The sequence below is a fragment of the Muscardinus avellanarius genome, assembly GCF_963383645.1.
Source record: "Muscardinus avellanarius genome assembly, chromosome: X".
NCBI classification, from domain to species: domain Eukaryota; kingdom Metazoa; phylum Chordata; class Mammalia; order Rodentia; family Gliridae; genus Muscardinus; species Muscardinus avellanarius.
The window spans coordinates 50,478,561-50,542,274 of record NC_137792.1 but is presented as its reverse complement, the minus strand read 5'-3'; the positions used below and the strand labels follow the sequence as shown (position 1 = coordinate 50,542,274).

General features: G+C 53.7%; 2 protein-coding genes across 6 annotated transcripts; one reads left to right on the top strand and one right to left on the bottom strand.

Moving 5' to 3' along the window:
• Positions 1 to 7,036: 7,036 nt before the first annotated feature.
• On the bottom strand, positions 7,037 to 30,277 carry FLNA (filamin A; the record flags this gene model as incomplete). Of its 2 annotated transcripts, XM_080719263.1 has the most annotated exons (47): positions 7,037 to 7,224; positions 7,563 to 7,769; positions 7,853 to 8,071; positions 8,221 to 8,397; positions 9,111 to 9,243; positions 9,782 to 9,897; positions 10,135 to 10,272; positions 10,430 to 10,696; positions 10,795 to 10,913; positions 11,030 to 11,186; positions 11,263 to 11,466; positions 11,982 to 12,143; positions 12,242 to 12,415; positions 12,597 to 12,725; positions 12,822 to 12,962; positions 13,052 to 13,154; positions 13,305 to 13,400; positions 13,517 to 13,764; positions 15,961 to 15,984; positions 16,141 to 16,330; positions 17,130 to 17,286; positions 17,369 to 17,492; positions 17,843 to 18,013; positions 18,104 to 18,264; positions 18,345 to 18,507; positions 18,576 to 18,749; positions 18,835 to 19,432; positions 19,677 to 19,939; positions 20,061 to 20,178; positions 20,357 to 20,526; positions 20,615 to 20,705; positions 20,786 to 20,946; positions 21,037 to 21,160; positions 22,090 to 22,233; positions 22,326 to 22,439; positions 22,623 to 22,816; positions 22,925 to 23,061; positions 23,237 to 23,360; positions 23,447 to 23,584; positions 24,130 to 24,330; positions 24,415 to 24,577; positions 24,670 to 24,747; positions 24,838 to 24,956; positions 26,060 to 26,207; positions 26,300 to 26,397; positions 26,505 to 26,753; positions 29,905 to 30,277. In XM_080719263.1, 47 exons carry the CDS (start codon positions 30,275 to 30,277, stop codon positions 7,037 to 7,039), a joined length of 7,947 nt encoding a protein of 2,648 aa, XP_080575389.1. The 2 variants fall into 2 exon arrangements, with proteins under 2 accessions (XP_080575389.1, XP_080575390.1); XM_080719264.1 differs by lacking the exon at positions 15,961 to 15,984.
• Positions 30,278 to 40,180: 9,903 nt separating this feature from the next.
• On the top strand, positions 40,181 to 42,382 carry EMD (emerin; the record flags this gene model as incomplete). 4 transcript variants are annotated; one of them, XM_080719130.1, is made up of 6 exons in its annotated part: positions 40,181 to 40,262; positions 40,385 to 40,492; positions 40,666 to 40,731; positions 40,921 to 41,054; positions 41,919 to 41,968; positions 42,052 to 42,382. In XM_080719130.1, the coding sequence occupies 6 exons, from the start codon at positions 40,181 to 40,183 to the stop codon at positions 42,380 to 42,382; spliced, it is 771 nt and encodes a 256-aa protein (XP_080575256.1). The 4 variants fall into 4 exon arrangements, with proteins under 4 accessions (XP_080575256.1, XP_080575255.1, XP_080575258.1 ...); XM_080719129.1 differs by having other exon boundaries at positions 40,654 to 40,731; XM_080719132.1 differs by lacking the exon at positions 40,385 to 40,492 and having other exon boundaries at positions 40,654 to 40,731.
• Between the last annotated feature and the right edge of the window lie 21,332 nt (positions 42,383 to 63,714).

Below are 63,714 nucleotides of genomic sequence, written 5' to 3'. Positions count from 1 at the left end.
GGGCTCAGCCTCCAGAATGTTGGGATTATGTGTGCCCCCAGGCCCGGCTTCGATTTTTTAATTTCTACTTTGAAACAGGGTCTCACTAAGTTGCAGACGACCTCACTAAGTTGCTGAGGCTGTTCTGAACTCAAAATCCTCCTGTGTCTGCCTCCCAAGTACTGGGATTCAAGGTATGTATGTGCCACTGTGTGCAGCTTCCTGGACTGTTTCTCACTGTTGCATCAAAGGTGACACCAAGCAGACCATTCCTGGACACCAACACTTATTATCCCCACTTTTCTGTGGAAAGGTCTTCTGGAGGGCCTGAGGGGACCCAGGGATTCTGGCACACAGTCACTCCCCAGTGCGATCCTGGTTTCATGTGGGCTGCAGCCAGATGTCTGTCTGAACGAGGAAGCTCAGCTTCCAGGATGGCTCACTTAGTCCTCTGTAGGAAGCCTCAATTCCTCCCTTTGGGGCTTCCCCAAAGACAGTGGGGGGGGGAGCTGGAGGGAGAACCACAAGCCAAGCTACCGTCATGTTAGATCCTCATCTCCTACCTAACATGCCCTCACTGCTGTATTTTGGGGGGCTACTAGGGATGAAACCCAGGGGTATTCTACCTCTGAGCTGCACCCTCAACTCTAGTTTTTATTCTTTATTTTGAAACAGGGTCTCACTGAGTTGCAAAGGGCCTCACTAAGTAGCTGAGGCTGGCTGCGAACCCGGATCTTCCTGTCTCAGCCTCCCAAATGCTGGGATCACAAGCAAGTGCCACCACCCCCGGCTTAGCACTGCTGTATTATTGTAGGTCTCACAGGTCAAACGTGGACCATTAAGAGAGAAGAAGGCACAAGAGATGGAAAAGGTTGTCCGCATTTGCCCCTGATGCAGAGAAGGCGACTTGGTCCCTTCTCCCCGGGGTCCTGCATGTGCCACTGAAGTCCTGGCAGGTCCACCTTAGGAATTTGCCTTTTCTGTAAGTCCATTCTCAGGCCCCGGCTGGCCAGGGCCTGTGTTTGTAACAGCGGAGCATCTTTCCCATTGCTGAGGGAAGGTGAGGCAACACACAGAAAACCCAAACAAGGAAGGAAAATATACCTCAGACAGCCTGCGTGGCGCACGGTCCTGCCGTGCCTGCTCACTGGCCGGTTCACAGAACATGTGTGCCAGTCCCAGTGGGCTTGTCCCGTTCCTGCAGTCCTGGGAACATGTCAGGAGCCCTTTCTTGGCACAGCGGCCAGTTCAGCATCCTGCCAGTCTTCCGCCAAGGCCACTCTCCCCCTCTCTCCAGGGACCCCACCCAGGAGCTCAGGCTGCTCTGCATGAGGTAGGGGTGACCTCTGTGCAGACAGGCCAGGTCTCTCCTCTGCCTCCCCACAGATGAAGCCACAATGAGCAGGGAGGCCCAGAGTGGAGAGGTGTGTGCCTCTTCACCATGGTGCAGGCACTCAAGCCCCTTCACCAAGTGATGGCCTCAGGTACACAGGTCCTAGGCTTTGGCCTCTCAGCTGGGAGCAGTTGGCGGCCTGGGGGTGGCGAGGCTGAGGGACAGGTGGGACACGGGTAAGGAGTTTCCTTCCCTCTGAGGTGAAGGAGGGCTTTGGTGTCTCATTTCCCCTGAGATGCCTTTGGAGATGTCTTTGGTGCCTCATCCCTCCTGGCCGCTACTCAGAGGTGACTTCCTGATGACGCTTTTGGGGGCTGTGAACTTGTCACAGAGGACGTTTAAGGTGAGTGGTCTTCCTGAGGGCCGTCACCACTAGGCAGCACCTGGGCCCTGGTCACAGTTCTTGGCACCTTCCCAAGCGGCCTTGCAGGTCCTGAACTCAAGGAGGGCTGGTTGCTGGGGTTGGGCCTTTCCAGAAGGAATGTGTTCTTGGCACATGGGGACAGCCCAGCAGCCAGGGTATCAAGCCTGGAGTCCCGAGGCTCCTCAGATCATGCTTGGCTCAGTCCACTTGCTGTCCTCTGTGCCCGCTGGCCTGTGACAGAGCCAAGCCACCTTTCCCATCCCTAGACGCTCTGGGAAGAAGCATGGAAGAGCCTGGCTTCCTCTGCCTGGTGCTCTCAAGGGTCTGGTTGGAGCTGCACCTACCAGCCCATACATCGCCAGAGTGCTCCCCAAACTAGTAGTGTTTTTGCAGAACTGGAGATCAAATCCAGGGGCATTCTACCTCTGAGATATACCCCCAGCCCTATTTTTATTCTTTACTTTGAAACAAAGGTGTCACTCCGTTGCGGAGGCCCTCATAAGTTGCCGAAGCTGTCCATGAACCTGCGATCCTCCTGTCTCAGCCTCCCAAGTACTGGGATTACAAGCGTGTGTCACCACGCCTGGCTCCCCAAACTTCTTGCTCAACAGCGGTTGGGCACAGTCATGACAGCAGCCAGACCCTTTCCTGACCCCCACACTTGCCCTGACTTAGCAGCTGCCTCTTCTTGGCCTCACCAAGATTCCCGGAGGAGCTGCCCCAGAGCATCCTGGCCCATGCCCCAGATGTGCAGCTCACCAGCAGCTGTCCCCAGTGTAGAACCAACCACCAGGTAGGACCAGGTAGGACTGATGGGCCTCTAGGGGACTGTGTTGCCACCCTTTGACACTTGCACCCAGGGCCTTTCCCGCTTTCCTCAGTAGGAGGCATGTCTTCCCTCACACCGTCAAGGAGACCTGGTGCCTGCAGGAGACCCTGGTCACAGCTGGAGAACAGGCCCTGGGAATGCCTGTTTTAAGCTAGCATTCTCCCTCTAGAGTACCTCCCTCTGTCCCTGGGCTGCTGTCTGCTGTGCCTGGGGGTCTTCTTTGGTGTTAGGGCAGGGTGGGGGTCTGGACATGTAACTTCCCCTGCTGTAGACACTATGTCAGGAAAGAGCACCATGGCTGACCCTTTGCTGGGAAGCAGGTGGGTTTGGGTAGGGCTCTGGGCTGCCCTCACTGCTCTTTTTTTCCCACGTTTTTTTTCTTTTTTCTTTTTGTGGTGCTTGGGGCTGAACACAAAGGTGGTCTATCTCTGAACTAAAGCCTCAACCCAGTTTTATTTTTTATCTTGAAATGATCTCACTAAGTTGCTGCTGGCTTCAATAAGTTGCTGAGGCTGACCCTGTACTTGCAATCCTCATGTTTACCAAGTATTGGGATTACAGGCATGCACCATTGTACCCAGCTTTTTTGTTTCTTGGTTGTACTGGGGATAGAACCCAGGGTCCTTCTACCTCCTGGATACTACACTTCCAGACCTATTTTATATTTTATTTGGAAACAGGGTCTCTTAAACCAACTGAGGCTGGCCTCAAACCTGCGCAATCCTCCTGTCTCAGCCTCCCAAGCGCAGGGATTACAAGCGCGCATCACCACATCTGGCTGTTCCCAGCTTAAAAAAATTTTTTTGAAGACTTAAAGAAGTTTATTAAAAGATAGAAATACAGAAAATAGAAATACAGCTTCATACCAGACTAGCATGGAGGGGTGACTCGAAAGGAATACACCCTAAAAATTTTTTTTTGGTACTGGGAAATCAGGGTCATTCCACCTCTGAGCTATATCCCAGCCCTCTTATTTTTAAATTTTTTATGTTGAAACAGAGTCTCACTAAGTTGTGGAGGGCCTCGCTTAGTTGGTGAAGCTGTCCTTGAACCTGTGATTCTCCTATCTCAGCTTCCCAAGTACTAGTATTTCTGCCATGTCAAACTCATCTTTTATAGTACCAGAGGTGAGGCAGTGGAAGCTTCTCGTGCTTCCTGGCCACATGGTTGCAGGGACCTGCTGGCCCTTTCCTGTGGAGCAGGCCCCAGTCCCAGGACTGCCACACGATGGGCTCTGGGCCCAGCCTCGCTGGCTCCAGACCCGGCCTCACCCTGCAGCAGGAACAGGGTGCGGCCATGCTGGCTCCAGACCCGGCCTCGCCCCGCGGCAGGCTCCGGGTGCGCCATCACTGACTCTAGACCTGGCCTCGCTATGCGGAAGGCTCTGGGCCTGGCCCAGCGGTTCTCCCAGAAGATCTTGCCTGGGGCTCACTCTCCTCCCAGCTTGGAACCCTGGTCAGGCACCCGCTTCCATCTATCCACCTGGCACTTCCTACTCCGCAGTTGGGCCCTGGCTACCTGTCCATGTGCCTGGGGAATGAGCCCCACTCGATGTCTTCAGTTCCCCTGTACTAACAGGTATGCCTGGGGACCTCTTTGTGCCTTTGTGACCCTTTGGGGTGTGGTGGCAGGGCTCTTCCCACAGTTGCCTACTTCCTGTTCTCCTCAGCCCAAGATGGAGGCAACCCCCCACCCCCGCTGCTCTGCTGCCAGGTTGTCCCCTTGCTCTGAGCCAGCCTGCTGGAACCCCAAAGGACTTCTGGCCGAGTTTCCATTGCTGTGCAAGTTATGGGACTTGGTATAGCTTCAGAAGCTGGGACTTGGCTCTGAGAATCGCTCCCCTTTCTCCCCTGGGTCCCCTCCCAGAGTCCTCAGGGGCAGGCTGTGAGGAGGTAGAGTTGTTTCTGGACTGGGCAGGGCAGGAGCTGGCTGGGGGAGGTAGAGGGTTTCAGCTCAGTCTTCTGCCCAGCCTTGCCTACACTCGGTTCAGCCTGAGCTTGAGGTTCAGAGGCTGCTCCTAACTGCAAGCAACCAGCCAGTCATGCCCTGCATGGTCTAGGTAGATGAGATGCAGCCGGGCTGGGGAGGGCATATGGCCGGGTCCTTCCCTCTGCTGCTGGCACCTGCTGGCCAGCAGGGCTCAGGTGTGGGGGCTGGTGGGGCTGGACCACCACGCTTGGCCTGTGGGCCAAGTGGCTAGCCTGAGGCACCCAACGTATGGGCTCAGCTGAGTCTGGCCTGTGAGCCCTTCCTGCCTCCTCCTAGTCCCCTGGGGGTCCTCCTGGATTTCCTGTGTGGCTGGGTGAAAGGTGTGATGAAGGTCCCACATAGCTGCCCTCCCCTGGGAGGCCTCCTGGTAGGATGGGTTCCTGTTCTGTCTTCTTTCTGCTTCCCTGCCTGGGAGACCTCCAGCTCTCCGCCTGGCTTGGCCTTGTCCGTAGCCTTTTACCAGGGTGTCTCCAGAGGCCTGTCCTCCCCTTGTTGGTCATCTGCCTCACTGCAGCCCCAGGTAAGTCTCTTGCTCTCTGGATGTGATGTAGAGGTGAGGGGACAGGGATTTCTGGTTAGTCCTGCTCAGCCTGGGCAGATGCCCAGATGGGGCAGGAGGCAGTTGCCCCCAGGGTGCAGGTCCTGTGTACGCCAGGGGTGGAGGGAGAAGGCCATTCCTCAGGTTCCACATATCCTCCTAGTGTTGCTAGATCTCTCTGGATCTGGCTCTGATGCCTTTTGTCCCTTCCCTAGCTGGAGAGCTTCCAGTGTGAGGGCTTTTCTTCCTCCTTACTATTGAGCAGACCAGGAGTAGTAGTGGGGCAGAGGCTGGGGTCAGACTTTATTCAGTAGCTTCTTGCCCACTTCCGTTTTTTTTGTTTGTTTTTTTGTTTGTTTTTTGCCTTACTAGGGATGGATCCCAGGGGCAATCTACCTCCTCCAAGGTATACCTTAAGCCTGATTTTTTATTCTTTATTTTGAAACAGGGTCTCACTGAGTTGCAAAGGGCCTAAGTAGTTGAGGCTGTCCATGAATTGCAATCCTCCTGTCTCAGCCTCCAGCCTCCCAAATGCTGGGATGACAAGTGTGTGCCACCTCGCCCGGCTTCCTGACCACTTCTTTAGTGTTCTCCTTGACTGGCCCCCACCCCTGACACAGGTGAGCAGTCTAACCCAAGGTGAAAATTAAGAGTCCCCCAAGAGCTATACTGCTCTGCTGTTCCTGCTGCCCCAGGATATACCAGGGAGAAGGTAGGATGCAAATCCCGAGGCCTGTGTCGGATGTTTGCAGTTTTTGCCCCTTTTTGGTGCTCTTACTCTTCCTAAGTGCCTGTCCATGGGTCAAGGGCTCTTGGGATCCTATCTTAAAAATATGTTGTGCAGAGGACATAGCCAGTGCGGGAGCTGAGAGCTTTCCTTCAGGCTGGTTCTTAGTCCAGAGATCCTTACTTTCTGGCTCTTGCTTTCAGGTGAGTGGTGCTGGCAGGGATTTGGAGGATGGTTTCAGGCCATTTGCAGTTCTTAGCCTTGAGCTACATGTGTTGCTATGAGGACAACCCAATCATGTGCAAGTGTTCCTGGGGGCCAGTTCTTGAAATGTGTTTGGTATTAATTTTCAGGGTAGGACACACTGAGCCTATATTGGTATCGATTAGCAGGGATGCCATGCAGAAGGCTTATTGGACAAGGGAGCAAGACAGCTCTATTACACTGTGGCAGGAGGGAGCCATGGGAAGGCCAACCCAGGGAAGGTAAGGGCAGGACCATCAAGAGAACTGTACTTTGCCGATTGAGCCTTAGATGCATTAGCTGTTACTGTTTGCCAGGAGACACTGAGACCTGCTGGAGCAGGGATATTATAATATATATGATAATCCCTTGTTCAGAGGGTTGGTAGTATGTTCAAGGTACCTGGGAAAGGGATGGCACCCCCTTAAATTTCAAGGACTGTTTATCTGGTCATCACCAGAGAGCCTTCCTAATCCTACCCTTGCCAAGAATGGTCTGTCCTGCTCGGCCTTTTCCTAGACTCCTTTCTGGGAGCACCACATACCCCTCATCCTGCATTGGTTCTAATTCAGCGAGGAAGAGGAGACAAGTGCAGAAGAAGCCTCCTTCTTTGACACTCCTACCCCCATGAAAACTCAAGCAACTCACAGGAGAATGGAAGCAAAACTTTATTGCTCTAGTCTGGGAAAGAACTAACAAGTGGTTGTGCACACGACCCCCACTCCTCACCTCTCCCAGAACTAAAGAAGACAGGTAGCGCCACCAAATGGCTTCCTCTGCCCACGTGGAAGCCAAGAGGCTAGAGGCTGTCCAGGGGAGGCAGGTGAGCACAGCGCAGGGCAGGGGTGGCTGCAGTGATGGGGTGGCCAGGGTAGGCCAGGATTCAGGGGAGGAAGGTGGGACTGCTTGGAGAGTGGGGCAGGCATGGGGACACGTCTTGTCATGGGAGCGGCTATCTGGCACGGGTGCCAGGCTCATGGCACCATGACACGGTAGGGGCTGCCCGGGATATGCTCATCACCCCACTTGACCACCAGGGTGTACTCCCCTTTGTCCTTGAGCAGGTACGAGACGCTGTAGAGCCGACTTCCCACATGCTTCACTAGGATCTCTTCACAGGGTGTCCTCGGGCCATGGACCCCCACCAGCAGCATGTTGTTCCCTGAGGTAGGAAAGGGTCTCAGTGCCAGGCCTAGCTCCCTTCTTTCAGTTGTGACTGCACTGCTCTCCTCCCCACCCCTGTTTCTTTTCCCTCACCTCTTTTGGAGCAATAGTCCTCCCCAAAGCGCTGCCAGCACCCCCCCCCTACCCAGGCCAGCGGAGGCAACTTCAGCTCTTCAAAGGTATTTTCTCGAGGGACAGAAGAAAAGCCAGGGAAGCCCAGATGGGAGATATCTTTACAAATGACAGCCACACCCCCAAATGTGGCTCCTGGTCCTTCCAGGTGCTGGCCATCTTGTTCTTTCTGGCCTTGTCTTTCTGGAAGGCAGGGCTGCATACCTGCTTTGCTGCAGTCCACTGTGAAGCTGCTCTTCTGACCTGCATAGGCCTTGCTCAGCCCCAGGCCCTTGGCCACAACCTTGCTGGCATCAGCAGCAAGACCTGGGCCTGGGGTTCCATGCTGTGGGGCCCCAGCAGCCTTGGTCAGAGAGTCCACAAACACTGATGATGTCTCATGAAGGCTGTGGTTGCTGACGAGACGGTGGCCTGAGGGGCAAAGCAGGTGGAGGTGAGAGGTTGCTGGAATGTCAGGTAGTGGGTGGGCACCAGAAACCTGGCCCTGGGCTCACCTGTGACCTTGGCCTTGAAGGGGCTGCCAGCAATGTGGTAGGGACCACCATACTTGATGGAGATGAGGTAGCTACCGGGTGCCATGGGGGTATAGGTGACGCGGTAGCCCTCAGGGCACTCCTGGCAATCCATCTTCACTTTGGAGGGGCCATCGATGGTCACCGAAAGGGCACCAGCTCCAGCATTGCTCGTGTTCACGATAAATTCAGCTGGGCTCCCTGGGAGCATGGGAGGTCAGGCCAAACCCACCCAGCCCACTTCCCTGTCCTCAGCCACCCAATTCCAGGCTTGTACCTGCTGAAACCAAGAGCTTGGAGATAGGAGCCTACCAGCTGCATCCAAGCGTAAGTTATACCCATGGACCTACCTGTGACACCACCTTCTAAGCCTGCTCCATAGGCGGACACCAATCCTGGGTCCCCTCCATGCCCAGGCTCCCCAACTCGGATCTTGAAGGGGCTTCCAGGGATGTGGGTGCCATTGAACTTGACATCTATCAGGTAGATGCCATTCTCCCGTGGAATGAAGCGCACAGCATACTTATCTGAGGAGCAGAAGGACACGCTGCAGATCTGGGGTTCCTTTCTATAAGCAGCAAATGGCACCTGCAAGGAATAGCCTCTCCCCTGACCCTGATCATTTTCTCTACCCACCAGTGAGGGCCCAGCAGCTCTATGAGGTCCATACTGCTGTTTCCAGGGCTGTGATGGGCACCCACACCCAGCAGCATAGAACTCCTAAAGGCTGACACTTGTTTTAGACTCCCAAGCAGCCTGGCATTAAGGCTCCTTTATAAGCAAAACACCTGCCTTGCTACCTTAGAAAGGTTACTGTGACTGCCATATACCCTGCACATTAATTGGGGGCTCAGAGATGAGCAGGAAATTGCTTCATGTCATGAAACTAGTACATCTAAAACTAGGCTGTGAAACTAGTACATCTAAAACTATTGCAAATGTGACAACCCTGGCCACAGGGCCAGGGAGATTTATGGATAGACTTTACATCTCTCCCTCTGGAAACTGCATGGTAATGCCTGTAGAAGGTCTTGCTAGTGTCCATTGCTGGTGAGCCAGGTGCTTAGGCTATCAGTTAGGGAGGGGTTTCCTGGCTGAGGGTGCCCAGGCATTGAAGCCCATTCTGAGCTGCTTCAAAATCTGTACCTTCCTTTTTTATTCTCAGCCTGTTTCCAGCCAGCTGGGTAGTCCCTGGGAAGGTGGGGCCAGGGCAGATGGCTGGGAAAGGACAGGGCCTCACCTTGGTCAATCTCTGTGACATAGCATTCTTCCAGGGCTCCTGAGGGGCTGTGTACCTTGGCATCAATCGCCCCCTTGGCCCCATTCAAGCTGACTGCAAAAGAGGCTGGCTGGTTGACCTTTAGCCCTGACTCCTGGAAGCATAGCAAATGTGGTTAGATGGGGTAGCTAGGGCAAGGGAGGAAGGCAGGGCCCCAGAAGCAGGAGGCCCACAGGGTTGCACTTACCCATCTGGCGTCCAACTTGGTTTAAAGAGGGAGAGCCATTGATTTTTGAGATCAGCAAGCCACAGGCACACCTACTGGCTCCCTAACCCCCAGGCCCTAGCTCTGCAATCACACACACCTAGGTGGCAGGAAGGGAGGGCACCTCCATCCTGTGGGCACACCCAGCCCTAGCAGGCTGTCCCTCTTTAAACCTCAGCCCTGGTGCTCAAGGGGCACAGGCTTCTGTTCAAAGCCTTTAGACCTGAGACACGAGAAAAACTCCACGCAGTGGGCAAGGCACTTCCTGCCAGCCCCAAGGATGGGCTGCACCCGGCCAGAGCAGAGGCTTGGTGCCCAGAGTTGTTCTGGGTAGGTCACCCGACAGAGCCGAGGCCTGTTCTCTGCAGTTGTTCTGGTCTGGCCGGGCCCAGGAGCCCCAGGTGGGTAGTTTCTCTCAGTGCCTCACCTGAAGACTAGAAACAGTAAGGCGGCGGGCGTCACCAGACGGAGAAGCCACAGGCACCACGAAGGGGCTGTCAGGGATGTGCTCCTCATTGAACTTGACTGAGACTTCATAGTCACCTGTGCAGAGACAGAGCATAAGTTGCTGGGTGGACCATGTACCCCCAAGGCCCAACCCATGGAAAGAACACTGGAAGGTCCCAACTCGGCATTTAGACCATTTGCTTCCCACTTAATTGGCACTGGAACCTCAAGGTGAAGGGTAGGAGCCAAGTGAAGCTGTCTCTACAGCCATCAGGACCAATATCTACACTCAGGTCTACCTCCTCCAACCCCAGCCCGTACTGTCCCCAGTACCTGGCTCCTGTACAACGTAAGCCACGCCACAGGAACCATCCTTGCGGTCCTCAAAAGAGATTTCAGCCTTGCTGGGGCCCTCAACAGCAATGGCCAAGCCCCCAGCGCCAGCTTCCCTGGTCCAAATGCTGAATTCAGCTGTAGGAAAATAGTATATCTTCATGGAGGTCTATTCCCCTGGCCTCAGCCCCCTCCAAGCATGGCCAAGATCAACAGGGCTGGTAGTTACTTCCTCTACCCTCCCTTCCCCAGGCCCACCCAGAAAAGCAAGAGCTAGGCACATAAGCATACTTACCTGGAACTCCGGCTTCAGCCCTCTCCAGGCCAGGACCCCCAGCACGGACCTTGTGGGCACCCCCTTCTCCCAGAGGTCCCACAGTGAACTGGAAGGGGCTCCCAGGTACATGTTGGCCCTTGTATTTGACGCTAACTGTATGCATGCCCATCTCGGCAGGCACAAATCGGATGCAGTAGGTATGGTTCTCTCCTTCCACGATCTCTGCTTCATGGGTCTTGCCTGATGGGCTGGTCACCTGAGCTGTCATATCCTGGATGCTAATTTCTACAAGTGGGGGATGACCTGGTGAGTAGGAGCCCTAGGTCTCATCCTTGTGCTTAGGGTTACCCTAGGATCCTCCCTGGGCTCCCCAAAACCCCTACCAGGGATCTTGAGGCTGAGGTCACAATGGCTGCCAATGTTGGCCACTGAAGGGGCCCGTCGCCTTCGCGTGATGCTCTCTTTCACCCGGCCTTCACCTGTCACCTTTACAGAGAAGGGGCTGCCTGCAGGAAGAAAACACAGCCCCTGTCCCACACAGGTCACGTGCTCAGGTGCAGGCCCAGGAGTGTGACAAGGAGGGCTGCCTAGTGGCAGGGGGCTGTGTGGCTGCTGTACTCACCAGGCACATGCTGGTCGGCAAATTTGATGTTTATGATGTAGTTGCCAGGCTCTGTGGGGCAGTAGGTGACCCTGCATGTACCATCTTCCAGGTCCTCTGTGTTGATGTCCACTTTGCTGGGGCCCTCAATGGACAGGCTGAGCCCGCCATAGCCTGATGGATGGACAAACCTGAGCCAGGGAGCCAAGCACAACTGTACTGCCCCACCTGGCAGGGTGCCACTGCCTACCTGCATCTCTGGTGTCGATGATAAATTCTGCAGGCTCAAAAGTGTGGCCTTCATGGAGGCCCTGGCCTGAGACCCGCACACGGCTGGCATCCCCAATCTCTGACTGGCTAATCACCACTGGAATGGGGCTGCTCGCCACATGCTGGCCGTTCTTCTTCACGTGTACCATATGCTCCCCCGTCTCCTTGGGCACGAATGAAATCCCTAGGCACAGGCAGGGTCATCAACCAGGGAAGGAGTGAGCCCACAGCCTCCCCTCCTTTTGGTTTCCTTTCGTTTTTTTTTTTTTTTTTTTTTTTTTTTGCGGGGGGAACATACTGTGGTTTGAACCAGGACTATCCTACTTCTAAGGCACACTCCCATCCCTTTCTGTGTGTTTGTGGTACTAGGGATTGAACTCAGGGACATTCTACCTCTGAGTTACAACCCCAGCCCTTTTTTATTTTGAAAGAGGGTCTCACTAGGTTGCTGAGTCTCACTGTAGGGGGGATAGGGGGAGTCTTGGGGATTCTATCCCCAGGGGCATACTACCTCCAGGCTATGTGCTACACCCCGTACTTTTTATTTGGAAAGAGTCTCCTACTAAGTTGCTCAGGCTGGTCTTGAGCCTGTGATCCTTCTGTGTCAGTCTCCCAAGTACTGGGATTACAGGTGTGCACCACTGTGCCTTTCTGCCTCTCTTCTTTCTAGAAACACTTGGTCATCTCTCAGCTTCTTACCCACGTGGCCATTACGCAGTCGCTTCAGCAGACAGGGCTCCTCTCGGCCTGAGGGTGGCACCACAGTGGCTGTCAAAAGGCTGAGGTCTGTTTCTGAGATGTTGATGGGGATGTCAGCAGCAGAGCCCACCTTTAGGTGAGACATACGCATGGAGTCGTCACCTGGAGGGGGTGCAGGGCATCCATCACTGTGTGATCCAGCCACAGGACACCAGGCCCATCTTTTCTCTTTCTAACAAGCCAGAGGCAAAACCACTCACCTGTGACCCTGGCAGTGAAGGGGCTTCCTGGGATATGCTGCTCATTGTACTTGACTAGGATGCTATAGTCACCAGGCAGCACAGGTAGGTAGGAAACACTACATGTCCCATCCTGGTTGTCAGTGCAGCTGATTTCTGCTTTGGATGGACCCTCGATGGCTAGTGACAACCCCCCTGGAAATAATCATGGGTGAGTATGGGAACTGTGCCCAGGGATACACTGCTGGGCCTGGATCCCTGACAGTTAAGCAGAGGCCAGGGAGGCAGGGTGGAGAGCCCCACTCAGGAATATCTCCTATGGCCAGCCCTCAACCAGATGGACACAGAGCAGGTCAAGCTTAGAGCTGTTGCTCACCCTCTCCTGCATCCTTGGTGTTGACGGTGAAGGTGGCAGGCTTGTTGACCACTCCATGGGTGAGGCCAGGCCCATAGGCAGTAACGTGGCCACAGTTGACATAGTCCACATAGAACTGCAGGGGGCTTCCTAAGATGAATATGGGGCACAATGAAATATCAGCCTTTCGTGCCCATACCCCCATCTCTGAGATGGTAGCACAAGTGGTGGGTGAGGTGAGCTCACCTGGAATATGCATGTTATCATAGCGGATGTCCATCTCATGCAGGCCAGCCTCACTGGGAGCATAGCGCACCGTCACAGTGCCATCCTTATTATCAGTAATGGAGGGCTGTGCCACCTTGCCTGAGGGCATCCGAACCTCCCCTGCAGAGCAGTGGGGTTTGAGGTCAGGGCAGCCCTATGACATGCCCTGGCCTCCTCAATCTTCAAGCTCCTTCCCAGCCCCTGCTCACCAGTGATCTCGCCCTTCTTGATGGTGAAGGGAATGACAAGGTCAAAGGGTCTCAGACTGGTCACATCCAGCCCATTGACTCCTACCAGGGGCCTCTCTGGGGCCTGCAGAAGAGATAGAGGGCTTAGGTAAGCAGCTATGGGAGGATCTGAGGTCCCTTTGAACATATGGTAGAATACAGCCTCATGGGAACATCTGACTAGCCAGCCCCAAGTGTTCCTAGGCAAGACAAGAAAAGGTGGCCTAGGCCTTACCCAGGTCTGCTGGCCACCTTGGGCATAGGTATACTGCGGAGCCAGCTGCTGTGGTCGTAATGGAGGCTGTGCTGTGGGCTGGTCCCCAGCCAGAGCCTGCAGAGCAAAGTGAGAAATGGAGACTCTGTCATCACAAAGAATTCTAGAGAAAGCCCTTTTGGGCTAGGACCTGCCCAAATTCCTCTGCCCACCCATCCCTGGCCTCTCCTCACTGTCACTTGGAAGGGGCTGTTGGGTACGTGCTCGCCGCCAAAGCGCACACAGATGACGTATTTGCCCGGCTGGGGGGCTGTATAGAAGATGTCGAAGGTGCCATCTTCATTCTCCACCACATCCACGTCCACCTCTGAGCCATCAGGGGTGCACACGGTGCAGGTCACCTTGCCTTTGCCTGCTGCTTTTGTGTCCACAGTGATCACCGTCTCTTCCCCAATCTGGATGGTGGGGCCGATGCCAGCACCTGGTAGGGCAGGGTGGGTCCCCAGAGGGGGGCCGGCGGGTGAGCCTGGCACTTGGGCTGCTCCCATCAGCCTGCTGCCCATCCAGGCCTCTTACTGCCACCACCAAGCACAGCCAGGCCTCCCCCACACACTGTACCCCAAGCTGGAATGGCGAGTCGTTTCTCAGAAGGCAGGAAGGATTCTCCTGACCACCTCAAGCTCAAACCCCCACATGGGAGAGGCCTGACCAGTGGCACCCAGGTGCCTGGGAGGAAAAGGAGGGGCCCATCCCGGCACAAGCATTTATTGCCACCTCCCCTGCCAACTCAGCCTCAACAAGCCCTGTGGCCCATGCTGACTACCACCAGCACTCTGGCTGGGCCCACAACTGCTGATGTCCCTGTGGACTCTGGGCCCCAGTGCACTGTGTGGATGCGGTGAGGCAAAGTCCTACTGCAGCGTGGGAGGATGTGACACTTGTCTGTCTACCCCCCCAGGCCTGAAGGTGAAATCGGAGTTTCCTGACAACTGAGAACGCTCGCTCGCTTAACCAGAGGCTCGTGGTAAGAGGCAGCCCGACACAGCCAGGCACAGGCGGGAGCAGGGAGCAAGGAGGCAGCAGGGTTAGCACCGGAGCAGCTTACACAGCAGAGCAGTGGCAGCACCCGGGGGACAGGAGGTCCAAGCCACAGCCACCACCGATGGGTTGCAAGGGCAGAGCAGCTGAGCAGCCTCTAGGGCCCCATAGTGCCCGAGGAAAAGGGTGGGACAGTGACGTTATAATCTGGGTCTCAGCCGTGGAGGCTTGGGAGACTGTGGGCTGTGAAGCCTGGCAGCAAGAGCACCCCTGCAGCCCGGCCTCCCGCCAGGAAAGCAGCTGGGAGCACCAAACCTGCTTGAGGGCCAAGTTCAAGGGGTCCCCTGGCCAGCCTGCCACCAAAGCCCCCCATCAGCCAAGGGCTCCTGCTACGGTAGGCTCTGCGCTGGCCTTCCACAGGCCACGCAGCTCTCCTCTCTAGACCTGGCTGCTGGCTGCCTTGTGAGGCCTCACTCTATGCTATCTAGCTAATGGCTTGAGCCCCATCCTGACAGCTACCAGTGACTCTCCCATTTCCTCACTCAGTCTCCAGTCAGTCAGCAGGTCTTGGCCACATCATCTTCAAAGTACACCCCCTAACTGCTCCCACCTGAAGCCCCATGACCACTGACCTGGCCCAAGCCAACCTTCTGGCTTACCTGAAAGCAACTTAAACCCCCAGCCGGGCTCCCTATCTCTATTCCACATGTAACAGTCAGGGGATCTGAGGCTACTCTGAATCTTGCCCTTTTCCCCTGGGGCCCTTGGGATCAGGCTCCTCCCAATCCTCAGTCTCACTTGTCCTGCACACATATACACCTTCATCTCAGATCCCATGTCACAGAACTCTCTCCACTCGCTAACACTGTCCCTGTCAGAGGCTTCTGAGTAGCTGTAGCCTCATTATCAGCCTCTCTGGCATGGCCCTGGCTGGGGCAGGCAAACTTCTATGCCTACTTGGGGATTGTCTGAATAACGTCACTGCTGGGAGGAGAGGGAGAGGGAGGGAAGGAGAAAGATGGACCAGAGTGCACTTTGGGGCTCTGAGGCCGGGCCGGGCCAGGCCGGGCCCCGCCATGCTGGCCGCCCAAGCAGTTGACACTGGCGCTACTGCACTACCAGCCAGCCCCGCCCTCTCATGCACCTCCCCCGGCCTGGGACGCAGAGGCCCCTGGGAGGTGGGGATGGAGGTCTGTGGATCTGACTGGGGCTAGAGACTCCCTCTGAATAGGGGAGATCCCTTGTCCCCTCAGCCCAGGCAGGAGCACCTATGAGAAGAAAGTGCCTGCTGCCTATCTCCAGGTGCTTCCCTGGTATGCCAAGATCCCCAGACTCCAAAGTCCCCAGTGGGGTGCCTCTCAGGATATACCTCACCCCAAAGCTCTCAGCTGCAACCCGAGTTCTTAGATGGGGAAATGGAGGCCCAGAGAGGGGAAGGGCTGGAGTGGTCATGCTCAGCTCCAGAAACCTCCCTGGGCCCTAACCCTCCAGCCCACAGCCTTGTCTTGTACAGCCTCCCCCATTCTGTCCCTGCCTAGAGCTGCAGCTGGAACTGTCCTGGGAATTAGCAATGAAGAGGAAAGGAAGCTGCCACTCTGGGCAGGAGGGGCATTGGGAGTGGCCCCAGCAAGCAGCTTACCTAGCCCGTGACCTCCGATTGACACTGAGGTGAGAGGGCAGAGAGCAAGGAGAAAGGTCAGGTGAGTCACTCAAGGGGGCGGCCCCCACTCCCACACGCCGCCCCAAGCAGCGAGCCCTTGCACACAGGCACACCCAAGCCCCGTGCCGAGCCGCCGTGGCCACTGGCAGGCTGGCTCACCTGTGACTGTGCACTTGCTGGCATCCCCAGTGGGCACGGCACGGACGCGGTATGGGGAGAAGGGGATCTCGTCACCACCATACTTGATGAGGATGGTGTAGCGACCTGTCACATCAGGCACATAGGCCACTGTGTACGTGCCGTCATGGTTGTCTTGGATGTGTGTCTTCTTGGGCTTGCCTTCAGGGTCCTGTGTGGCAGGGAACAGGGGAGGAGTTAGGGCGAAGCCCAGCTAGACCCAGCCCTGCCTCATGCCCTCTGAAAAGAGAACCAAGCACTGCTGTTATGAATATAGCCTCGGGGCCCCTTGACTACCATGGCCTCAAATGTCTGCCTGCAACTGACATTGTTCTTTACTTTTCCATAGGCAGAGTCCAGAATGGACGCCCCCAACATTTGGTGTTTCCTGATGTGACAATAGGCAGGGCCAGGGAACTTGGTGCCCACCCTTGGCCCCAGAGCCTGCTCCAGTACTAGGAAGGGCACACATGCACTATGGGCATCATCCTTATACCTGCGGGAGGAGAACATTACAGGCTTAGAAACTGAAGCACTAAAGGCTTTGGGGGTGTGCTCAAAGTCAACAGTGAAGTGGGTACAGCTGTGCATGCCATTAATCCCAGTACTTGGAAGGAGATAGCCAAGTTTGAGGCCAGCCTCGACAACTTAGTGAGAGGCTGCTTTCAAAATAAAATAATAGGGCTGAGGATATAACTCAGTGATAGAGCATCCCCTGGGTGCAATCCCCAGTACCACACACACAAAGTCAACAGTAAGTGATTGTGCTCAGGTAAGCCTATACCTGACACCACCATCCCAAGGTAGTCACAACCTTAGCAAGCCAAAGGAGGTGGCCTGCCCTTCCCTGTCCTCCAAGTCTGGAGACCTTCACCACTCTGCCTGTCCCATCAGCAGCCCCACAGGCCTGACCCCTTTGCTCCTCCCCAGGGCTGGAACTGCAGCGCATCTTAGGAAGCTGGTGAGCTCACCGTGATCTGGACAGCCAGCAGACCCTCCCCAGCATCCTTTGCATCAATGGTGAACTCGACAGGCAGGCTTGCAGGCACGCCAGTGGTATTGAGACCAGGGCCACTGGCCTTCACCTTGCTGGCATCATGCGTAGGCAGCACCTTGACCTTGAAGGGGCTGTGGGACCATGGTGTTATGAATGGTCAGATAGCTCTCAGCACCCAGACTGCCCCCCATAGACAGTAGGCCCTGTTCTTACCTCCGGGGAACCTCTTCTTCCCCATACATCACCGAGATACTGTAGGGCCCCTCTCGGCTGGGCACATAATTGACGGTCTGGGTGCCATCAGCATTGTCGACCACATCCACTGGCTCCACCAGGCCTGCCCAGGGAAAGAGCTTCATCTGGCTCCCTGGGCCACCCTCCCCACCCCACTGGACAACCAGGACTCAGCCCCAGGCCTAGACTTTGCCATGTCCTCACTTGTCCATCCCCGGGAATAGTCTCAAGCCTGCCCTCCTCCTCGCCACATCTGTTAAGTGGCCAAGTCCTATCTGTTCTAACTTCTCCAGGTTTCTTCCCAGCTCTGCCATCACCCGAGGCTTTTCCACCAACTGCCTCACCGTGTTCTGCACAGCACATCTGCCCCAGCCTCTACATGCTGGCCCTACTCTTCAAAGAAGATGCCGCCTCCCTGACCCCTTGCTTCCAGGAGTGTGAACACTTGCTTACCTTTGGGCCCCTGCACTTTAACCTGCAGCGGGGCCACACCAGCCTTGCTTGTATCCACCTGGAAGGACTGAGGGAGGTTGGCACGGACCATGCCTGGGCTCAGGCCAGGCCCAGAGCACTTGACCTTGGATGCATCTGTCACGTCATGCACAGGAACCTTAAAAGGACTGCCTGGGGTCAGAGCAGAGGGATAGCAAATGAGTAAGACAGAGGGGGGATGAGCAGGGATTCCTAGCCTTGCCCTGGCTGTCCCCTCCTCACCTGGCACTTGGTGGCCACCATAGGTGACATTAAGGCTGTAGGTGCCGGCCTCATAGGGGATGTACTCTACTGAGCAGCTGCCATCCTTGTTATCCATGCAGGACATCTTGGCCTCTGAGGGGCCTTCCACAGCCAGGCCCAGGCCACCTGTGCCAGCTCCCCTGGTCCAAATGGACAGCTTGTCATTCCCTGGGGTCCCCAGGCCCATCGACTCCCCCTGCCTCCCTGGTGGCTCATTCACCTGGTCTCCACAGTGAACTTGTTGGGTTTGTTGGTGGTACCGCTTTGGATTCCTGGCCCATGTACACGCACCCGGGAAGGGTCACAGCCCTCAGTCACGGGTACCTGGAAGGGGCTGCTGGGCACAGGGCTGCCATCATACGTCACATCAACAGAGTGGAGTCCTGGAGGACAGTCCAGGTCAGGAGGAGCCCAGGTGGCCCCACCTGCCCATGGGAGTCCTAGCACATACCCTCCTCATATGGTGTATATTCCACTTTGTACGTGCCGTCGCCACAGTCTTGCACATAGGTCTCGGTCAGGTTGCCTGAGGGGTTGGCCACACGAGCCTTGACATGTGGCCCACCGGTTTGTGTCAGAGCCCGAGCATCCACGCTAAACTCTGTGGTAGCCTCTCGGAAGACACCTGGAAAGGGACACAATGAAGCTGGGGTTCTAGGGATCCTGGCTCCTCACCCCTGCATCATGTACCACACAGGAGGCCTCCTCACCTTTGCCCTCAATCCCAGGTCCATAGCATTGGACACCTGAGGTGTCCACGGCAGGCTCCACCTGAAGCTTGCTGGGGAAGTTGGGCACAGGCTGGCCACCATACTTGATGGTGACAGTGTAGGCCCCAGGGCAGAGAGGAATGTAGGTGATGGTATGTGTGCCATCACCGTGGTCCTGGATATATACTTCAGCTGGTAGCCCCGCCTCAGAGCAGATCTCAATGGTCAGCTCCGCACTGCCGGCACTTGAGCAGTCCACTTGGAACTGGCCTACCTCACCAGCGGTGGCCCGCTCCAGCCCAGGTCCTGAGCACTTGACCTTGGATGCATCAAAGCAGGGAACCACGTGGGCCTTGAACGGAGAGCCAGGAATGTGGGTGTCAGCAAAGAGGATGTTGATGTTGTAGTCCCCAGGCTCGGTGGGCACATAGGACACAGAGCACGTGCCATCCCCGTTGTCCAGGCACTCGAGCTGTGCCTCGCAGGGGCCTTCCACTGTCAGGCCCAGGCCACCTGTGCCAGCACCCTTGGTGTCGATGGTGAAGCGGGCAGGGGAGCCTGCACTGCCCCCCTGCAGCCCTGGCCCAAAAGCCTTCACCTGAGAGAAGGGGACATGAGAAGCTGAGGCTACGCTGCCTCCAGCCCAGCCCTCCATCTCCATTTGCCCTGGCCTTCCTCCCCCACCAAACGGCAACATGAGTAGGCATAGCTGCCTCCAGCTGGGCTGTCATCTATAAGTCATAAGGACAAGAATGAAGGCAAATCTGGAGAAGATGAGGTACCCTCTGGGCCTTCAGAAAGTACAGTGGGCTCCACCCTTAGGACCTCCCCAAACCAATTACCTTGCTAGGCTTGGTGGGGGCCGTGGCTTCCAGAGGAAAGGGGCTGCCGGGGACAGGCACACCATCGTAGGTCACCTCCACCTCATAGGGTCCCTCCTCACGGGGCACAAAGCGCACAACACTATTGTCGGCCCCCAGGCCTGGCTCCACCTTGCAGGGCACCACTGCTCCCGAGGGGCCTACAATCTTGGATGCCACTTTGCCTTGGCCACCTGCTCCCTTTGACTTGACTGTGAACTCCTGGTCTTTGCCAACATCCACTTCTGTTGAGAGGAGGAAAGGAGAAAAAAAGCCATGACACTCAGCTTAGGCCACCCCTGGGACAAGAGTCAGGCTGGGCAGGGTTGGAGTATTCTTAGAGACCATAAGTGTCCAACTACTTACTCTCTCCCAGGCCAGACACCTTGATCTTGCTGAGGTCCAGACTTGGGGATACTCCCACTGAGAAGGGGCTCTTGGGGATGGGATCCCCTCCATAAGTGACATTGACGCCCACTGGGCCCTGAGGGGTGCAGAAGGGCAAGGGGTGTTCAGAAACAATAGCTTTGTTTCCCAACCCCTCTCCCACGTCAGAAATGAGACCCAGGAGGACGGCCCCTGGAGCAGCCCACCTAGCCCGTCCCACACGAGTTGACTGTGGTGTAGGAGTGCAGCCATGGGGGGGGGGTCAAGATGGCTACCTGCTGCACAGGAGTGTACTTGACTGTGTAGGTGTTATCATGGTGATCGATTATGTCCACATCTCGTGCTACATCCCCCTTAGCCAGTCCTGAGAACTGGACATCCAGCTTGCCTTTGCCAGCAGCTTTAGCATTAACGGTGAAATGGGTGGGTTTGCCAAGCTCAACACCTAAGGAGACACAGCAATCACATAGGGGAACCTCACCCTGAGTCCCCGATCCTCGATGCCTCCCCATTTCCCACAGAATACTCTTTACCTGTGCGACTAAGACCAGGGCCCTCAGCCTTCACCTTGCTGGCATCATGGGAGGGCTCCACCTTGACCCGGATGGGACTGGTGGGTGTGGCCTAGAAGAGGTAGAAGAAGGACTGAGAAAAGCAGCACCCCAACATCCAGCAGTCTAGGGGCCAGTAGCAGTAGCACCCACCTGGTCAGCAAAAAGGACCATAATGGTGTAACTGCCAGCTCCACGAGGCGTATACTTGACTGTGAAAGTATCGTTGTCATTCCGGATGATGTCAAAGTCAATGTCAGCCTCGGCAGGGCCCACCACTCCAGGGGCACACTTAATGCCAATGCTGACATCACCTGTTGGGGAGTGGGGAGTGACAGAGGCTGGGACTTTGTGGGGATGCCCCGCCCACCCAACCCCTGAGCAAGGGCCAGAGGTAACCTTACCCTGGCCGGCCTCCGTGCAGTCCACAGTGAAGTAGGTGGGCTCATGAGCCTTGAGCCCTGTTTTGGCCACTCCTGGGCCATACACCTTGACCTTATTTGGGTGGCTACCAGCTCCCACATTCACCTGTTGGGCATTGGAGCAAATGCAAGGGCATGACCAGCCTGGGGAGGCAAAAGCTCCCTCAACTACTGGTGGTAGGCAAAATGGGGTGGTTCCTCAAACAGTAACTATGATGTTGCAATTCTACCCAAGAGAAACAAATCCTAGGTTCACACAAATACTTGTACCCAAATGATCCTAGCAGCACTATTCACAATCAGCTCAAAATTAAAACATTCTACAGGCCGGGTAAATGAATGGATAAACACCATGAAAGTGGTCCATCCATATGATGAGATATGGATTTTTGGCATTGTACATCTGAGCTACACTCTCAATCCTTTTTATTTTGAAACAGGGTCTCATTAAGTTGATGAAGCTGGCCTCAAACCTCCAATCATGCTGTCTCAAGCCTCCCAAGTGCTAGGATTACAGGTGTGTGCCACTGTCTGGCTCTTCATTCCTTTTTATAACCAAATGTCATGCCAGGGATGGTGCTTGCCTGTAAGCTCAGTATTTGGGATGCCGAAACAGGAAGATCGCACATTTGAGGCAGCTTCAGCAACTCAGTGAGACCTTGTTTACTTAATGAGACCTTGCTTGGAAATTAAAAAGGGCTGGAGGTGTAGCTTGGCAGGAGAAAGCTCTTGAGTTCAATCCCCAGTGCCAGAAGAAAAAAAATCAGGGATGAAGCACTAACACATGCTACAATATGGCTGAATCTTAACTTGATTCTCCTTGAAAGCCAGAGACAAAGGTCACATTATAGAAGATTCCATGTATAGAAAAGAGGCAAATCTGGTGGCCGGGGGCTGGGGGATCAGCAGGGTGAGAGTTTCTTTAGGAATGATGAGGAATGAAAATATCCTTAACATAGTTTGTGGTGATGGGTCGCACAATTCTGTGAATGTGCTAAAATCACTAAGCTGTGTCTATTAAATGGGCTCACTCACCCGAAAGGGGCTGTTAGGAATGTTAACACCTCCCCAGGACACCATGGCTGTGTGCTTCACTGGCTTCCTGGGCACATAGGAGCAGCTGTAAGTGCCATTGCCATTGTCCTTGACTGTCGCCTCCACAGGGCAACCCTCATTGTCCTGCAAGGTAGGCAAAAACAGGCAACCTGCTGATCAGTGCCCCCAGTACTGGGGCCCACCTGCCCTGTCCCCAACATTGGTTTGTGTCCCACCTGGACTTGAACCCGGAGAGGGGCCTTCCCGCCATGCTTGGCATCTACTGTGAACTCTGCTGGTTTGTTGACAGCGACACCAGTTTTCTCCAATCCAGGCCCACGGGCCTTCACCTGTCAAGAGATGACCTAGATATCAGGGCACAAAGTTAAGTCCACCAAAACCATAGAGCAGGCAGGGGATCCAGAGATACAGAGTGCCAGGAGCACAATGCTGGGCAAAAAGACAGGGGTATATATACCACCCCCAGTTGGTGTCCCAAACTGAGATGCAGGCTAGTGTCACCTGCCCTTTACCCTGTCTGGATGAAAGTCCTGGGGCGCATCACGGATGTCGGCCATGAAGGGGCTGAGGCGGATGTCTTCGCTGTTGCAGAGCACGTGAACAGCATACTCGCCCGCCTCCTGGGGCCAGTAGCGCACGTCACAGGACCCGTCGCCTTTGTCATCACATTCAATCTTGGCCTGTGATGGACCTTCCACGGAGAAACCTGACACAACCACCAGTCCCGTGATTGCTCTTAAGTTTCAAGGTGGGCTGCCTTTGCCACCCTCTGCCCCTAGGTGCCCACAATGAAGCCCCTAGGTGTCCAACTTACCCAGGGTGCCTACATCGTCCCCAATGGCCTCTACCACAAAGTCCGCCGACTTGCCAACGACACCACCCTCCAGTCCAGGGCCCCAGGCCCGCACCTTCTGATTGCCACATTCAGTGCCCACCTTCACCTCAAAGGGACTGTAAATGGGAGAGCCACATAGGGAAGCACTGAGAGGCACTTCCCTGCAGAGAAGCTTCCCTGTGCCCAGCACTGCAGGACAGGCAGGAAGAGTTGCTGGCTCTTTATCAGCCAGGGAAATGGGAGGGCTCAGAAAATGCCAAGCAAAGTGGGGGAAAGGCCAGGGAGCCTCACCTGCGGCCAATGTTCTGGCCACCCCATGTGATGGTGACAATGTAAGTGCCAGGAACTGTGGGGTAATATTCGAAGCCATATACGCCATCCCCCAAGTCCTTCTGCTTCACACGCTCCTCACCCTCTGCTGAGACAATGAAGGCATCAGGCCTGCCCCAAGTGACCCTGATGGCTGCTGCTGGCACCCACCCCAGCCCCAAACCAACTTACTGGGGCCCTTAACAGTGACCTTCAGCTCCCCACTGCCAGCACCCTTCGTGTACACCTTGAAGTCAGCAGTCTCCTTCACCCGAACACCCTTAGGTTGGAGGCCCCGGCCAACAGCCCGGCAGGCAGCTGGGTTACAGGCTGTGGGAAGAGGGGGTGACTTAGGCGCTGGGAACTAGAGCTGGATGCCCTCCTCCCTTGCCTCCCATGGGACCAGGCTATTGGGATTGGAGGATCCCTTAGAGCCTGGCTCAACAGACTGATAAGGTGCATGCAAGAAAAAAACTGGAATGGGCCATAACCCCAGGACCTGTGTCCCAAGACATGACAGACCTCCCACCTGCTCCATCCCAGCCCACAGACCTCCCACCAGACCCTCCCCGCCAAGATGAAGATGGAGCCAAGTACCGTTGACCCTGTGGGCAGAGTAGAGAGCAGCAGGTTTCTAGACAGCTGGAGCGAGCTCTTCCGAAGGTAAAGCATGGAGAGGAGAAATGGAGAGGGGCGAGAAGAGGAAGGAGGGCCCCAACAGGGAGGAAAGACAGCACATGGCCAGACAGTGGAAGCTCAGAGACCAGGGTGCCCAGGCAGGTGCTGGAGCCAGACAGCCCCACTGAGCTCCCCCTCCCCGAGGAGGCCCAGGTAGCAGCCCCAATGTAGGGAGGGGTGGGCAGGGCAGGGCCTACCTTGGCCAACAGTGACAGTGTAGGGGCTTCGAGGGATAGGCACACCGGCAAAGGTGACGTGCACTGTGTGGACGCCCTCCATGGTGGGCTGATAGCTGCAGCGATACGTGCTGTCACCTCGGGCCTCCAGCTGAGGTTCCACTGTGCCTTTCTGTCCTACAGGGTCCTGGATCACGACCTCCACCTCACCTGTGCCAGCTCCTGCCACAAAACACAGGTTCAGCTCCCAGGCTCTAGTATGGCTCTACCTCCAGACCGGCTGGGCCCTTGGCAGCTTCTCCTCACCTGCCGTGAAGATCTCAAAGTAGGTGGTCTTGTTAGCAATGTTACCACTGGGCTCCAGGCCAGGGCCCTGGGCAGTCACTTTGCTGGCATCACCTTGTGACTTGTCCACATACACCTCAAAGGGGCTCTTGGCAATATGCTGGCCAGCAAAGAGCACAGTCACCTGTTCCCAAGAGGAGAGGAGCGTGAGGGCAGAGTTGACACCCTCCAGCTACTGCCCAGGGCCACCAGCCTCCCTGCCAGCTGAGGGCTCACCTTATGAGTCCCCGTCACTTTGGGGACATACCAGACAGAGAAGGTACGGTTCTTGTCGTTATTGGCAGTCACCTTTGCCTGTGATAGGAAGGAACCCATGAGCCTTTGTTAAGAGCAACCCCCAACCCACAGAAGGGGCCCACAGAAGGGGCTAGCACATGATCCTACCTCTTCCTGGTGTCCAGCTGGGTCTTCCACGTACACCAGCACCTCTCCCTGGCCAGCACTTCGGGTCTCCACAGTGAACTCTGCCCGCTTCTTCACCATATTGCCCGTGGGCTCAATGCCTGTTAGAGAAGGGAGAGCAAGCCATGAGCAAGCTGTTGGTGGCCACAATGTCACCCCTCTATCCCCTGGTCCCCTGATGCTAAGGAAGATCCCCTAGCCCTTCAAGAGTACTGGATAAACCGCAGTCTGCAGGCTCAGGGCCCCTCCCTGCCAGCCCCAAGTCAGGCACATTCTCAACTAGGCAAGTTTGTTTAGCACAAACCCAAGTACATTGAGCCTGGCCTCAGGACCCAGCTGTGTTTTTGCTGCTGGGACAAGCCCATGCCTGTTTTCTGAAACGCTCAAGTTTACCACACTGGTGTGGGTGGCTCAACCCTTTGCTCCTGTGTGATCCCCTTTCTGGTTTCAGGGCCCCCTTCCAGGCCCTGGTTCATCTCCACTTATACTAAAGGAGCTCACTGGGTCCTCCTTCCCTGAGGCTTCTCCATGAGCATATATGACTTGGAGAATTTCCTAGCATAGTACTCTTTTCTTTTTCTTTTCTGAGGTACTGGAGATGGAACCCAGGGGCATTCTACCTCCAAGCTACACCCCCAGCCCTATTTTTTATTCTTTATTTTGAAACAGGGTCTCACTGAGTTGTAGAAGGCCTCACTAAGTAGCTGAGGCTGTCCACAAACCACAATCCTCCTGTCTCAGCCTCCCAAATGCTGGGATTACAAGTGTGAGCCACCACGCCTGGCTGGCACAGCACTTTTTTTTTGTGGTACTGGGGGTGGAACCCAGAGGCTTTCTACCTCCAAACTATACTCCTAGACCTATTTTCTACTTTATTTGGAAACAGGGTCTCACTAAGTTGTTGAGAGCCTCACTAAGTAGCTGAGGCTGGCTTCGAACCTGTGCGATCCTCCTGTCTCAGCCTCCCAAGTGTGGGGATTACAAGCGTGCGCCACCACGCCCGGCTTGGCACAGCACTCTTATGTGACCAATTCTGACCAACACTGATCCATTCCTGTCTGACTCTTAAGTGGCATTTTTTCACCTAGCTGCCACCTGACCCAAGAATCCTTGAAACATTCAACTTCAAACAGGACACTACCTCACAGGGTGAATGTCAGCACACTGGATCCCCCCAGGAGCACCCCTGACCAGGCTCCCTCACCTGGCCCATAGGCTCGGGCTTTCTTCGGGTTCAGTTTGGGCCGCAGGGGAGCCCCTGGCTTCAGCTTGGCCTTGGGGAACTGAGACAGATAGGTCATGACAGAGTGCTCATCCACATTGGGGTCCACAATCTCCTCGGGTGTGATCACCTGTGACGGGCAGAAGACAGGAGCCATTAGGCCTCTACTCACTACAGACATGTCCCACTCCAGCCTCCAGCAGGGCCAGGCAGGAGACATACCTGAGGGATGCCTAGCCAGTCGTCAGCCTGCTGCATGGCTTCTCGAGCATTGTTCACAGGCTTGCTGGCATCCCAAGAGTCCCAGTCAGGACACAGGCCTGCAAGACAAAGAAGGCTACATGGTGAGCCTGGGGACTACAGAGCCACCTTCCAGGCTTCCCACAGACAGCCTCATCCCAGTGTCCCCCACACTGATGCCCCTTACCTGGAGCACAGCTATCAACAAGGGCCCCCAGGGCCCGGCCACTCTGCCAGTCCCGACTGAAGTTGGTGATAGGTAACTGTGGCAGCTTGTTCTGGATCCAGCCGAGGAGCCTCTGCTTGGGTGTCTGCTTTTTGGCCTCCTCATCTTCTTCCTCATCCCACATGGGCATGGAGATGGAGTAGTGCAGGATCAGGGTCCAGATGAGGCCCAAGATCAGCTTCAGGTTTCCATCCACGATAGCCTTGCTGTCTAGGGGGTAGAGGAGTGGCAGTACTGGGCAGGCAGGGTGTGGCTCCAGCCTCCTGCTTCCCCGTGGTCGTGGGGTAAAAAGGGCCAATAGACAGGTCACTCTGAGGTGGTGAGGTCAGGGTCTGGCAGTACAGAGAGCTCCAGGGAGGGAGAAGTCTCCTCCTAGCCAAGGGCCTCTTTGGGAACATGGAATTTGGGGAGGTTAAAGAGACTTCTGGGGGGAGGAGAGACACCCATAGACACACAATGATAATACAGTACACTAAAAGGGATACTTCCAGCCAGCGTGGTGGCACACGCTTGTAATCCCAGCATTCGGGAGGCTCGGACAGGAGGATTGCAGTTTTTGGACAGCCTCAGCTACTTAGTGAGGCCCTTTGCAACTTAGTGAGAACCTATTTCAAAATAAAGAATAAAAAATAGGGCTGGGGGTTCCATCCCCAGTATCACAAAAAAGGGGGGATGCTTCCAGAAACCTGAGAGCTCAGGGGAAGGGCAGAAGACTGACCCAGCCTACAGAAAGGGGCCAGGGAAAGGCCTCAAGGCAGACCTGAAGAATGGTGGGAATGAATGTTTTGTGACTGCCCAGGTGGTGGTCCACCTCTATACCCAGGGATCTCTGAGAACCAGAAGTAGCCCAGTCCCAGCTGGTCTAGAAACCAAGGTCCCTGACCTCAAGCTGGGCTTGGGCTGGGGAAGAGGAAGGCTGGGTTGGCAACGGGTAGTTGAGAAACACAACTGCTTCTCCAGGGTGGATGGGTGGGGGTATGCAGCAGGGGAAGTAGAGGGGTTGGGCAAAGATCCCTGGTGAAGGGGTGTGAGCCCCACCCCTCCCCACTTCCGTGAGGTAGCAGGAGGAGGCTCCAAGGCTGGCTGGGGGAGGACCCAAAGCCTAAAGGAACCAATGGTTGGGCTGCATGGTCCTGACTCACTGCAGCCCTTAGGGATCTGATGGAGTGACAGAGCAGGGAACATTGTTGGGGGGGCCTTACCCAGCTGGAAGAGGAGAATGGGTCTGGTGCCTAGGGCCTTGCTTGGGAGTTTGGGAGGCAGAGGCCTTGGGTGGGGTCACTGTGTCCTGCTGCCTCAGCAGAATCCACTCAGCTGACACCCATCACTCACTGTACATGCCACCTAACGGGCCCCTGGGCCTCAGGCAGCTAACCATGCTCACCACAGGGGAAGTGGTTAGGGCAGGCACTCTACCACCCCATCACCATGGCAACCCCTTTGGGCCCCACCCCAGGGCCACCTCTGGGCCTCAGCCTCTTCAAGAGTGGGTGGCTCAGGGTGGGGCAGGCTTTCTGAGAGCTCATCTTTGGAAACCCTTCTGGCCTCCCCTGTAATCAGAGAATACTTGTCTAGTGAGTCAACTGGGGGGGAGGGTGAGAAGAGGATGGACACCATCAGAAAGGCCACCAATGGCAGGTGGCCTCCCAATCCAGTGGGCAGCACCAGAAGCACCAGCTGAGCCACTCAAAGCAGAGTGGCTTCCCCCATTGTCAGATAGGTTGGTCCTGGTCTTTCATGGCTGTCCCCAGATGGAGGGGACTTAGAAAAGACAAAGAGTGAAAGGGCCACTGGGGCTTCCCACAAGGCTCCCATCCCAGAGTCCAGAGTCCAGCACAAGAGCCTCAGGAGGCCCAAGGCCTTCAGTGACCTCGAAGGGGAAGAGCAAGACAAGGCCCACTAGCCCTGGTGGGCAGGGCCAGGCCCTCCCATGGTCCATATCATGTGGGCTTATGCCAGGACTGTCCTCCTCCCAAGAGGGTGGGAAGGACCAGGGCCCAGGGCTGGGAGACTGCCTGCCTAGATGGCCCCGCCCCATCCCACCCCCTTTCCCCAGCCCTGGGGCCAGCCAGCCCCCTCCCTTCCCTAATCACTGCTGCTTTCCAACATTTTTTTGCCTTATATGGCAAAGCTCTGGGAACTAGGCCTGCTCCAGCCAGCTCACAAGAAGGAGGGGATAAGGGAGGAGGGAGGAGACCCCCCCAAAGAGCTGGGGTGTGGCCTGCCTCCCCACATCCGGTTGCCCCCCCACCCAGGACTCAGAAATGACTCAGCTTGGCTACACTAAGGCTGGGACTGGGGGGTGGGCCTCTGCAACTTGAATGGCATTCTGAAGAACTTCAGGCTCTTGGGACCTGCCAGGGGTCCCTCACTTTCTTGGCCTCAGCATGTACCGTTCCAGAGCCCCAAGGATAACTGGAAGGCCCCTTTCAATTATGAAGAAAAGTATGTTCATCCCCCTTCTATTTTTCCGTCTACATTTCCCCCAAGCCAAAAGTTCTAGTGCCTATCCATGAGCAGCCCCTATTTTGAGAAAGGCCTGGGATGATGCAGTAGGTTTAGCCAATGCCAGCCTCTCCAGTCCAGTGACATGGCCACTGGGCTGGCAGTGATCCCAGCGCACACTGGAGCACCTTTCAACCAACTCCCGCATTCTAGATGGTGAAAACCCAGGCCAACGTGGAACCAAGGCTGGCCTATAATGAACAGCAAAGTTGGTGTCTAAGTGGACTACAAGCCAGGTTCAGAGGCTCAACCACATCCAACACACCTTGAGTATACTTTTGTAGCTAGCTATGCTTCTATCTGGCCTTTAAGTTCCCCGCGAGAGATTTCAATTGGGGATTGTAACTATCTCCAATGGAGAGGGGCCCGTCTTTCAGGAACAGACGCCTACAGAGACCTAGACAATGAGACTCACAAGCTCCAACCTCTACTTCAGAACCACAGGGGCACCTGAAGGCCAGAGAACCCTATGTAAACTGTTGTAGGGGGAGAGCCTGGGCCTCCCAATTCTCGCAAATGGGGCACGGAACTTTGGGCCAGGGGCCTGGTCAGTGCCCGCTCTGCCAGGCCCGGTACCACCGCGGGTGCAGCGGCGGGGGCGCGGCCTGTGGAGGATGTGAGCTAAACCTAGGCGCCGGCCAGCGGGGGCGCGTAGCGGATCGCACGCTCAGCCGGCCAGCCCGCGCGCCTTTGTTCTTGAGGCCCTCGCCGAGCCAGCCGGCTCAGGGGCCCCGGGGGCTGAGCCGTGGCTGCCGGGACCAGAAGACTGGGAGGGGTTCGCTGAGGGGGTATGCATGGAGTCCCCCGCCCCGCCCTTGCCCGCGCATTGCCCTAAGACGGCCTGCGCCCTCCTCACCGATAGACACGAGCTTGATGCTCTCACGGTCCAGGAACTCAAGCGCCACTGACACATTTTCGAGCTGCATTTGGCGGAATGTGGGCCGCTGGTTGTGCTTGCGGTGCATCTTCTTCTGGCTGAGTACTTCGAGCAGTGCGATGAGCCGAAGCCCGTCGCTCAGGTCCGTTTGCAGGTTGGCGATGCGCTTACTTACGCACTTGAGGTGCTCGTTGCACCAGCGCGTGAACGTGTTCTGCTGGATCTTCTTCCACGGCGCATCCTCGGCCAGGTCCTTCTCGGTGGCCGGCATCTCGGCGTCCCGCGTGTCGGCAACGCCACCCGGAGCCGCACCCGCCGCGCTCTGGCCTGACCGGGAGTGGGAGCTACTCATTTTGAGGCGCGAGGAGCCGAGGGGCGGTGCTGCAACCTCGGAGAGGGGACGGCCCTTTAATTAAAGTCGCAGGCACCTTGGAGCCGAAGAAGCGAAGCAGAGCACGGAGGTTGCGCTGTGGAGAGAGCGAGCCCTTTAAATGCGGGTGGAGGGCGGAGCCAGGGGCGGAGCACCACGTGGGTGGGGCTGGTGGGTGGGGCTTAGGGTCGCGCCCGCCCCGCCCGTCGGAATGCCTCTACAGAGCCCCCCCCCCCCCCCCCCCCGGCTCCCGCCGAAAAGACCCGACTCCCGATCTTTGGGCCTAGTAGGGGGCAAAGAGGCACCCTGGCCCTGAAACCCCTGCGCCAGTGCTGCAGGAAGCAAATCCTTGAGCGAAGAAAGGCTTAGCAGTGTCTGGCGCAGGACCGCTAGGCTCCAGCCGGCACGCCCTTACAAGGGACTTTCCTTCCCCTAGGCTCCTGTGGGGGGGTGGGGCGGATAGGGTCCCTGAGTCATTAGGGTTCCGCCCCGTCCCTGCAACCCCCACTCGCGGTCATTCCCCTTCCCTCGGTTCCACGGCTTAGGGTCCCCGGCCACACCCAGGTCGGCAGCAGTGGCTGGGACACAATCCTAAGAGCGAGCCCTTCCAGAGCACGGGGACCACCGCTGCGAGTGCTTTGTGTGCGCATCGCCGCCAAGAAAGTGGTTACCCGGCAGGGGCCAGACCCTACGTGCTCCCAGCACAATCCCGGTCCCTGGCAGGCCTTCCCAGTCTGCAAAGCCCTGGCCTCCGCACCTGCGCCCAGCGCTTCTCACCGCCTCCCTCCCTGCTCCCTTGCTCCATCCGGGAGGAAATGGGGCACTGGGCCAGGAGGCCATCAGCACTCCAGGAGCCAGTAGCCTTGAAAGGGCCCCGGGCATGCCCATGGGCACGGGTAGAGGGCACCATGTGCCTTGTGCAGACAGCTTGTGCCCGCCTAACCCACCATACTGTCCACCTGGCACCCTTGCGGGGAGTTCCGATGGAAAGGTTCCTCCCCTGGTGGAATGGATCCTGAACCCAGCAGGACCCAGGGGTGGCAGGGGTAGAAGGTCCTGGAGGATGAGGGCTGAGGGAATTGAAGGAGTGAAATACAAGTTGCTGAGTCTTGCTTAGGAGCCCAGGGTGTGTTCCTAGAGTAGTATGAAGTTATTCATTTAAAGTTAATTTTCTAGCCCGATGTAGTGGCGCACGCTTGTAACCCTGGGAGGCTGAGACTGAAGGATAGCAGGTTTGTAACCAACCTCAACTACTTAGTGAGGCCTTCCTCAACTTAGTGATACCCTGCTTCAAAATAAGGAATAAAAATAGAGCCGGGCATGGTGGTCCACCCTTGTAATCCCAGCATTTGGGAGGCTGAGACAGGAGGGTCGCGGTTCGCGGACAGCCTCCGCTACTTAGTGAGGCCCTCTGCAACTTAGTGAGACCCTGTTTCAAAATAAAGAATAAAAAATAGGGCTGAGGGTGTAGCTCCAAGGTGGAATGCCCCTGGGTTCCATCCCCAATACTGCAAAAAATCAAACAACAACAAAAATAGGGCTGAGGGCCTACCTCAGAGGTAGAATGCCCCTGGGTCCAATCCCTAGTACCTAAAAAAAAAGCAAGTCTCTGTCCCACTGCTCAATTCTGGGTCTGCCACCATGTCATGTCCAAATATGGTTGACGTTCCTGGAACTTTGGGTGTCTGCCTACCTAGTTTCTTCCCCAGGCTGACCTCCCTCCAGTCCAGTCCCATCTATCTCATCTATCTCCCCTCTCCAGAATTTCCCTTCTCATTTTTCCAGAAAGGCAAGTCTCAGCCGGGCGTGGTGGCACATGCTTATAATACCAGTACTGGGGAGGCTGAGATAGGAGGAGCACAGGTTTGAGGACAGCCTCAGCTACTTAGTGAGGCTCTCCACAACTTAGTAAGACCTTATTTTGAAATAAAGAATAAAAACAGGGCTGGGGGTGTAGCTCGGAGGTAGAATGCCCCTGGGTTAAATCTCTAGTGACTCAAAAACAAACAAACAACAACAAAACACCAGAAAGGCAAGTCTCTGTCCCACTGCTCAATTCTGGTAATAATGTTTTCTTCTGAAGACCAGTAAGAGAAGAAAGTCCTGGGTCTGCCACCATGTCATGCCCAAATATGGTTGGCGTTCCTGTGGCTTTGGGTATCTGCCTTGTCTGTGGCAGGGCATCTCTCATGTCTCCAGCAAGTGCATTTCAGGGCTGCTCCCACCCCACTGATTTTCCCACCAATGGTGATGGTACGGTACCAAATGACATTGTCCAGTACTAAGACCCACTTCCTCTCCACTTCAATATGCACAAAATGAATCTGCATAAGATGCATGAGAGTGTCCGAGAGCTGGGGGGAGTTGACAGGGACAGTTATGAAGGACCCACACAAATCCCACCCTGCTGAGCCCCATTCAAGACACACAGAGTTGTCCTGCTAGTGCCCTCACCTCACTGGAAAGCAAAAACCCAGGGATGGAATTACAAGAATTGATTCTCCACTAAGTGCCATCCAGCTGGGGAATCTGGGTTCATTCCTTCATCTGCAGAGAACAAGGAAACTGAGTCAAAGGAACTGACTAGTAATCAACTCCAGCAGAAAGAACAGAACTAGGGTGTCATGGCTTCCAGCCCTAAGTGTTGGCTATTTAGGGCAAAGAAGGAATGGGAGTTGTATAGGGTTCTTTTCCCTAGGAGGACATAGTACCACCACCAGATGTCGCCCCATCCCAAAGCCCCCAGATAGAGCCGGCCATGGGAAGCCAAAATCCAGTGCTTTCATATTTTCCCTTATTTGGAGTAAATTCTTGGATGTTAGACACACCCCGCCCACCTCCCCACCCCCAGCCCTCAGACCCCAGGTCAGGCCCTCCCACAGGGAACTGTAGCCCCAAATTCGGGGGGTCCAGCTATGCTTCCCAAGGAGGCTTTTCTAGGCTGTGTAGCCAGGGGGCGCCAGGAAGGAAGGCAGCGCAGATTGGTGAGGAGACCTGGGCTGACCAGCAGCAAGTCCAGGTGTGACAGGTGAGGGCACCCATTTCCTGACCTCTCACTTCGACTGTGTGGCCTGGCGCACATACAAATAAATGGGTCTACCAGCGATGTCCCCTACTTTTCCTGGCCCTGGGTCGCATGCAGACATGGGGATGTTGTTGCTTACATTCAGGCTGGTGGTAAATATCCCACTCAGAGCTGACCTGGGACAGGGCTCAGGTCCCAACCAGGAAATCTAATTGGCTGACCAAATCCCTGGCTCAGCCTCCACGGAGTACAGCAGCCCCTGAGCCCACTCCCCTGTGCCCAGAGGCTGGCAAAGGACCCACTATCCTCCTTCACACCAGCTGCTGAGTGTCCCTCTAGGTGACCACTCACCCTGATCCTATATAAGGTCCTGGTCTCAAAGCCCTCTTTCCCCGGACAAGCATGCAGTAGCAGAGGTCGTGGGCACCCGAGTCTGCACCTATCTCCTGCAGATCCCTTCCCTGTCTCAGGAACCCCCATGGCCTCGGGCTCCCAGTCTGCTGGTTAGACATGGATTCATGGGAGATCTTTGGAGGCCAGCCTCTGGGCACCCACTTTAAGCCTACGACCTGAGCTCAAGAGCCAGAACTACACCTGGCCCTGACCTGGGCGTTCCGGGCCGCCTATTTGCTCTAGCCTCCCCGCCCGCCTTGGCCACCCGGTACCCGGGCTTGGAGTGGCGCTGCGAGGAGCCGGCGTGGAGCCGGGCGGCAGTGGCCTCACCTGCTGTTCCTGCGGGCGGGTGGGCGAGCGACAGCCGCGGGGTGGCGCCCGGCTTGCCCCGCGCCTCAGGGCTCCTCTGGCGTCCACTCCGCGCCGCGCGCCTCCACGCGAATGGGCTGCGGCCGCCCGCCTTCTTTTTGGCCGCATCCCCGCCCCACGCCCGCCCCGCTCCTGGCCGGCCCGGCCCGGCTAGAAAGCCTTAATTGGTAAAATCGCCCAGGAGCTGGGGGCGGGCGGGCGGGGGTGCGCCAGGAGCTCCAGCGCCCAGGCCGCCTGGCGACGTCCCCCCCCCTCCATGCGCTCACTGTCGGGCCAGGGCCGCTAGGCTGGGGCAGGGGGCGGTGGACTCACCTTCCACTCCCGCAGGGTCCAGGTCTAGACCCAACCGCAAGGACGCCAGATAGTTAAGTTTAGGGGAGCCAAGGCCACCCCCTCCAGGTAGCTACCCAGTCTTCTGTTTCAGCCCAGATCTCCAGCTGGCCACAGGTCTTTGCAGATGTTCACTGAGCACCTACAATGCACAAGGCTGGCTCATCAGCCCTGTGATAAAGGAGCCTCCAGGCTGCCTCTAGGTTTGATCCCTGACCCTAACCCTGAGCCGGCAGCAGAAATGTCCTGAATTCTCAGCACGTTTAGGTGTAGTCCCCAAGCCTGGGAGTGTGCAGTGGGGTGCATGCCAAAGAACCAAGTGTCTGTGGCGCAGCCACACCCTGGCAGTACCAGGCTCCCTCTTCCTCTTCTACATGCCCATTTCCTGGTAGCTTCAGATTCAGCTCAAATGTCACTTCCTCGAGGGAGGCAACATAAAGACATGTCATTTTAACATTTTGACTGCAACCCCTAATAGGAGCTATGTTTGATGTCCTGAGCCAGTACACATAGGTACATCTAAATGAGACAAAGAAAGACTTTCCCTTACTACCTGCAATGTACCGATATTTTCTATTCTACTTCATCTAAAAGGGAAAGGAGGAAGGGAAGAAGGAAGGAAGAAAAAAATTAGGGAAAAAAGGAGGGAAGGGAAAGAGTTTGGTCACAGCTGCGGAGTGATTTTGGCAATCTAGTTTCATACAAATAGCAAGGTGACACCCCCCCCCAGGCCCCTAGCATCTAGCACTCACTGCTGCAGCTCTTTCTGCTGATAGAGTTCACCACTTGACTCAATGTGGGGGCCTCCCAACAGTGCCAGGGTCTCTGGCTGCTCCCTCCAGTGCACTACCTTCATTTGCTAGACAAGGGACTGAGCTCAGGCCTATAAGGTTCCTGTGACGGAGTTCATGGCCGACACTGTCCCTTGAGGAGGGAAACTTACCTTCCCACAGGCATGACAATCAGAACCAGGGGTAGAATAATTGAAGAGAGCAAGGAAGAGGTGGTGGTTGTGTGGCTTTCAGGATCCCTACTACTGCCCCCTCCACTGCACACATACTCTAAACACAAGCAAGCCTTTGTCTCAACTTCTTCCAGGTCCAGGGGGCCCAAAATTTGTATAGCACCAAAAATTCTTGATGAAGTTCATAGACATTTTCTCCTTGTGTTGAAGAAATGCTTTCCCGTATTCTTTTTTCCTTATAAGTTTAAATCTTGCTGGGATTGCAAGTTATATGATATACTGCTTAGAAGCAATTCTCCATCCTTAAAAGAAAATGTTTTTCTGAGCCAGGCGTGGTTGGTGCACGCTTGTAATCCCAGGATTTGGGAGGCTAAGACAGGAAGATTGCAGTTTGAGGACAGCTTCAGCTACTTAGTGAGGCCCTTTGCAACTCAGTGAGACCCTGTTTCAAAATAAAGAATAAAGCCGGGCGTGGTGGCGCATGCTTGTAATCCCCGCGCTTGGGAGGCAGAGACAGTAAGAGACCCTGTTTCCAAATAAAAAAATATAAAATAGGTCTGGGAATGTAGCCCGGAGGTAGAAGGGCTTCCAGGAACCCCAGTACCACCACCACCACCACCACCACCAACAACAACAACAACAACAACAACAACAACAACGAATAAAAAGTATGCCTGGGAGCCAGGCGTGGTGGCACACGCCTGTAGCCTGTAAGCCCAGCATTTGGGAGGCTGAGAAGGGAGGATCGCAAGTTCGCAGATAGCCTCAGCTACTTAGTGAGGCCCTTGTTTCAAAATAAAGAAAAAATAGCGCTGGGGATGTAGCTCAGATTCCATTCCCAGTACTAAAAAAAAAGAAAAAAAAAAAAGAAAATGTTTTTCTGGCGGTACTGGGGATGGAACCTATGACCATTCAACCTAATTTTTTATATTTTGAGTCAAGTTCTCACTAAATTACCTAGGCTGACCTCAAATCTGAGATTCTCCTGCTTTAGCTTCCCAAGTAGTTGGGATTATGGGTATGTACCACCATACCCAGAAAAATTCAGTTTTCAGATAGGTGTGTGTGGTGGCACACACTTGTAATCCCAGTACTTGGAAGGCTGAGACAGGAAAATTACAGGTTCAAGGCCAGTCTCAGCAACTTAGCAAGGTTCTCTGCAACTTAGTGAGATCCTGTTTCAAAATAAATAAGAGCCAGGTGTGGTGGCGCATGCTTGTAATGCCCGCACTTGGGAGGCTGAGACAGGAGGATCGCACGGGTTCGAAGCCAGCCTCAGCTACTTAGTGAGGCTTTCAGCAACTTAGTGATACCCTGTTTCCAAATAAAATATAAAAAAGGTCTGGGAGTATAGCCCGGAGGTAGAAAGCCTCTGGGTTTCACCCTCAGTACCACCAAAATAAAAAATAAAATAGGGCCAAGGGTATAGCTCAGAGGTAGAATGCCCTTGGGTTCAATCCCCAGTACCACAGCACAGAAAAACTCCATTTTATTTGAGGGGTGCTTCATGGGGGTTGAACCCAGGGTTATTTTTACTTCTGATCCACACTCCCAGCCCTTTTTTTATTTTGAAATAGGGTCCCACTAAGCTGCTACGACTTTCCCTGAGATCTCTCTGAGCTCCTTCTCAATCTCCCATGTACTGGGATAACAGGTATGTTGTCACAGTGCCCAGCTTCAGTTTTCTTATTTTTGACTGAGAATCAGCTGCACTCCAGTGTCTACTCTCCTTCCCAGGAAGAACTCCCCAGAGCCCCTCAGAATGCCTGGTACACACCCTTCCAGCCCCTTTGGGCAACTTCTGCCTTAGAAACTTCTGAGGCTGGGCCAGGCCAGGTACTCATAATCACGGGGGGGGGGGGGATGTTTCATGAAAAAATTGCTGTGCTTAAGACTCTGAGGCAAGATTCCCCCTACCACATAATTCTAATTCCTTCTCTATATAATGGGTGTTGATGCAGCTTCTTAGCTCTGTTGGTCAAGGGCTTGCCTGGCTTCTAGTGGTCTGGACTGAAGCTTCACTGCCATGGGGCTAGATCTCAGCTCCAGATACCTATGGGGTGTGTGCAGAGGGACCATCACAGTCCAGCTTCTTGGTACTATCTGTGGGGGGAACCCCATGGTGGGCCAATGAGGGGATATAAAAGGCAGAGTGCCGAGGCAGGTGCGGGGGGGTGTTCCTTAGGGAGAAAGCAAACCTAGAATTCCTTGACCTCATAAGGAAACAGCTTGGATCTGTATGGGGAGGGGTGGCAGGGGGAGGACTGAGCAAGCACTCTGAACACACAGACCTCTGGGAGAGGGGCCAGCACTGCAGAAGAAGGCTTGGAGAGGTGCTGGGGAATCTAATTTTGCCAAAACTAAAATGTCCATGAGGCAGTCGCTGAATGGCCTGGAGCCCACACTGTCATCCCCCGCCCTGATTATTTTTCCCTATGGTACTAGGAATTGAACCAGGGACATTCTATTTCTGAACTATACCTCCAGCCCTATGTATTTATTTATTTATTTGTTTGTTTATTTATTATTTATTTATTTATTTTAGTGTATGTGTGGTACTGGGGATGGAACCCAGGGACATTCTAACTCTGAGCTATGCTTTCAGCCCTACTTTATTCTTTTATTTTGAAACAGGTCTCAGTAAGTTGCAGATGGCTTCACAAAGTTGCTGAGGCTGGTTGTGATTCTGTGATCCTCCTGTCCCAGCTTGAAACATGGTCGCGTTACATTGCTGAGGCTGGTTTTAAACCTGTGATCTTCCAGTCTCAGCCTCCCAAGATCTGAGATAACAGGCATGTGCCACCATGCCTGGCTTTACCCCCTCTGCTCTTAAAGAACAGGAGCAAGGACCTGTTCAAGACTGTCCTGCCAGCTGGGCATAGTGATGCATGCTTGAAGTTCCAGTACTTGGGAAGCTGAGATAGGAGGATTGCAGGTTCGCAGCCAGCCTCAGTTACTTAGTGACAGCTTAATGAGACCCTGTTTCAAAATAAAGAATAAGAAAATAGGGCTGAGGGAGTCTCTTGGAGGTATAATGTCTCTGGGTTCAATCCCCAGTACCACACACACACACACACACACACACACACTCTCTCTCTCTCTCTCTCTCTCTCTCTCTCTCTCTCTCTCTCTCTCTCTCCTGCCTCTTACTGCCATGCACACTGCTTCTGGGGACCTATACACTTCCTCCCACATTGCTTTGAACAAAGTAGGGCCTTTCTTTTACTCTAAAACCTAGCCAATAGCAATTCTTTTTCTTTGGGGGGGGGGTCTTTTGATCAAACCATCAAAACAGAGCTCTATCTCCTAACCACTGTCTGAATGTCTACCTCTTCAAACAAACTTGAAAAATTCATCTATGACTCTCACCAGCTACGTCAGCCGATCTGGATTTGACCTCCTCTTTTCCTGTAGTGGGCTGCCATCTAAGAGAGAAGGCATTCCAGGCATCTCATCTCCTCATGCTTCCCCCAGCTTTGGGCCCACCCCTTGAAGGCCTACTAGTTAGCCCCATGCTCCATCATCAGGCTTTGTGTAGGCTATGACAGGACTATAACAGACAGTCCTTTTCTGGTGCAAAGTCCTTTTCTGGCCCTCATCAACTGTTAGCCACGCTCCAGGATCCTCAGCAAGCCTTGGCAACCTTCCATGGTTTGCTACTCCTCTCTGCTCTCTGCCTGGCCACCCCTGGGTCCTGCTGGGTTCAGGATCCATTCCACCAGGGGAGGAACCTTTCCATCGGAACTCCCCGCAAGGGTGCCAGGTGGACAGTATGGTGGGTTAGGCGGGCACAAGCTGTCTGCACAAGGCACATGGTGCCCTCTACCCGTGCCCATGGGCATGCCCGGGGCCCTTTCAAGGCTACTGGCTCCTGGAGTGCTGATGGCCTCCTGGCCCAGTGCCCCATTTCCTCCCGGATGGAGCAAGGGAGCAGGGAGGGAGGCGGTGAGAAGCGCTGGGCGCAGGTGCGGAGGCCAGGGCTTTGCAGACTGGGAAGGCCTGCCAGGGACCGGGATTGTGCTGGGAGCACGTAGGGTCTGGCCCCTGCCGGGTAACCACTTTCTTGGCGGCGATGCGCACACAAAGCACTCGCAGCGGTGGTCCCCGTGCTCTGGAAGGGCTCGCTCTTAGGATTGTGTCCCAGCCACTGCTGCCGACCTGGGTGTGGCCGGGGACCCTAAGCCTTGCAACTGGGATTGGGAAATGACGGAGAATGGAGGGCGCAGGGACCGGGCGGAGCTCAAGTGACACACTGTTGCAAGCCTTCCGAAGTACCCTACCCACTCCCTTCTAGCGGGTTTCTACAGGTTCGGGTTGCAAACGCCCCACCCCCTCTCCTACGTCTAGCCCTCACGCGCCTGAGTGACGTCTTGGCTTGCCGCCCCCCTACAGCGAGCATCCCCACTAACTCCTACTGCTAGGTGGGCCTGTGGCGCTCTGCCGCCCCTGCAGGTTCCGCCCCTTCCCAGCTCTAGCCAATCTCGCACAAGAGTGACGCTCAGGATCGTCCGCCACGGCCCCAGGCGCTCGGCCCCGCCCGCCAGCTCCCACGGACAGACCGGTCTGCACCGGTTGCTCCCGTGTTTTGGCTCCGCCCCGCGCAGCGCGCGCAGCCTGTGGAACTAGCGGCTGTGACGTGAGCGTGACGCAGGCGCGAAGCTAGCGCGGCCGCTCCCGAAGCTCTGGCAAGCTCTGGCGCTGCCCCTGCTAAGATCCCTGGCAGCCGTTGCTTGGCCCTCAGTAGCCAGGCCCGGGCCGCCCCCAGGTCGTCGCTCCCCGCCTTCAAGTGCCGGCCTCATCCGCCATGGACGACTACGCGGTCCTGTCAGACACCGAGCTGGCCGCAGTGCTGCGCCAGTACAACATCCCGCACGGGCCCGTCGTGGGTATGTGACGGCGGTTGGCGAGCGGGACCCCTCCCCTTCCCCGGATTTTCTCCCTGTGCTCCCTGCGATCGCGCTCCGTGCCCCTCATTCCTGATCACCCCGCGCCCACTGTCTCTCGCTAGGCTCCACTCGCAAGCTCTACGAAAAGAAAATCTTCGAGTATGAGACCCAGAGGCGAAGGCTTTCGCCCTCCAACTCGTCTGCCTCCTCATTCAACTTTCGCTTCTCGGGTGAGAACCCCGTGCCTCTAGAGCTCCTCCAGCCACTCTAGGGAACAGGGCTTGGGCAATAGGGAGGATGGGGTCACGAGGGCATGGCAGTGGCACTAGCTTAGAGGGGCACTGGTGATAGGGAAACCTGGGGTACAAATGCTGTCCCCTTCTCGATTCAGACGCGGACTCAGCATCAGTGGACTCGGATATGTATGATCTGCCTAAAAAGGAGGATGCCTTACTTTACCAGAGCAAGGGTAAGGCAGGGGTGGGGTGGGGCAGACACCCTGACACCTTCACCCCAGTCGCTCAGGGACCCCAGACCCCTACCTTAGTAACCCTAGAGGAGAGAAACTGGGACAAGCTCCCAAATGGGATTCAGATTAGCACCACCTGGCCAGGTGGGGGACACCACTACCCCTTCTACCACTGTCTCCCTCCCCAAGGCTATAATGATGACTACTATGAGGAGAGTTACTTGACCACCAAGACTTATGGGGAGCCCGAATCTGTGGGCACATCCAAGGGCTTCCGCCAGCCGGTGACTTCGCTTTCAGATGCTGACACCTTCCACCACCAGGTGAGCTACCAGTCAGGCACACCTTGGGTACACCCCAGGGGGGGGGGTCACAACTGGAATTAGATAAATCCAGGTAACTACTGGACACATATGGTGGCTCCTAAGCCTCTAGGGAGGGCTAGGGTCAGTATTACAACTGTTTGGTTAGAGTTCTACCTTGGGGATTGTCAAAACTATGTGATAAACCAGATGTGGTAGGTACACACCTGTAATCCCAGTACTTGGGAGGCTGAGATGGAGGTATCGCAGATTCAGCAACTTAGTGAGGCACTCTACAACTTAGACCTTGTTTCAAAATAAAAAAAAACTTTAAAGTAGGGCTGGGGGTGTAGCTCAGAGTCAGAATGCCCCTGCATTTGATCCCCAGCAGTAAGTCCAGTACTTGGAAGGCTGAAACAGGAGGATCATAGGTTTAGGACCAGCTTCAATTTAGTAAGACCATTTCCAAACAAAAAATAAAAATGGGACTAGGGATGTAGTTCAGAGTTTAGAATGCCCCTGGGTTCAATCCCCAGCAGCAGCACCAGCACCACAACAGAACCTATGTGATTAGGGCCTGGGGGTTTGTTCCCCAGCACTGCAAATGAGCAGGTGAGAAATAACCTGCACCCTAGTTTAGGATCTATGTTTAAGCTCTTTCTGAGATTCCTGGGGGACAAAGAGGATACTGTAGCACAGACAGCTGGGATAGTCACTGAATAAATAGAAAGGCCCAACAGGCAAAAAGCCAGGCACACATAATGGTTCTGGAGGAGGCAGGTGTCTCGCCTTAAGCAATGGTCAGGAACATTTGGACTAAGTGATATAATGGGATCATGTTGGCCCTGCCAGCCAGTTCCCATTAACCCCAACTCTTTTCTGCAGGTGCGTGATGACAATCTTTTCTCTTTTCCTGAAGAGAAGGGCAAGGATAGGTGAGTAGTTGGGAGGTCCAAGGACGGGGGCAGGTCCTGGGCCCAGGTTCTCCTGGCCTACATGCTCCCTTCTTTTGCCTTAGGGAACGCTCCCTATACAGCCGGGACAGTGCCTACCAGAACATCGCGCACTACCGTCCTGTTTCCAACGTCTCCAGGAGTTCCCTAGGCTTGTCCTATTATCCTTCATCTTCCAGCTCTTCTGTGTCCTCATCTTCATCTTCCCAACCTTCGTGGCTCACCCGCCGTGCCATCCGTCCAGAAAAGCAGGCTCCCATGGCTGGTCTAGGCCAGGATCGCCAGGTCCCACTCTGGGCGCAGCTGCTGCTTTTTCTAGTATTTGCTGCCTTCCTGCTTTTTGTTTACTACTCCATGCAGGCTGAGGAAGGCAACCCCTTTTGGATGGATCCCTGAGGGTCTTGGCTTCAAAGCCAGCTCTTGGAGTCTGTCCTAGCTGGCTGCCTTAGCAGTGTTTGTTGGGGTTGGGGGGTGGGTTGGGCAGGGGCTTTTCTTTGTGTTCTAGTTTGGGGTGCCTGGCCTAGCCCAGGGCAGTGCTTATCCCCCAAGCTTTGTCCACCAGGGAGGCAGCAATCTTGGGCCCTCAACAGCTTGGGCCTAAGTGTGCCTTTCTCTGGAGCCTCCTGGCCCTGCTTGCCTCTGACCCTTAGGGACCAGGAGGGCAAGATCTCATTCCTTCAGAGAACATTGTTGTTGTCATGCATGCCTCCTGTTATTGTCACCTTGTTGGGAGGAGTAACCAAAGGCTTCCCTAGTTTGTTTTTGTGGACACATAATAAAAAGACCGTTTATTTTTAACTTGTTTGCTTTTCCTGCTAGGGGAGAAGTTGGGATCCCATGCCATGGGGACTCTGGTTCTTGGGTCTATCCGGCTTTGCTGTTTATACCTCTGTTGGGGGTACTGGGGATTGAACCCAGGGTTTTTTTTTTACCTCTGAACTATACCCCTATTCTATTTTTCATTTTGAAACAGGGTCTTGCCGGGTGTGGTGGTGCATGCTTGGAATCCCAGTACTTGGGAGGCTGAGACAGGAGGATCACAGGTTTGTAGCCAATCTCAGCTACTTAGTAAGGCCCTCCACAACTTAGTGAGATCCTGTTTCAAAATACAGAATAAAAAATAGGGATGGGGGTGTAGCTTGGAGGTAGAATGCCCCTGGGTTCCATCCCCAGTACTAAAAAAAAAATAAAGCCTGGAGGTGTAGCTCAGAATGCCCCTGAGTTTAACCCCCAGTACTGCAAAATAAATAAATAAATAAATGGGGTCTCACTAAGTTGCTGAGGGCCTTACTAAATTACTGAGGTTGACCTTGAACTTGTGATCCTCCTGTCTCAGCTTCCCAGGTACTAGGATTACAGGCCTGTGCCACCATGCCAGCTTGGTTCTCAGTTTTTTCTTTGGTCTTGGGGAAGGGATCAAATGCTACCCACAAATGTATATGCATTTTGTTTATGTTTTATTCCTTGATTCATTTCTCCAAAGCTCTTGTAAATACTTATAAAAATAAATACTGCATAACAAAGTGTGTGAAGAGAACCCACTTGGAAATGCAGATAAGGCTGCAGATAAAATGTAGTTTATGAGTATTTTCACTGGGAAAAGCTGACACTAGGCAACCTCAGCATTGGAGGACACAGAGATGGAAAAGAAACAGGCATCTCAGTGGTGTGTCTTTAGCTCCTGGATTGCTGCTCCTTTAATGACATGAGAGAGCGCCAAAGACTGCAGTGCCCCCTTACCTATGAATAACCAAATTCTTCACCTATCTGTATTTTTGCTTAATTCCCATGTTTTGGCCCTGGACATGTTGCTTCATAATCTTCAAAGTGTATATATGTTTTAAAGCTAGGTATAGTGGCGCACACTTGTAATCCCAGTACTTGGGAGGTTGAGACAGGAGGATCACAGGTTCAAGGATCGCTTCAGCAAGTAGTAAGACTCTTAAGAAGGGCTGGGGGTGTAGCTCAGAGGTAGGATGCCCCTGGGTTTAATCCCCAGTACCACAAAAAAGTGGGTGCTAAAGAAAGCCAGGATAGAATACCTCCTGATGCCTTGCACGGCTGGCTCCATGCTGCCAGTAGGGGTGTAGAAAGGCACAGAGGGGCTAGCATGCACTCATAACTGGTAGCTGAGAAGCATTGGCCCTTGGTCTCTGATCTGCTCCTTCCTGTGCTTGGTGGGACTCAGCCTGACCTCTTACTTGGCGCAGTACCCATGCAGTATCTGCATATCTATCCTGGGCTCCTGAGCCTTAAGGGCTCTTGGCTATTTATGGCCAAATGGTAAGTTTGTAGCAGGGCCGATACCCTCATTACCTGCTCCTGACCAATCCTCTTTGCTGTGTAGACTCCCCAGATTCCCCTGTTCTTTTTATGTGCATATATGGTACTGGGGACTGAACTCAGGAGCATTCTATTATTTGGAAACAGGGTCTTGCTGGGTTGTCAAGAGTCTCACTACTTGCTGAGGCTATGCTTGAACCTACAATCCTCCTGTCTCAGCCTCCCAAGTACTGGGATTACAGGCATGAGCCACCACTCCCAGCTTGTTTTTTGGGATTCTAGGAGCAGAATATATATGTATACATATATTCACATACACATACACACACACACACACACAATTTTGGTACTGGGGATTGAACCCAGGGACATTCTACCTCTGAGCTACTACCTCCAACTCTATTATTATTTTGAAACAGGGACTAAGTTACTGAGGCTAACCTTGGACCTGCAATGCTCCTGTTTCAGCCTCCCAAGTACTGGAATTACAGGCATGTGCCACCATGCCCAGCTGTTCTTGTATATCTTAAATGTACAGAAAAGGAGCTGGGAGTGTAGTTCAGTCATGGATTCAATCCCCAGCACCCCAAATAAATAGAAAAGAACAAATCACTTTTTAGAAAAGAATTTCAGAGCCAGGCATGGTGGCACATGCTTGTAATCACAGTACTTGGGAGGCTGAGACAGGAGGATCATAGGTTTGCGGATAGCCTCAGATACTTAGGAAGGCCCTCCACAACTTAGTCAGACCTTGCTTCGAAATAAAAATAGGGCTGGGGATGTAGCTCAGAGGCAGAATGCCCCTGAGCTCAATCCTCAGTTCTACAATAAATAAATAAATAAAATAATAATAATAATAATAGTAGTAGTAGTAGTAGTAGTAGTAGTAGTAATAGAAGCCAGACATGATGGCTCAAGCTTGTAATCCCAACATTTGGGAGGCTGAGACAGGAGGATTACAGTTCGTGGACAGCCTAGCTACTTAGGCCCTTTGCAATTCAGTAAAACCCTGTTTCAAAGTAAAGAATAAAAAATAGGGCTGGTAGCATAGCTCAGAGGTAGAATGTCCCTGGGTTCCATCTCCAGTACCGCAAAATAATAATAATAATAATAATAATAATAATAATAACAACAACAACAACAACAACAACAACAACAACAACAACAACAATTTGGTACTGAGGATTGAAACCAGGGATGTTCTATCTCTAAACTTGACCCCCAACACTTTTATTTTGAAACAGGGTTTCACTAAGTTGCTGAGACTGGCCTTGAATCTGTGATTCTCCTGTCTTAACCTCCCAAGTACTAGGATTACAGGTATACACCACCAAACCTTGCTAGAATAAATCACTTCCAAGTTTTTACCACTCAGCCTCCCTTATTTGCTGCAAGCCTCTCTCTCATACCTGGCTCATCTCTCAGCATGCAGCCAATGCTATCTGGACTCTCCAGGCCCCTGTCTTCTGGCCCTCACCATCCCAATCCTAATGCAAGGGACTAAAGGCTGGCCTTGTAGGAGGGCTGAGACCTGCATGGTCCATTTTGGGCACGGGTAGGGGATGCTGCCTCTGTAGGTCAGCAATAAAGATCTGATAGGCCCATTAATGAGCCTGTACATGGGATGGCAGAACAAGCAGTCAGGTCCCTATCATGACCTAAGAAGAATATGGTGGCTGCCACATGTTTCAGCAGCTACCCAAAAATCAAGCATTTAAGTCGGGCATGGTGGCACATGCTTGTAATCCCAGCATTTGGGAGGCTGAGACCAGAGGATCGCAGTTCACAGACAGGCTTAGCTACTTAGGCCCTCTACAACTCAGTGAGACCCTGTTTCAAAATAAAAGAATAAGCCGGGCGTGGTGGCGCACGCTTGTAATCCCCGCGCTTGGGAGGCAGAGACAGGAGGATCGCGCAGGTTCGAAGCCAGCCGCGCACGCTGGCTTAGGAGACCCTGTTTCCAAATATAAAAATGTAAAAAGAGGTCTGGGAGTGTAGCCCGGAGGTAGAAGGGCTTCCAGGAACCCCAGTACCACCAAAAAAATAAAAATAAAAATAAAAAATTGGGCAGGGAGTGTAGCTCAGAGGTCAAATGCCTCTGGGTTCCATCCCCAGACCCACAAAAAAAATCAAGCATATTTAAAGGGACTGAATTATTGCTCAGGACTGCTGTCGGACTAGAGCATGGTACGGACAGGGCAGAGAGGCAGGTGGTACCTAGAAGGAACCTATGTTCCTTGGGGTATTAACAAGGTTGACATCCCACAATTCTGAAGTGGTAGCTGGTGGGGGTAAAGCGACAGCACTAGAGAAAGGGGAGCTGGGCTTGGAGCATCCCAAGGATGTGGGGAAGAAATGTTGAGGCCTGGGAACAAAAAGGCTCCCAAAGCCTCAGCTACTGTTTCTACACAAACAGTATCTGGCTGAGTGTGCTTGGCAATCACTATGGTGTCTGGCCTGACAAAAGAGGGAAGAAAGAAAATGATGGCCACCTATGTGTCAGTGTCCTCCTTTCATCCATTCATACAATAGTGCCTTCCAGTTTCATTCATGACCAAGGATAAGAGAGAAGAATACTGAGGGTTCCCGAGGGCTCTGGGTCTCCCCCAAGGCTCCATGCCAGCCACCTGCCTGAGCTCTCAGACTACAAGTCTTCCCATTTGGGCTTGGCTCTCCCACTGCAGGGTTCCTGAGGGTTCTGAAGCCATAAAGTGTGTGCCCAATCCAATCACCAGGGTTATAGAGCCCCATAAAGGTACTTCAGCACTCTGTACATCACCCAAGTGATTTGGGTGTTTCAGCTGCAAGGCTTCCCTTCCAGGGAAGGGGGGACCCTCACCTAAGCAAGCTGAGAGCTTTTTTTTCTTTTTTTTGGAGGGGGGGTGGTACTGGGGATGGAACCCAGAGGCCTTTTATCTCTGGGCTACATTCCCAGACCTATTTTATATTTTATTTGGAAACAGGGTCTCACTAAGTTGCTGAGAGCTTCACTAAGTAGCTGAGGCTGGCTTTGAACCTCCACGATCCTCCTTTCTCAGCCTCCCAAGCGCGGGGATTACAAGCTTGCACCACCATGCCCAGCCTCATGTTGAGAGTTTTGAGATCCCCTTCCTGAGATCCAAGAGAGTAACACTGCCCCCCCCCCCCCGGGAAGCTACTAAGGTTTCTGTAGTTCCCAATAAGACTCCTAAGAACTCCAGAACTTCTACATACTCCCTCCTTCTAACCCTCAAGGATCCAGTAATTTAGAGGGAGACATAGCAGGGGGCAATAGCTACCAAAGGTCTTAATGAGACTGCCCTGTTGTGTCCAGAGTTGCCAAATTCTCTCATACAATGTGGGAACACCAAGTGGCAGTGCTGTATGCTCAAGGAGCCACCTGGCCCACATGCAGGGACCATTTGGGCAAGGGAGGAATCCCAATACATGAGAGAGGATGTTGCAATGAGTAACTGGAGGGGGAGGACCAAGGAGTAGTACCCTAAAAGTCAAGGTAAATCCAAAATTCATGTTGCAGACCAGGATCCTCTAAGATCCCAGACAGGTCCAGGAGAGGCAGACAGGAAGGGGTACTTTCACCTTACTCCCGGCTACAATACAGCAAGAAATCAAATTAGGAAGGGACAACACCCAGCCAGCATCCCCTGCATGAGGGGTACTCCAAAGAGTCAGAGTCTGTGGTTCCATGATGAGCCACACTCTAGTCCCAAGGCCCTAAAGGAAATAAAATGGCATTGGAGTCTCACTTTATATCTGCTGGGACAAAGGGCTGCTCACCCACCTCAGGGGTGGGTGCCCAATCCCTAGGAGATCACCAAAGAGGTGAACAGGAACTGCAGGATAAAGTCTGACCCCAGCCTCTGCCCCACTACTGCTCCTGCTCTGCTCAATAGTAAGGAGGAAGAAAAGCCCTCACACTGGAAGCTCTCCAGCTAGGGAAGGGACAAAAGGCATCAGAGCCAGATCCAGAGAGATCTAGCAACACTGGGAGGATATGTGGAACCTGAGGAATGGCCTTCTCCCTCCACCCCTGGCGTACACAGGACCTGCACCCTGGGGGCAACTGCCTCCTGCCCCATCTGGGCATCTGCCCAGGCTGAGCAGGACTAACCAGAAATCCCTGTCCCCTCACCTCTACATCACATCCAGAGAGCAAGAGACTTACCTGGGGCTGCAGTGAGGCAGATGACCAACAAGGGGAGGACAGGCCTCTGGAGACACCCTGGTAAAAGGCTACGGACAAGGCCAAGCCAGGCGGAGAGCTGGAGGTCTCCCAGGCAGGGAAGCAGAAAGAAGACAGAACAGGAACCCATCCTACCAGGAGGCCTCCCAGGGGAGGTCAGCTATGTGGGACCTTCATCACACCTTTCACCCAGCCACACAGGAAATCCAGGAGGACCCCCAGGGGACTAGGAGGAGGCAGGAAGGGCTCACAGGCCAGACTCAGCTGAGCCCATACGTTGGGTGCCTCAGGCTAGCCACTTGGCCCACAGGCCAAGCGTGGTGGTCCAGCCCCACCAGCCCCCACACCTGAGCCCTGCTGGCCAGCAGGTGCCAGCAGCAGAGGGAAGGACCCGGCCATATGCCCTCCCCAGCCCGGCTGCATCTCATCTACCTAGACCATGCAGGGCATGACTGGCTGGTTGCTTGCAGTTAGGAGCAGCCTCTGAACCTCAAGCTCAGGCTGAACCGAGTGTAGGCAAGGCTGGGCAGAAGACTGAGCTGAAACCCTCTACCTCCCCCAGCCAGCTCCTGCCCTGCCCAGTCCAGAAACAACTCTACCTCCTCACAGCCTGCCCCTGAGGACTCTGGGAGGGGACCCAGGGGAGAAAGGGGAGCGATTCTCAGAGCCAAGTCCCAGCTTCTGAAGCTATACCAAGTCCCATAACTTGCACAGCAATGGAAACTCGGCCAGAAGTCCTTTGGGGTTCCAGCAGGCTGGCTCAGAGCAAGGGGACAACCTGGCAGCAGAGCAGCGGGGGTGGGGGGTTGCCTCCATCTTGGGCTGAGGAGAACAGGAAGTAGGCAACTGTGGGAAGAGCCCTGCCACCACACCCCAAAGGGTCACAAAGGCACAAAGAGGTCCCCAGGCATACCTGTTAGTACAGGGGAACTGAAGACATCGAGTGGGGCTCATTCCCCAGGCACATGGACAGGTAGCCAGGGCCCAACTGCGGAGTAGGAAGTGCCAGGTGGATAGATGGAAGCGGGTGCCTGACCAGGGTTCCAAGCTGGGAGGAGAGTGAGCCCCAGGCAAGATCTTCTGGGAGAACCGCTGGGCCAGGCCCAGAGCCTTCCGCATAGCGAGGCCAGGTCTAGAGTCAGTGATGGCGCACCCGGAGCCTGCCGCGGGGCGAGGCCGGGTCTGGAGCCAGCATGGCCGCACCCTGTTCCTGCTGCAGGGTGAGGCCGGGTCTGGAGCCAGCGAGGCTGGGCCCAGAGCCCATCGTGTGGCAGTCCTGGGACTGGGGCCTGCTCCACAGGAAAGGGCCAGCAGGTCCCTGCAACCATGTGGCCAGGAAGCACGAGAAGCTTCCACTGCCTCACCTCTGGTACTATAAAAGATGAGTTTGACATGGCAGAAATACTAGTACTTGGGAAGCTGAGATAGGAGAATCACAGGTTCAAGGACAGCTTCACCAACTAAGCGAGGCCCTCCACAACTTAGTGAGACTCTGTTTCAACATAAAAAATTTAAAAATAAGAGGGCTGGCATATAGCTCAGAGGTGGAATGACCCTGATTTCCCAGTACCAAAAAAAAATTTTTAGGGTGTATTCCTTTCGAGTCACCCCTCCATGCTAGTCTGGTATGAAGCTGTATTTCTATTTTCTGTATTTCTATCTTTTAATAAACTTCTTTAAGTCTTCAAAAAAATTTTTTTAAGCTGGGAACAGCCAGATGTGGTGATGCGCGCTTGTAATCCCTGCGCTTGGGAGGCTGAGACAGGAGGATTGCGCAGGTTTGAGGCCAGCCTCAGTTGGTTTAAGAGACCCTGTTTCCAAATAAAATATAAAATAGGTCTGGAAGTGTAGTATCCAGGAGGTAGAAGGACCCTGGGTTCTATCCCCAGTACAACCAAGAAACAAAAAAGCTGGGTACAATGGTGCATGCCTGTAATCCCAATACTTGGTAAACATGAGGATTGCAAGTACAGGGTCAGCCTCAGCAACTTATTGAAGCCAGCAGCAACTTAGTGAGATCATTTCAAGATAAAAAATAAAACTGGGTTGAGGCTTTAGTTCAGAGATAGACCACCTTTGTGTTCAGCCCCAAGCACCACAAAAAGAAAAAAGAAAAAAAACGTGGGAAAAAAAGAGCAGTGAGGGCAGCCCAGAGCCCTACCCAAACCCACCTGCTTCCCAGCAAAGGGTCAGCCATGGTGCTCTTTCCTGACATAGTGTCTACAGCAGGGGAAGTTACATGTCCAGACCCCCACCCTGCCCTAACACCAAAGAAGACCCCCAGGCACAGCAGACAGCAGCCCAGGGACAGAGGGAGGTACTCTAGAGGGAGAATGCTAGCTTAAAACAGGCATTCCCAGGGCCTGTTCTCCAGCTGTGACCAGGGTCTCCTGCAGGCACCAGGTCTCCTTGACGGTGTGAGGGAAGACATGCCTCCTACTGAGGAAAGCGGGAAAGGCCCTGGGTGCAAGTGTCAAAGGGTGGCAACACAGTCCCCTAGAGGCCCATCAGTCCTACCTGGTCCTACCTGGTGGTTGGTTCTACACTGGGGACAGCTGCTGGTGAGCTGCACATCTGGGGCATGGGCCAGGATGCTCTGGGGCAGCTCCTCCGGGAATCTTGGTGAGGCCAAGAAGAGGCAGCTGCTAAGTCAGGGCAAGTGTGGGGGTCAGGAAAGGGTCTGGCTGCTGTCATGACTGTGCCCAACCGCTGTTGAGCAAGAAGTTTGGGGAGCCAGGCGTGGTGACACACGCTTGTAATCCCAGTACTTGGGAGGCTGAGACAGGAGGATCGCAGGTTCATGGACAGCTTCGGCAACTTATGAGGGCCTCCGCAACGGAGTGACACCTTTGTTTCAAAGTAAAGAATAAAAATAGGGCTGGGGGTATATCTCAGAGGTAGAATGCCCCTGGATTTGATCTCCAGTTCTGCAAAAACACTACTAGTTTGGGGAGCACTCTGGCGATGTATGGGCTGGTAGGTGCAGCTCCAACCAGACCCTTGAGAGCACCAGGCAGAGGAAGCCAGGCTCTTCCATGCTTCTTCCCAGAGCGTCTAGGGATGGGAAAGGTGGCTTGGCTCTGTCACAGGCCAGCGGGCACAGAGGACAGCAAGTGGACTGAGCCAAGCATGATCTGAGGAGCCTCGGGACTCCAGGCTTGATACCCTGGCTGCTGGGCTGTCCCCATGTGCCAAGAACACATTCCTTCTGGAAAGGCCCAACCCCAGCAACCAGCCCTCCTTGAGTTCAGGACCTGCAAGGCCGCTTGGGAAGGTGCCAAGAACTGTGACCAGGGCCCAGGTGCTGCCTAGTGGTGACGGCCCTCAGGAAGACCACTCACCTTAAACGTCCTCTGTGACAAGTTCACAGCCCCCAAAAGCGTCATCAGGAAGTCACCTCTGAGTAGCGGCCAGGAGGGATGAGGCACCAAAGACATCTCCAAAGGCATCTCAGGGGAAATGAGACACCAAAGCCCTCCTTCACCTCAGAGGGAAGGAAACTCCTTACCCGTGTCCCACCTGTCCCTCAGCCTCGCCACCCCCAGGCCGCCAACTGCTCCCAGCTGAGAGGCCAAAGCCTAGGACCTGTGTACCTGAGGCCATCACTTGGTGAAGGGGCTTGAGTGCCTGCACCATGGTGAAGAGGCACACACCTCTCCACTCTGGGCCTCCCTGCTCATTGTGGCTTCATCTGTGGGGAGGCAGAGGAGAGACCTGGCCTGTCTGCACAGAGGTCACCCCTACCTCATGCAGAGCAGCCTGAGCTCCTGGGTGGGGTCCCTGGAGAGAGGGGGAGAGTGGCCTTGGCGGAAGACTGGCAGGATGCTGAACTGGCCGCTGTGCCAAGAAAGGGCTCCTGACATGTTCCCAGGACTGCAGGAACGGGACAAGCCCACTGGGGCTGGCACACATGTTCTGTGAACCGGCCAGTGAGCAGGCACGGCAGGACCGTGCGCCACGCAGGCTGTCTGAGGTATATTTTCCTTCCTTGTTTGGGTTTTCTGTGTGTTGCCTCACCTTCCCTCAGCAATGGGAAAGATGCTCCGCTGTTACAAACACAGGCCCTGGCCAGCCGGGGCCTGAGAATGGACTTACAGAAAAGGCAAATTCCTAAGGTGGACCTGCCAGGACTTCAGTGGCACATGCAGGACCCCGGGGAGAAGGGACCAAGTCGCCTTCTCTGCATCAGGGGCAAATGCGGACAACCTTTTCCATCTCTTGTGCCTTCTTCTCTCTTAATGGTCCACGTTTGACCTGTGAGACCTACAATAATACAGCAGTGCTAAGCCGGGGGTGGTGGCACTTGCTTGTGATCCCAGCATTTGGGAGGCTGAGACAGGAAGATCCGGGTTCGCAGCCAGCCTCAGCTACTTAGTGAGGCCCTTTGCAACTCAGTGAGACCCTGTTTCAAAATAAAGAATAAAAACTAGAGTTGAGGGTGCAGCTCAGAGGTAGAATACCCCTGGGTTTCATCCCTAGTAGCCCCCCAAAATACAGCAGTGAGGGCATGTTAGGTAGGAGATGAGGATCTAACATGACGGTAGCTTGGCTTGTGGTTCTCCCTCCAGCCCCCCCCCCACTGTCTTTGGGGAAGCCCCAAAGGGAGGAATTGAGGCTTCCTACAGAGGACTAAGTGAGCCATCCTGGAAGCTGAGCTTCCTCGTTCAGACAGACATCTGGCTGCAGCCCACATGAAACCAGGATTGCACTGGGGAGTGACTGTGTGCCAGAATCCCTGGGTCCCCTCAGGCCCTCCAGAAGACCTTTCCACAGAAAAGTGGGGATAATAAGTGTTGGTGTCCAGGAATGGTCTGCTTGGTGTCACCTTTGATGCAACAGTGAGAAACAGTCCAGGAAGCTGCACACAGTGGCACATACATACCTTGAATCCCAGTACTTGGGAGGCAGACACAGGAGGATTTTGAGTTCAGAACAGCCTCAGCAACTTAGTGAGGTCGTCTGCAACTTAGTGAGACCCTGTTTCAAAGTAGAAATTAAAAAATCGAAGCCGGGCCTGGGGGCACACATAATCCCAACATTCTGGAGGCTGAGCCCGCAGGATCGCAGTTTGTGGACAGCCTCAGCTACTTAGTGAGGCTCTTTGCAACTCAGCGAGACCCTGTTTCAAAATAAAAAGAATAAAGAATAGGGCTGAGAGTGTAGCTCAGAGATAGAAGGCCCCTGGGTTCCATTCTCACCACAAAGAAGAAAAAGAAATCCTCACCTTGGGGTCACCTGTAATCCACCAGTCAGAAATAGCACAGGAAGCTGGGTGTGGTGGCGCATGCTTGTAATCCCAGCATTTGGGAGGCCGAGACAGGAGGACTGAGGTTCGCAGAGTGCCTCAGCTGCTTAGTGAGGCCCTTTTCAACTCAGTGAGACCCTGTTCCAAAACAGAGCTAGGGGTGTAGCTCAGAGGTAGAATGCCCCGGGTTCCATCCCCAATAACGCAAAAAAAAAAAAAAGGAAAGGGATGGAGTGTATCAGAGGTAGAATGCCCCTGGGATCCATCCCCAGTATGGAGGGGGCAAAGGGAGAAATCAAGCAATAGCAGAACATAGCTGAAGGTAGCTGGGCAGGTGGTGACACGTGCACGTAATACCAGTATGTGGGTGGCTGAAGGACGCAGATAGAAGGTTCCAGGCCAGCAGATGGTAACACAGAGTGATCCTGTTGCGCAACAAGAACAAAAGACTTGAGTATGTAGCTCAGAGGTAGAACACCCCTGGGTTCAATCCCGTTACACCAAAAAGAAAGTCAAAGAAATAGCAGAGAATTTTAACTACGAGAGGCCACCCTATGTGAGCCCAGCGGGGGAAATGCAGAAGCCAGTAGAAAAATCTGGAAACTCTGACCACATGAAAGCTAAAATCCTCCCTTGACTCCAAACTCCCAAACCACAAAGGGCAGAAACAAGTGACAAGTGGGGAAAACGCAATCCAGAGCCAAAAGAAACCAAAGAGCTAAAGAGGGAGACGGACTCGCAAAAGGAGGAGAGGGGAGGAGGGGCAAAGGCTTCCACCCAGGCAGGCTACTCTTTTGGCGAAGGTCCTCTCCCAGCACAGGGAGATGTTGGGTCCCCATGACTGTCGCTCCGCTCCATCGAGACCTTGGCCCACCTTTAGGCCTGCCTGTACAGAGCAACCAAGCAGAGTGGCCAGGCACAGGTGTCTCCCAGGGTGGGTAGATGAACCTGCCAGAGGCTGGAGGGACCCCTCCTGGGAGGGAAGTTGGGCAGGAAGGGCGAGGCGACCCAGAGGCTCTGGGCTGCACCCCCATCCTAGGCGTGTTGGGACGAGCCCGCAGGTGTTCCCATGCCCGCCCCCAGGAGGGAGGGCTCCTCTTCCCACGCACTTCTGGAGAAGCCACCCGCTTTCGCTGCAGGGCTCCCCATCACCTACCTCCCCAGGCGACCAGGAAGCGAAAGGGCCCCAGGTGATGCCCGACCACCGGTGATGCCCGACCACCGGCCGTCCTGGACAGCTCCACCAGGATTGCCCCCTGGCGGGCCACACCTGTTAAGCGACAGGGAGAAGCTTTTGTTCTCCAGCAGCGGGGAGAGACACCTCCTACACCTCTGACAGCGCCCAAGTCTGGCGGTGACTCGGGTGCCAGCGCTGCCTACTCGTCCCTCCGCCGTTTCCTGTGTCTGTAGGGAGGGGGCCCCGTGGCCGGCCGCGGACTTGGGCAGAGACACACGGCGAGGCACTTTCTCCGGGCAGCCGGGTGGCAAGGAGGGAGCCGCCCGCCACCTGTCGGGCCCCGGGAGGGTGAAGCTCTCGGAAGAAGGCGAGAGAGAGAGAGAGAGAGAGGGAGGGAGGGAGGGAGAGAGAGGGAGAGAGGGAGAGAGGGAGAGAGGGAGAGAGGGAGAGAGGGAGAGAGAGAGAGAGAGAGAGAGAGAGAGAGAGAGAGAGAGAGAGAGAGAGAGAGAGAGAGAGAGAGAGAGAGAGAGAGGCCGGGCCGACTGGGGCGTGGCCCGCCTCCTTGGCTAGCCGCGAGGGGTCGCCAAACTCCTTCTCCCTTCTCCACAGCTACCCGAGGAGCGCTGCGTTTCCCCGACCTTCTAGGCCGGACTGACGCTTAGAACGGGGGATTGTGGAGTAATGAATGGGGAGGCCCCGGGGTAGAACTCCGGGCAGTTACTTTCCAAGGAGAGCCTAGACACCGAGGTCAGGCGGGTGCTGGGTGAGGAAGGGGTAGAAGAGGTTGGGCGCCTCCCCAGCTGGGCGGGGACGCGGACAAAGGCGGTGCCGGAAGTGGAGTCCCGGGCCGCTTTGTCTAGCCCCCCCAACCGGAAGTCCTGTACCTTCGACCCGCCCATCTTTCCGTCAAGTTTCACCAGTCACCACGCGCATACGTTGGGGAAGTACTGCCCCTTATCTATGATGTAATCGTGTCTTGCCCAATCAGTTTGTCCAGTCGCGTGCGGTGTCCTGTAGCAGCCGTAGTTGGTCGCGATGTTCTTGCACCTGGGGTTCTTGAGCTGTGGCTCGCGACGCCAGCATCCTATGCATTCACTCATCACCTTAGGCTGGCTGATGTTTTATTCTGGGCTTGTCGGTTTGCGTGTGTGTGTGTGTGTGTGTGTGTGTGTGCGCGTGCGTGCGCGCGCGCGCGATTACAGGGGTATGCACTCAGAGGCGTTCTATTTCTGAGCTGAAACCTCAGCTATTTGTGTGTGTGTGGTACTGGGCGTTGAACCCAGAGGATTTCTACCTCCGGGCTATACTCCTAGCCCTATATTTTTAATATTTTATTCGGAAACAGAGTCTCACTAAGTTGCGGAGAACCTCACTAAGCAGCTGCGGCTGTCTCATCCCCCCAAGCCCGGGGATTACAAGCATGCGCCAACACGCTCGGCGTATACCTCAGCCACTTTTTTGTGTGCGGTACTGAGAATGGTACCCAGAAGCATTTTACCTTACACCCAGATCTCTTTTATTCTTTTATTTGGAAACATTGTTTCACTAAGTTACAAATGGCTTCACTAAGTGCTGAGGCTGGCTGTGAACCTGTGATACTCCTGTCTGTCTCCCAAGTACTGGGATTTCAAAAGTGTGCCACCACGCCCGGCAACAGCTTTTTATGTTTTGTTTTGAAACACGGTCGCCCTAGGTTGCCTAGAGTTTCACCAAGTAACTGAGGCTTGTCTTGAACCTGCCAGCCTCCTTTTTCACCCTTCCAAATTCTGGGATTATAGGCTTGGGCCACCATGCCTGGCTGGGCTTGGCTATTTATTTTTCTTGTTTGACTTGCCCTCTTTAATTCACTAGATGCACCAGAAGTTGCAGAGAACCATCCAGTAGTCCAGTGGCACATTCCTGCATTTCCCACAGTGTGGGACACAGGCATCCTGTCCCGATCCGTGGCAACTAGTATCTGTCTAGAATTTTGTCACTGGATGAGGATTAGGTTAAGTTAACATAACACACAGGCTGCAACTTTCTGGGTGTTCCTTTGATCACTCAGGTTGATTCCCTCGAGATCCTTCTGAGTAATTGCATACCCCAGTAATTCTTCCATTTTATTTATGTGTAATAGTCCATGTCTAGGGAACCACAGTTTGTTTCAACAGTGCTCCATGACAGGTCAGAAGTTTTCTTTCCAATTTTAGGACGTCACACACACACACACACACACACACACACACACACACACACACACACGACTGGTTAGGCGTGGTGGCGCTGGCTTGTAATCCCTGCATTCGGGAGGCTGAGACCTGAGGATCACGGTTCACGGACAGCCTCAGCTAATTAGTGAGGCCCTCTGCAACTCAGTGAGACCCGGTTTCTTAATAAAGAATTTTTTAAAAATTAGGGCAGGGGGTGTAGCTTGTAGGTTGAATGCCCCTGGGTTCCATCCCCAGACCCACAAAAAAAGAATAAAAAATAGGGCAGGGGGTGTAGCTCGAAGGTCAAATACCTCTAGATTCCATCCCCAGATCGCAAAAAAAAGGAAAAAAAGAAAAAAAAAACCCAGGACTGAACACTACCACTTTTTTAATACAAATTTTTTATTGAAAATAAATGGTATAGCCGGGTGTGGTGGCGCACGCTTGTAATCCCCGCGCTTGGGAGGCAGAGACAGGAGGATCACGCAGGTTCGAAGCCAGCCGCGCGCGCTGGCTTAGGAGACCCTGTTTCCAAATAAAAATGTAAAAATAGGTCTGGGAGTGTAGCCTGGAGGTAGAAGGGCTTCCAGGAACCCCAGTACCACAAAAATAAATAAATAAATAAATAAATAAATAAATGGTATACATTTAAACTAAACTTAGTGCCCTCTCCCCTGCCCCCATTTTCCCTTCCCTCCTCCCACCAATGATTTTCCAGGTTAACCATGCCATATTCATACTTTTACACATATTCGGATGTAGACCCTCATTAATCAAGTTCAGCCTTCCTCCTCTCCTATCTTTCCATTCAAACTTTGCTGATATTTCCCCTCCATTATCTGTAGTCCCACTGGTATCCCATGTGTTCCCTAGTTTGGGCACATTAGAAGAAACATATGTCCCTTCTCCTTCTGTGCTTGGCTGACCTCACTTAACATAATGCTCTCCAGGACTTTCCAAAATCTTCTTGCAAATGACATGATTTTGTTCTTCTTTATAGCTGAATAGAATTCCATTGTGTGTATTTCCCATAATTTTGCAATCCATTCATCTGTTGTTGGGGACCTGGGTTGGTTCCATATTTTGGCTATTATGAATTGTGCTGCTATGAACATAGGTATGCATATGTTGCTGTAGTTCTCTGATTTCAACCCCTTTGGAAAACACTACCACTTTTTGCAGAACCATGTTTCCTTATTTGTCTTAAGCCCAAGTAGTGAGCAGTTGTTGAGTGTCCACGTAGAAGTGGATGTGCAGTGCAGGCTTTTTGCTTTGCATTAGTTAGGATGGGAATCAACCTTTGTGGGATTTTTTTTTTTTTTTTGTGGGGGACACAGGGACTTACTAAATTGCCTAGGCTGTCATGGACATTTGATCCTCATGCCACCATAAGGCTCCTTTTTAAGTATAATTTATTTAATGGTCTTCGTATAACTGCTGAAACAGGGTTAAACATGTATCAGTCTGTGTGGAATTGCTAGGTTAAAACATGCATTTAGCTAGACACAGTGGCACATGACTGTAGTTCTAATACTTGGGATGCTGAGACAGGAGGATCCTGGTTTCAAAGCTTTATGTGGTAACTTAGTGAGATCCAATCTCCAGATAAAAGATAATCTGGGCTTGGTGGCAGGCTGAGACAGGACAGGCTTAACAAGTAGTGATACTCTCTTTGCAACTTAGCGAAACACTGTGATACTCTCTTTGCAACTTAGCGAAACACTGTTTAAAAAGAGTCCGGGGTATACCTCAGAGATAGAATAACCCTAGGTTCAATTCTCAGTAACACACACAAACACTCACACACCCACCCACCCACACACACACACACAAGATAAAAGATAAAATAAGCCAGGTATGGTGGTGCATGCTTGTAATCACAGCATTTGGGACACTGAGATAGGAGGATTGAGGTTTGTGGACAGCCTCAGCTACTTAATGAGGCCCTTTGCAACTCAGACCTTGTTTCAAAATAAAGAATAAAAAATAGGTCTGGCAGTGTAGCCATCCTCCTGTCTCCTGTCTCCTATCTCAGCCTCCCAAATGCTAGGATTTTTTTGTGGTACTGGGGAATAGAACCCAGGGGCCTTCTATCTGGGGTACACTCCCAGACCTATTTTATATGGAAACAGGGTCTCGCTAAGTTGCTGAGAGCCTCACTAAGTAGTTGAGGCTGGCTTTGAATCTGTGTGATTCTCCTGTCTCAGCATCCCAAGCATGGGGATTACAGCCCAGCAAATGCTAGGATTATAAGCATGCTCCACCACACCCTGCTTCTGAACTGTTGCTTTATGATTTATGAATTGTGTATCTAGTCATGCTGCTGCTGTCCATCTCCCCAGTATAACACCATTCTATATTTTCTTCCATTATTTTCAGAACTGCGATTCTGCTTTATGCTGCTTCATCATTTTGAGTTCATTCTGTCTGTGGTTTGAAGGAGGGTTTGGGGCATACACTTGGGGTTTTCCAAACACGTGATGGTTCAACCAGCTCTTTCTTCCCCAGCATTCGGAGGGCCCCTGGTTCCAGGTGGGTGAGTTACACATAGTAAAGAGCTTGAATCCTCAGTCATCTCCTGAATCAGAGGCTTGGAGAGAAACCAGGCCTGTAGTTGTCACACTGAGACTGCAGGGTGGCTGGCCTTAAGGACAATGCCTAAAACAGGATCTGACTTCCTATCTTCTGGGGGACATTTACCACTCACAGTGGCCTTGCCCCAATGTGGTAGCTGCCACATTCACACCAAATGTCCATCCTCCATGGATGTACCAGTACTTTGGCCTCCTTGGGAACATTTGCAGTGCAACAATCACTTCTCATACCCAGTGAAACCTGCCCACTCTTCTGTCAGGCCTATTCTGATTGTTTCAGTTATTCTTGAGTATTTTCTGCTCAAGTGAATATTCCCATCAGCTTGCCCAGGGCCATGAGACACCCACATCCCTGGCTTCTCTGAACCATGGCAATGAGAGGAGAAGAGCCAGATTCTCTGTGTTGCTTTGTTCCAGAGGACCTTGGATGCTGTCCAGGCGGGAGGAGTGCCTTTACTCTGCTGGCTGCAGCTGGGACAGCAAGCTAGGGGAGCAGAGCACCAATGATTAAGGTATCTTACCTCTCATGGCCAGAGGAAACCAAGCAGCTCCTTCCGCAGTGCTGTGGGTCAGGATGGGGCTGTCAGCCAAGGCCAGGCAAGCCATCAAGGAGTCTTAAATGAAGAGGGTGGAGCCGGGCGTGGTGGCACATGCTTGTAATCCCCCACACTTGGGAGACAGAGACAGGAGGATCCCACAGGTTTGAAGCCAGCCTTGCTGGCTTAAGAGACCCTGTTTCCAAATAAAACATAAAAACAGATCTGGGAGTATAGCCCAGAGGTAGAAGGGTTTCCAGGAACCCCAGTACCAAAAAAAAAAGCTGGGCGTGGTGGTGGCGGTGCACACTTGTAATCCCAGCATTTGGGAGGCTGAGATCAGAGGATCATGGTTCAAAGACCAGCCTCAGCTACTTAGTGAGGCCCTCCGCAACTCAATGAGACCCTGTTCCAAAAATAAATAATAAAAAATACTTAAATGAGGGTGGCCGGGGAGAAATGCACTTGAATTTGCCTGTTCAAAAGGGGCATCTCTTGGAAGAATTCAAGGGTGAGTCCTAGGTATGAAGGGCAGGAAGGAGAGGAGATGGACCTCCCTGGGAGCAGTGCCAGCAGGTACAGTTTGGCAGTTCACTCTCCTCCCAGTTGTCCAGGGCTACAAGATTCCTGGGATCTGTGCACACTCCACACAGGTCCCCACAAGTCTCTGCAGTCCTATGTACAAATTAGCCAAAGGTACTTTGCACTGTGAGGAGGTGAGCAGGTGGAGGCAAGCACACAGGAGAGGTTCCAGCACCCTTATTCCCAAGGAAGGCCTCCTCGTCCTGTGAACAGCTGACATTGCCTTCCAGGACACCTGGGTCTACAGTGCATTCTCCTGCCTACAGTGGCTATGGAAATTTCAGGTCAATACTCAAGAGAGATGGAGGGAATAGGAGGATAGACAGACTTTCTTGCTGGTCGTTGCAAATTCTCAGTTGGACCTAGGGTGGGTATGTCAGCCCCACCAGCCCAGTCAGCTGGGGAGGTGGGTCTTGGTCATGTGAGCCAGTGCTGGTTAGGCTAGAATTGAGGGTGGCACCTCCTAGACTCCCAGTGCCTGTCCTCTCTGGCACACCCAATTCAGTTGGTTAGGAAATCAGGAAAACAGTAAGACTTAGCATTGCATTCACTCAAATTCACACTTCCATCACAGGTGAGGGTTGTCCCAGGGGTATACTATGGTCCCTTGGAAACAGAGGTAGAAGCAGCAGCTGGTGCTGGAGCCTTGCCAGAGCAGCTGGCTCTTCTGATTTTTGGAGGCTCTTGAGTCTCTGGGGCAGGATCCCTTGAAGCTTCAACACATGACTGAGTAGAACTGAGTTCCCCACCCACATCCTGTGCTATCCTAGGGTCAAAAAGGGAGATGGAGCAGCCTTGTCCTTTGGTCCAGGGATCCACAAGGAAGTGGTCCATCTCGGCTTCAGTGTTAGGGAACACTCTGGAGCAGAAGCTACAGGTTAAACCACTAGGAACCTCAGCTGAGAGAGGATGTCTTTTCCCTAGCATGGCCATAGGGCTGGGCTGGTTCCTGGCAGGGCAAAGGTAATCTCCCCAGAAGAAGACACTCCTCCCCAGGATCTCTGTACAGGACTCGGGCATGGGGGGCAGCTGAAGATGGGTCCACACTTCACACTGATAACTTCTGATACCATCTTGGAGAATCAGCAGGTAGATCAAAGAACAAGACCGGAGCTGTTGACTTTCTTCAGCTATAATCCTCAAAGGACCTGATAGCATGGTCATCAGTAAAGGGTCACAGTGTTTGGGACATGCTGGGCTCTTCCACGTGCTTCAACAAGCTCCTTCCATTCCATCCCCAGTGGCCCATCCCTGAGGTTGGTGCCAATGTGAATCTCATATTGCCAATGACATGAAGGAAACACAACACAGATAAGTCAGGTGCTGGCTAGTAGCAGAGGCAGGTTCTGGGTCAAGGCTGCTGGCCTACAGGGCCTGACCCCTACTTTCATTGTGGTCTCCTTTGTCTGACTCCCTCCATCCCTAGGAGATACTCCACATGCCTGGGAAGAAGTCCAAGGCAAGCTTGGGCATCCATTGAGAGAGAAGAGGCTTAAAAGACAACTGCCCTTCTCCTTTTCTGTTTCAGAGGAATTCACTTTGCAAACACAGATTGACATTACCTTTGAATTCTCCTGAGGTCAGAAAGCAGCTCCTGTGAATGTTTATACATGGTGTCTTGTGATGTGAAGCTTCTCTGCCCCTCAAATCTTTAGTATTTCCCGAGACATAACAAAATAAGGACTTTTTTGTGTGTGTGTGTGTGATACTGGGGGTGGAACCCAGAGGCTTTCTACCTCTGGGCTATACTCCCAGACCTTTTTTATATTTCATTTGGAAACAGGGTCTCACTAAGTTGCTGAGAGCCTAAGTAGCTGAGGCTGGCTTCGAACCCGTGCGATCCTCCTGTCTCAGCCTCCCAAGCGCAGGGATTACAAGCATGCATCACCACGCCCGGCCAAAATAAGTACTTAAATAGAGAAAAAAGGAAAACTAAAGCTGGTGTGGTAATAGCACAGTACTTGGGAGGCTGGGACAGGAGGTTTGAAGGGCCAGGCTCAGCAACTTAGTGAGACCCTGTTTCAATATACAAATGCTGGATGTGGTAGCATATCCTTATAATTCCAGTACTTGGGAGGTTGACACAGGAGGATTGAGGGTTTGTGGCCAGCCTCAGCTATTTAGTGAGGCCCTTCACAAATTTAGTGAGATTGTGTTTGAAAATAAATAATAAAAAATAGGGCTGGGAGTGTAGCTTGGAAGTAGAATGCTCCTGGGTTCAATTCCCATTACTGCAATAAAATAAAATAGCTGGGTGTGGTGGCACACACTTGTAATCCCAGCATTTGGAAGGCTGCGACTGGAGTATCGGGGTTCGCGGACAGCCTCAGCTACTTAGTGAGGCCCTCTGCAGCTTAGTGAGACCCTGTCTCAAAATAAAGAATAAAAAATAGGGCAGGGAGTATAGCTCGGAGGTTGAATGCTCCTGGGTTCTATTCCCAAACCCACAAAAAAAATAAATAAATAAAAAATAAAATAAAATAGGTCTGGGATCCAGGTGTGGTGGCACACGCTTGTAATCCCAGCATTTGGGAGGTGGAGACCAGAGGATCACAGTTCATGGACAGCCTCAGCTACTTAGCAAGGCCCTCAGCAACTCAGTAAAACCCTGTTTCTTTCTTTCTTTCTTTCTTTCTTTCTTTTTTTTTTTTTTTTTTTTTTTTTTTTTTGCAGTACACTCCTGGGTCGATATCTTTTTTTTTGCAGTACACTCCTGGGTCGATATCTCTACTGACCGATCCTGGTTTTATCACTCTTGTCCTATTTATACCACTCCCGGTCAACCAACCCTCATGACGTCACCACCTATGCGCATAATGGTCAAACCAATCAAGCCTGTGCCGTCACCACCTGTGCGTGTAACAGTCAAAGCAATCAATTCCACCTGAGCTTCTCTCAGACGTTGAACTTTCCATGACCCCAAACCTTATTGGCTC